This window comes from Chaetodon trifascialis, chromosome 20, assembly GCF_039877785.1.
Source record: "Chaetodon trifascialis isolate fChaTrf1 chromosome 20, fChaTrf1.hap1, whole genome shotgun sequence".
Lineage (NCBI taxonomy): Eukaryota > Metazoa > Chordata > Actinopteri > Chaetodontiformes > Chaetodontidae > Chaetodon > Chaetodon trifascialis.
The window spans coordinates 19686138-19758226 of NC_092075.1; the positions used below are offsets into that span (position 1 = coordinate 19686138).

At 41.6% G+C, this 72089-nt stretch overlaps 1 protein-coding gene and 1 long non-coding RNA gene across 2 annotated transcripts; both read right to left on the reverse strand.

The window, feature by feature from the left end:
* Nucleotides 1-7181: 7181 nt before the first annotated feature.
* On the reverse strand, nt 7182-8646 carry LOC139348863 (uncharacterized). The gene is made up of 2 exons (XR_011603420.1): nt 8185-8646; nt 7182-7997 (listed from the first exon to the last, which is right to left on the reverse strand). It is a non-coding gene; the product is annotated as an uncharacterized lncRNA (long non-coding RNA).
* Nucleotides 8647-11403: 2757 nt separating this feature from the next.
* Nucleotides 11404-29105, reverse strand: st8sia3 (ST8 alpha-N-acetyl-neuraminide alpha-2,8-sialyltransferase 3). The gene is made up of 4 exons (XM_070989251.1): nt 26584-29105; nt 17088-17207; nt 14413-14970; nt 11404-11980 (listed from the first exon to the last, which is right to left on the reverse strand). The coding sequence occupies exons 1-4, from the start codon at nt 26835-26837 to the stop codon at nt 11698-11700; spliced, it is 1215 nt and encodes a 404-aa protein (XP_070845352.1). The 5' UTR covers nt 26838-29105; the 3' UTR covers nt 11404-11697.
* Between the last annotated feature and the right edge of the window lie 42984 nt (nt 29106-72089).

Here is a 72089-nt window from a genome sequence, read left to right on the forward strand (position 1 = left end):
ATCTCACACTTTATGAATTTGTATATTATTCATTGTACATTCTTGAACTGCTGCTAAACTCCAGGTAAGTGCAACAGCCCAGGAACTTAAAAATCTGCCTATGCTGGTTTTGCACCTAAGTTTCATTGTTAAATCACTGATAATACAATACATCACAATTTGACAGGTAAGATTACATCCAGATTGTATGAATGTATTGAATTGATGAGAATGCAATATTTATTTCCTTGCATTCATTTCTTTATTTATAAGGGCAATGCACACGAGTCGGCATGTCTGTATATGTGCCCTTGTTAGCCAGCTAGCTAATTTTCAGCTGCAGTCTGTTGTCAAGATGAGAAGAATAAGACAGACAAGACAAGAAAAGCAACAAAATCAGTGTACACAGTCCACAAATCATGCAAAGTGACAGGAAGAAGCAAAACAGTAATGTAACAATGCAATGATCACATCCGTCTTTTCAATAAAAGCTGTGCAAAGCGGTGTGAAGCTGCCGAGTACAAATGAGCATTAATGTCAAAAACCACATTTAGTAGCTGCACATTTAGCCATCCAGAGCAGTAACACATAACTAGCAAATGATACTAAGATGTTTATGATACACTATATATCACACACTACAAAATGAGTCATCATAGAAATATTGATACCAGTTTGTTGTCATTTTGCATAATTTGGGACACGAGCTACTGAAGCTGAGAACGGCTGTGTAAGCAATACTTTTTTCATCACAAACTGAAGACTTAATCTTTTCGTTATCTCACATAATAAAATTTGTTTTATCCTAATAATGTGTCAGTTTCTCTCATTACTATGAGAAAACTAAATTTCTTAAAATGATTATATAATTTATGATGAGAGAACGACTTGATAAGATTCATAGGAATGGACCATGACCGACACACACTGCTCTGTGGGGGAGTTTGGAAGTTTCAAAGCAAATGATATGAACTTGTTATGAACTTCTGCCATTTGTTGCAAGAATATTTACCTTTGTGATTTCATATGAGGGTATTTATACACCACTGATACTGCAAGGGCTCCACTTACAGACAGTGGTCAGTTTAAAGCAGTGTGTAACTATCCAGTGGGAGACAACCAAGGGAAAACAATGACAACAAACAAGAAACTCATAATGTAAAATTCATTAATGCAATAATCTTTTCAAATGTTTTTTTGTTTTTTGTTTTTTTTCATCAGATTTGTCAGGCCCAGAGCTGTAAGGCAGATTTTATTAATACTGATATCTCTCACCTGTGCCCCTCAGAATATTACCAAAAACAATCTAAATCTTTTAATCATTTAAATGTGTGTTTTAATTTGCAGTGTAATTTTTAATTTTCTATTCATCAAGTCAACCGCTGAATTCTTTTTTCTCTAAATTCTAAATAAATAATTTATTTGTGGAAAAATTCTCACTTTTCACAAGAATTAATTTGCAGCTACAGTTATTCAGTAAGGCATGTGTGCAACCCTTGAAAATATTTTTCTTAAACATTTATAAATCCTCTGCTGTATGTTAAGATAAACAATAAACCTTTAATTTAATGTCACATTTTAAAAATGTACCCACAGTGTTCACAGCAGAACCACTGGAAAAAAACAAGATGCAGATGAAACAATGGAAAAACAAAAAGACCATAAAGATGACCAGCTTTTGTTTTTCGAATGTCTGGAACAAGAAATTCTGGACAAGATGGAGATCAGATGGCAAGAAAATATATGCTAGAATAACATTTTTGATTTTTTGATTGGGATATTTTTCATAATTAACAGGCTCATCTTCCCTCATTAAATTGACTTCAGCCACACAGCAGCTGACAGTCTGTGCACACACACACACACACACACACACACACACACACACACACACACACACACACACACACACACACACATTTTTTAGCAAACATCAGAGTGAACATGGCCACAGGCAGAGGCATCTCATGCTAATTCAGATCAATATTAGTGATGAATTTCCATGTGAGCTCAGTTTCCTCTAAGAGAAGCAGCTCACTGATCTGAGGGCAGCTTTACTTCTCATCTGTGCACATTAGTCAACACTGTGTGTGTGTGTGTGTGTGTGTGTGTGTGTGTGTGTGTGTGTGTGTGTGTGTGTGTGTGTGTGTGTGCACGCGCGTGTACAGTGTCTACATACCTTGTATACACAGGGACAGACCAAAGCAGCTGAAAATGTCAAATTACCGTCTGTGACCATGGCCTTAGCTGAGGACACAGAGGTCGTGTCCTCCATTCTCGGCTTACATTTCCTTCATAGATACCAACTTATTTTTTTTATTTTCACAATGTGAAACGCATATAGGAGAAAATACAATAATTTGCCCATCATTATTTTTTATGCTTTACTGTGTGTCTGTATGAATCTTCACCTGATTTGTTTCTTACAACATAAGAGCATGAGGTTGTAACACTGACAGCGCACCATCTGAGTAACTAAAATACAAGCTAATGCTCAGGACTAATGGAGAATTACACAAAATGCCAATGAAACTGCACCTGTGAACACTGCGCCCATTTACAAATCTGAGAATGTCAAAAAAAAAAAAAAAAATCACAGATTTATTGAATCTGAAATTACAGATATGAGCAACAAGACCAAAATGGTTATTTAGTAATATTTACAAGTAAAAGAACTGTTAGACCTGTTCATTTTTTATTGTGGATGTAGATACAGTTTGACTTATGTTTAACTCACAGCTTGTGACTTTTAAGTGCTTTAAAATGTCAAACCTTGTGTCAATGACATTTGGGGAAAAGTCAGCTGTTTTACTGTGTGGTGTTGGTGTGTGTTTTTATGCTTTTTCTTTATTCCTCTGCCATCTGTGTGTGTGTGTGTGTGTGTGTGTGTGTGTGTGTGTGTGTGTGTGTGTGTGTGCGCGCTGCTTGGTTCTGATATGTTGATCAGGGCTCTCCCAAAAAAGAAACACTCATGGCTAAATGAAGGTATGAACTTCAACCTTTACACTCTGCCATAGTCAAAAGTCAGTACACAATATTCAACTTTGATGATATAATGTTTAGATACAAACTAAGCAAACTGAACTGCTACGACACTGAACAACTGACTTAAACAGCCCCTCCCCGCTTTAGCAGGCCCTTGGTACAGTCCGGGCCCAGGCAGGCCTGAAACATCGCTCATTAAAAGCTTCATTAATTTACAGCATAGAAACATACATGTACTCTGCTCAGTCATTTGTTCTTTCAGAACATCAGTTTACACATGAAATATATTAAAAACAGTACCACCTTGTTGACAAAGTAATTCCCCAAATCACAGCAGAGAATCATTATTTATTAACTACAGGACTAAAGCAGGGGGGGTCTTCCTCCTCCTCCTCCTCCTCCCCCTCCTCCCTGCATGATTATTTAATGTCCTCTGGCATGTTGCTCTTTTAATCATAACATTTGATTTATTGATTTCCTCTCGGCCTGAAGACGGCACTGACAATCAGGGCGACGTCTGCAGACTGAGGGTTTCTGGGTTTTCACACCTCTGATCAAAGGGAAGACGAAGAAGAAGAGCCGCATTAATATTTCAGATGTCCACATGGTTGAATCAGAGTCGACAGCAGATTAGCAGAGCTGCTTCATGTGCCAAAACAGATTCACTGAGTGCTCTGCAGTCAAATCTTTTCCTCAGAGTTAGAGATAAACTGTGTTGATATTCTTAAAGCGTGCACTAAAAGTGACCATTTCTCACTTCAGACCGTTTCTGTGAAGCCTTATATTTAGTCAATCATACATTCTTGATTTTTCATTTAGTTGGTTTAAATTAGTTTGAGTGACACCCTTGTCCTGATACTGTCAGTGATGCAGTATTCTGTTTTTCCATATCATTTGTGACAGTAAAATTCTATTTTTAATATTATTAATCTTTACTTGACCTCAGATGTGTAACTGATATATTTCATGTTGTCTCCACAGAGTGCATATATAAACACATGCATACACATGTGGATAATCTTTTCAAACTGAACACAGTAATGCACCATAGTCCATCAATTTAAATTGCCAGTAGATAATGAGTAAATTGTCAAACCAGAAATGGAATGCTCATCAAGCAGAACCTCATGTTGTATGTGTTGCTCAAATATGAACATAAAAAAAGACAGAAACACATACTCATCCATAATTAAAGCAGTTGTTCCGCTTATTTCTCTCTTTCCTTGCAGATTTATTCACATACAGTATTAACCTTCTACCTTTTTACAGATTAATTTACCTATTTGTTTACTTACACTGTTCTTATTTGTTTGTTTTCTTACTTTCTTATATGTTGATTGTATACCTGTGTTTAGTTTCTCTGTCACTGCTGCATTGATCTCATTTCTTCCTGCAGGAATCAATACATTTTTTCTCTTTCTTTTTCTCTTTTTCTCTTAACTGCAACAATCACAGCAGTGTGATGTTGAGCATTCCCTGTTAATGTGCCATTTTTATTATACTATTTTTTACCTTAGTTTTATCAGTTGAGATTGGTGTTATGTTACTTTACATAACCTATTTAATGCTCACATTTTAGCAGTGACATTTTGTCTCACACGGATCAATAAAGGTTCATCATTCCAAATATTATTTCAATTTCTGCATCATTAAAAACTGCTTTTTACATAGGAAATTCGAAGTTAGCAACACAATAATATCAACTGGATTACACATTAGTTATACATTAGTATTTTTACAGGAACTCAGTTAAACACAAAACCATCGAAAAAGTTAATGTTGAAGTTTTAAAAATTGTCAAACACCAGACTGTAAAATATCAAATAAAAGTTTACAAATTTCTTAATTCAAATTAAAGATAATCCCAATCTGTGAGATTACCAAAGCCTGTTTTAAATCCAGCTGTTGACTCCTGCAGGTTTGCTTTTGTTACCAGCTGCTGACATGACACAGTGGGGCCATAAGGGTCAGAGGTCAGAGGTCAGCCACCCCCGGCGCACGCCATCTCACCTCTCTCATTTACATACACGCTGACCTACATACCCGTGACAGTTGTTTCTGTTTCTGTTCCTAAATATCCCCACTTAAAAAAAAAAAAACAAGAAAAAGATTTTATTTTAAGATCAATTTCTGCAATTTAAGATAAATTCTAAAATGTTGAGAATAAAAAGTATTTCTGTGCATGTTTCTTTATCTCATTTTCTCATCAGTGCTGTTTATATTTTATGTTATTTTGGTTGAGATTTTAAATATTAGTATATGTATGGCCACAGGACACACACACACACACACACACACACACACACACACACACACACACACACACACACACACACACACACACACATTTATTTACAGAAGACACATTTAGTTAATTTTCAATTTAAACTGCCATGCTTGACTTCAGTTCAAATGAACTGTTATATCCCTGATTTGATATTGTCTCCTTTTTAAAGTCTATCATGTTTAATATTATTTCTTCCATGCACTTTATGTTCATTCATTTTCTAAAAAGACTAAGAAGTTTGCACGTGTATTTATGTACTTAATGAAAAAAATGACTTTTCTTGGTGACTGTGTGTTGCTGCATCACATTTATTTTGGATGTTTTGAAACTTCTGAAGACAGCAGTCAAAACTGCCTGCTATGTTGATTGTAAAACTCACAATAAAGATAAAATGAATCAAATCCCATTTGTCTTGTTCTCCTCTCAGTGTCCTCAGAGTGTTTCTGAAGATGCTCCCTGACCCCTGACCTCTGAGGTTGGGCAATTCACTGCACTCTAAAAACCAGCAGCACAGTCGACCTGCAAGCTGCTGACTGATATCGTCTGTTTGCATATCTGAAGCAGCTCACTGATCTGAGGGCAGTTTTACTTCTCATCTGTGCACATTAGTCAACACTGTGTGTGTGTGTGTGTGTGTGTGTGTGTGTGTGTGTGTGTGTGTGTGTGTGTGTGTGTGTGTGTGTGTGTGTGTGTTGCTTCTTCATAGGCGAACAAAACAGGACATGGTTTGGATGTTTGGTTTTGTTGTATAACATGAAATGTCCATAAACAATAAAACACTGAGGATTAGGTTTGAATCCAGAACAGTTACTAATACAAATAATCAAAATTAAAAAAATAAATAAATAAAAAGAAGATTAAAATGGATAGATCAGACAAGTAGAGATTACGTGCTATAAGCCACGAATGAATAGACTTTCTATCACTAACAAATGAGGTCTGAGTACCGTTTGAAATATAATTTGAATGATTTGCTGTTTAAACTTCAACATTCTCTGCTGTTCTCATTTGTTTTCAACATCTTAAGCCATGACTGCAACGTGGACAAATCATTGTTTACTGTTGACAATGTGACACATCATCACACATCATTGCCACCCCCAGTCATTTGCTTGAGGTGCTTTCATGCATGAAGTCGGGTTCATTGGTCCAAACTAAGGCAATGAGCGCTATATTATTGCTTTTTAGTCCTGACCCAGCTCCTGTTCTCGCTGACTTCTCACAAGACAACCAAGAGGAGTAAACAAGAACTCCCATGCATAACAGGTAACTTATTGATTGGACAGCTTTGGTGATATCATCCTGCATCATCAGCAACACATGGAGGCATTTGGAAAAAACAAACTGATAACTCACAGCAGGTCATGCTGCTTTACTGCACCTCATTATGTGTTATATTATATCTTGTTGTTTGTATCTTGTTAATTACATTTCTCAGTAGTTAAAGCAGTAAAAGATGTCTTTGACTATACTGTACTATCACAATAGGACACTGTGGTCTCTGTAGTTCATTCACTTTTTATTAAGCAACCACTAAAAAAAGTGGAGGACACAAACACAACACAGCTCTCTTTTAACTCATTTTCACTTCCTGATTGAGCAGAAAAATTCCTGTACCCACATGGTGACATGCATACCTGATACCGGTTACCAAATGACCTTGCATAAATATATTAAATATATTCTAAATAAAAATAAATATATTCTTTTGTCTGTACAATGGGTCCAGTGTGTGCTATGAGCATGAATCCCATCATTATTGGGATAAGATATTAAACAAGAGCCCCTGCAAGAATTTAGAAAAATTCATGAAAAAAACAAACAAACAACAACAACAAAAAAACATCCACGTGCCTAAAGTAATGTTATAAACAACAGTCAATAGATACAATCACTTAACATCCACTCAAAACAAGACAGGATTCACACGTCAAATTGATCATTTCATTCATTTATTGACTAAATTATTAAATAAATACAGACTAGATACATTTTCTTTCAAGTATTGGATGAATAAAACATGTTTGTTATTCTACAGCATATTGTGTGTGATATTTAAATGTGGTTTTAGTAAATATTACTCTTCATAGAGGCATCTCTAAAGACATATCGATATGGATGAAGCCAGCATCATTCAAAATGCAAAAAATACATTCTGGAAACCTTTACCTGAAACTTATATCTATGATATTGTATATAACAAAAATATAAGGAGACGAAAGAAGACAGAAATGAGATAACATTACATCTTATGACTGTAACAAGTTCATAATGTGCTCAAGTCAAAAAGAAACATCATTACTACTATTCTTAAATAGTGAGTTTAACCCTCATGCCAACAATCTTTATGTCAAAGTCCTGAAAATGTCCCGTCAGAGATATCTCATGTTGGAATGAAGCTGTAGGAGACAGCTAAAATCCAGCTGCACATTAGAAAAATAGTCCCAGTTTCTCACACTTTTGTTGCCTCATCAATACTTTGCGGCAAATATGACACACACACAAAACAATGAAAAGAAGAGCACTCCCCTGCAAAAAAAAGCACGGCAAATATGATAATTCACATTTGATATGCCTAAAAACCACATGTCTATGTGAGTTTATCACATGTAAAGAGTGTTTCGCATGTAAGAAATTCACTTTTTTTTTACATGGCTGGGTGTCCTGCAGGTTTGACAGACTGTCCTTAACTATTCCTCCTTGAAGAACTGTCTAACTACCACACCACTTACCTCTGTAATGTTTACTGTATATTCTGGTCCTCAGGCGCCACTGCCCTGCATGTTTTAGATGTTTCCTGCTCCAACACACCTGATTCAAATGAGCGGCTCGTTATCAGGCCACTGCAGAGCTTGATGACGAGCTGATCGTTTGAATCAGGTGTGGTGGATGAGGGAAACATCTAAACATGCAGGGCAGTGGCGCCCGAGGACCGGAATTGAGAAACACCACTTTAGGACAATTCCCAGATGCCAGACCCTGACGTGTGGAACAATCTGGACTTTGCAGGATGTGATGGAAAGTATGGAGCAACAGATATATGGATTAGTTCTCATGTAAAAAAAACAAAGATCACAGCAAATCAAATCAGTGATTAACTACAAATGACACAAACTCAATGGACTTGAAAAACATTAACATACCACAGAACACACGAACACAGACAGAAGCAACCATAAATGTAGTTTGTACAACTGTACCATTCACAAAAAACCTGAGTTTACAAATGTACACAACAGAATGACACTATGAAAAGCCAGAAGCCAAAATTTCTCTCACCTAATTTACAAAAACTGTGGACTCGACCAGGGTGTGTTTTGCCATTAAATTCCTTTACTTTAAAGAAAACCTGATCAAACCCATAACCTCAATTTAGTGAGAATATGTGGCTTTTTTTGTTTTTAATTATCTGAGGTTCCTCTTTAAATTCAATCAAATTAAATCATATGAACAGGCCAAGAAAGTGTGAATTAGAACTAAAGTTCAAGATCTTTTCTTCCCAGAAACAGATGAATACATTCTAATACATTCTTTCACAATATGGTTATTTTCTCTCTTCAACATGAAAGCAGTGCGCTTCAGTAAAACATTTGGTGTCTGCCCAATTTTTGTTTCAAGGTCACTATTTGTGATTCGAGTCACCCATAGTCCCTTTGACTGACAATCAGCTGCAGACTGTGGGTTTTGAATTCCCATCCAGGAATTCTGTTCACATTGAACAAATTTGCAAAGCACAGTTTAAAGCCAATGCCAGCATTCAGTACCAATGCAGGAAATAGTGTGCTGTTTATGTAGCAGGGCAAAAAATAAGGGTGTGTAGGTCAGGGCGGATGGGGTACAGCACATCCAACATTTACACAGAGGACCACAGCTGCCTCGTCAGCGCTTCTTTGTAGATTCATAATCAGGCAGCAACAATCTGCACTCTTTATCCTTGGCACTTGTAGTTGATTACGTAATCATATAGAGCAATTTAAGGTTTACAATAACAAAATTTTAAATCAGGGAAAAGATTTTTCACATTTTAGGATTTGTGACCACTGAGTATATTTTCCAGTTACTATCAATTTACGACTGCACCTGCCTCCTCCCAGCACTTTAGGATCTTTTCAAACTCTCTATGTTTTCAGAAGCAAATATAAAAAATAACTGTGTGTAAATGGAGCCATGTGGCTCAAAGGCTGGCTTAAGTGGCAATGCACAACACTAAGAAGAAGAAGAAGAAAAGAAAAATGACCACATAGAATGAAAATACAGAAAGCTGAAAGTGAATCTTCCTGATGGGTTGCATAGTGTGGGCTGAGTGGAGCTGTCAACCTGTCAGTGTTAACATGTGATTTGTTCAAATATATCTGAACACAAGCCACATAGCCGAATCCTAAAGTACACTGTACAACTGACATTCGCTTGTTCACTGTCACACTGAGTGACAAGCTAACAGCGGCTCCTCAGATTTGCTGTCATGGTAATGTTACTGTATGTACAGTTGCATTTTACAAAGTCAGCAAACAGCCTCATCTTTATCCACTATTTTGACATCTATGGTGTTGAATCCAGTGTCTCTCTGTGCTTTTCTGTTAAAGATGTCTCCTGGACAGACAACCTGGCTCTTCTGTCTCTATGAATGTGCGAGTTGTTGCTGTGGTTAAGTTTTTCAAGCTCCAATAAACCCCATGAACACTTTTTCCCAGCATCACATGGCAGATGGACAAAGTTAGTGATTTGCTGGTGAAGAATGTGGAACATTTAGCAGCTAATGAGCCTGATATGTTTCTCAGCAGTTGGTGGAGACCAAACGGGAGCTAAAAAAAGAGGGAATGATTATTCTTCAAACACAAACACAACTCAGATTCTGATAATGTTGCTGTATGTCTGCTGGATATCTAAACAGGAAGCCTGATTACCCATTAGCTTGAACAACTCTATCAGGTATTTCAATGTTGCATTTTCAACTCACCCAAATGGCCAAAATTTCAGGGAATGGAGCTTTAAGAATGAATGTACTGAAATCTGGATAACAAATACATATATTTGCACCTATTATCTTAATTTTGCACTCATTGTAATTTATTATATAATTGTAAATCATTGTAAATTGTGTAAGAGCTGATGCTGCGTTCCTAAATTTAAAATAAAGTTGTCGCTGTCAAATATAGGACTGGAGGACTTGCTGTCCTGTTTAACAATCATTGTGCTACAACATCATTGTTCCTGGCAGATCTAAATTTTCTGGCATCCAGCAGTGAAGTTGTCACACCCATGTGACATGTTTCTTTCTGTTTCTGACTGGAGCCACTGACAACATTTAGATTTATTTGTAAGTGGCCACCATAACTGCACGTCCTGTTCACATTACTGATCAGCATGTCTAATCAGGTGGAACACTGATGTTGGAACCTCCTACCTGATCACCTACCATATGTGCATCATCTAAGTTGTGAGACAACAAGCTATGATTGGTCAGGATTTCATGTGTGGTCTGTCATGTCTCTCTGCAACAATATGTGACACTATGATCATCAAATGTGACGCAGTGACCACGTCAAAGGGCAAAGATACTGTGCAGTCTGATCCCAGCATAAGAATGGTTTAGGTGACTCTGCGACTATAGTCGAACTATGAATAACCACATTGCTGTCTTACAAGGCTTCAGACAGAAGCAGGACAGCCTTAAAACAATGCAAGGGCTTGTGTTGGTGGTAGCATGTTGCTTCAGGTACGAGTGAAGCGATGAAGTACAATCCAGGAAGTCCAGTTTGAGTAACAATTCCATGAGTTTGAAGGCTTATCAGATGCTAAAAAACTGCACAGCGGTTTAGAATAATATGAGCTCTGGAAAGTTATCAGTGACAATTATTTTCTCTACCATTGAATCTATGAGTATGTGCACTTGCACATATACTGGACAAAGCTGCATTGAATTACGGCAAACACTGAGCCAGGTTCAGCTTTTTCTTCCACGGCCCCCTGCGTCTGGAGCCAAACTGCTTCAGCACAGTAGTCTCATGAAAATGAATCAGGGATCTACTGTTTTTAATGCCTTAGTTTTAAAGTCAGTCTGCAGATTTGTAGCTGTAGTGCTGAGAGTAATGAGTGATAAAAACACCATTAAGCAATTCAAGGTTGTGATATTATGCTGAAGTGCAACCTTTTCCACAAAGCTATCCGCAGTGGTTATCTTCTTTAAATTCAAAAAGAAATGAGTAGCCTCCTTGCATCTGGAGCTTTTGCTCATCTTGAACACAGGATCATGGGATTTTGCTTCGGGATCTTGGACAAAAAATATTTTAGGAACCTATTGCAGCAACTCAGCCTAAGAGCCAAGATTTTGCTTTTGGCCAAACCGCATGAATCCTTCCCTTCTGCTTCATCATCTTGACAGCTCTGGCCTGTGGAAGTGTTGGAGAGGAGTTTGAACAAGCGCTGTACCTGTTGCAGTTTTTGGGCTAAGCACAGTGGGAGAGGCTGAGCTTCAGCAGTCCCTCCATATGCATCTTGTAGAGGAGTTTGAACTCGGCGGGCAGCTGATGGGATTCCTGCCACTTGGTGGTGAACTTGGTGCCCTTCTTGTCGTAGTAGTGGTATGGCAGCTCCTTACCTGTATTAGGGTCCCAGCCAAAGGGCCAGAAACCATACAGGTGGATCTGGTCGCACATGGAGGACGCCAATGTGTACATCAGGATGCCAGTGCTCAGGCGCTTCGGCGACAGCTGTTTGGTTTTCCAGTAACTGTTGAGTATAAGTGAGGACAACGATTATATATTAAGAGAGCCTTACATTTTTCAACATGTGTAGATCCTAAGTCACTCAAAAGGGTAAAATACTTGAATTCAATCATGAATAGACCAAAGTGAAGCTCTTACATGTTTACTCTGCTGCTCAGTCGGCCCTTATGTTAATGATTCAGGATTTAAATGACTTCATTTCATGTTTTTTATCAAGTCATGGTTTTTGTATTTTGTGTTGTTGTGTTGTGAAAAAGCAATTTATTTAAAGGCTTTCACATTCTCAATTGGTTTTTATTAGAGACAGACCTTTATTTCTATTTATCCATGTTTAATATGTATATACTATCATATTTTAGTGAGAAGTATTTATGTTTTCTGACCTGCTTCTGTTTTCATTTGCTGTTGATGTTACTGTCTGTTAATACAAACAATGCCAACATTTCCTCCATGTTTACCTGTTATCTTGATTAATTCAGTGTTCACACACATTACATAACACTATCTGCAACTCCACAGCAGACATGACATGGTCATCTCTCTGCTGCTCAGACTTTCTCCACGACACAGGTCTCAAACTCATTCCACAAAGGGCTGAGTGGCTGAAGGTTTTCTTTCCAACCAAGCAGCAGCACACCAGACTTGATTCATTTCATTAGCTGATCTCAGTCTTCAGACAGCTGATTGGTCAGACTGCATGCTCTTGATTGGTTGGAGGAAAAACCTGCAGCCACACGGCCCTTTGTGGAATGAGTTTGAGATGCCTGCTCTACAATAACAGAAATACTGTTTTCACTCACTAATTGACTCAGATTGCTATTGCTTAGTCATTTTTGATCACTGTTAAGCTATGGTCAGTGAAAGTCAACACTTCCTGTCTACATGTTAAAAGTAAAAGTCTTCCTGCAGCTCAACGACCATAATATGTGCATAACTACTAGGCTCTTAAGCAAATCACCAGTAGGAAATATTCAGTTTCACTGCTACCTTAATAGCAATAGAAAAATTGACAGTAATCAGAATTCATCAGTGAATGAAAATGGGATTTCTGTTAGAGAACAAACACTGAGGGTAGCAGAGTGGTGAGTGTAACATATCACTGTAGCTGCACTGATGAAATTAGTGCTGTAGAAATCTTCATTTTGCCAAATTTACCATGTCAGCTACTAAACTGCAGGTAATTCTGATTTTTGCCAAACAAGAAAAACAATGTAGAATTAGACTCCATTCAAAATGAACTGTTGCTGAAATGATTGACTTGACTGGTGACTGAATTGACAAAACAACAACAACAACAACAACAACAACAACAACAACAACAACAACAACAACAACAACAACAAAAAACACCTAATCTGACCACTACTGGTGCTTTCGTGAGGCAGTCCTGTTGTGGAGCTTCACAGAGGGGTAACTCTCCAACCCAGCCTCAACAAAAGCATTTCCAAGAGTCCTTGAAGTGCTGAAAGCCGTCTGAGCTGCTTAAACGTGGTAATTCTTCCAGAGCAGGTAGTTTTAATGGGATTGGTGAAGATTAGGCTACTGTACGAACAGCTTATTCTTCTGCTACAACACTAAGCACCGGACCTAAATCCCTCTCCACACACACACAGTTTCAGCTCTGTGCCATACCGTTCACTAAATAGCTGTTTCCTTATAATCTGGCTTTGGAGTCTAAATCTCCTCTTTGCCATATAGAGCAAAGCTCAGTACAATACTACCACACCTTGGTTTCCACAAACTACTGGAAATAGGACAGAAATGCACAGGCGACACATTTTGAACACAGACCGGTCCTGCAACGCGTGTCCTGCTTTGGGAGGCAGTGTTGCCCATCCTTACGTATAAAATTTGGATTATTGTCAAATTTGGAATAACATTGGGATATTAATGTGTATGTAAGTGTAGTCCCTGTCTACTGTCTACCCCGACTACTTCCATATAACCTACACAGCACTTCTTTTGTTTTAGATCATTTGTTTTTGTCATTTCTGCTTTTGGCAGCTGGAGAGAGAGAGGAATGGAAGGTTAGAGAGGACGCTACAGGCTGTACTAAATGAGCTACCACGGCACCCCACTGAGCCTTTTTTTTTTTTTTTTTTTTACAAACTTTGAAATCATTTCATGGGATTTGTCAATAATTTAGAAAATGCAATCTGTATCTGGTATCTGGATCATGACAAATGTATGTCAATGCAGGTGTTAATGCATGAGGAATGTACTGCAATCAGAACATAGTTGAAATGTCACCTAACTCTATTTCTCCCTGCCATCTCAAGAAAGCCCAGTGAAAAGCTCTTTTCACAAACAAGACAAGCTCTTTTTTTTAGCAAAGGAACATTACGTAGAACCCATCCAGAGGCAGATCCCAGGTTAATATCAGGTGGAGATGGGGTCTTTGTTGTAATGCATAGCAGTGTTACAGTCACATCTTACTTGTTGATATACTGCATGATGTTTCCAGGCCAGGCCAACTGGACCTTCAGCTGACCTCGATGTTCTACAAAGAAATCGACCAGTGTCCTCGTCACTGTGGCTGATGTGTGGAAGAAAAATGCCGGGATCCAGAGGATGGCGCCGTCCAGCTTCTTCAAACTCAGGAAGAAGTTGTTCCTGTCCTGCACAGTCAGTAAATTGTTGTAGTATTTCTCCAGTATACTTGGATTAAAGGTTGTCATGTTGGTCCGTCGCCCAACGTCCTTCTTAAAGATCTCTGTAGGTGCGAAGTTGCAACGGAAGACATAGTCAAACTTCTCAATCTGAGCACCACAGCGCGAGCCGGTTAGGATGCCGCTGTTGCCAACCACTGCACAGACATTATAGTGCTTGTTGAGGATCGGTGAGGTCTCAGGGAGGAGCGAGCGGAAGTTCTCGCCAATGGAGAAGACGTACTTGTGGCTGGAGTAGTCATAGTGCATCAGCTGTCCAATGCGGACTGAGCCTCGTGTCAGTGTGAAGTTGTGGGGGATGTCAATGTACTGAGAGATCTCTTTTCTGCAAGACAAAAAAGACATTTTTACACTCGTCTGCACATGGAAATCTACAGAGGGGTTGGACACAGTTATAGCTATACCTACTCAGTGAAATGGTGCTGGATAAAATGTAGATTATCCCAGGCAGAGAAAACCATGAATCTTCCAAAATAAAGCAACCCAGCATATGAAAACCATGGGTACACTTGTTGTTAATATGTCCACTCCCTGTAGTTTATGGGATATCAGTGAAAAATAAGAAAACATTTTAGGGGAACCTACACAGAAACACTCGACGGTTTAACATCTGAAAACTTAATAACAGTACCTTCATTTCAATATTACAGATGCTTTTTTAGGTTAGAAACCATTTCCAGCAAATATATTGCAAAGTTAAAGGCACAGTTCACCAAAATTACAAAAATAAAAAGATCAGTGATGACAACAAGCAGAAGATTTTGGACAAGAGCAATGAGGTCATCAGAACCAGACTGCTGAGAAGGATGAGTAGGAACATTAATAGAAGGAGCTGTAGAAGGTGTGCAACCCCATCATCACTGTGGCATACCACCAGCTGAGGAGTGGTATCGAGGAGGTTGACTAAACATTTCATCACTTCAGCTGCTGCTTCTGAGAGATGTTTTCAAAGAACGTATCCCTCTTGTAGCACGAGCTAAAGAGTGCAATTTAAAGAATTCTGTTGAAAAATGGAACATTTTTCTCATTTTCTGCCTCAGCACCAGAGTCCTGATAACAGAAATCTCAGAGACAAATCTCTCTAAACCTGGACTTATAAATCAGAACTACTTGCATGACTAGAAGCAAGAAAATATGTTTTGTTATTGTTTGTAATGCAGCATTGCTCATCAAGGAATTTAAGCTGATTTTACAGCTCTGCTCATTGTGTGGTACAGTCACAACTCTGGATGAGACAGTTGGCACAGTCACAACAAAATGTAACTGTAATAACACTGGATTTAAGGAAAAAAGCCCATGACTGCAAGATCCCTCCTTCATCCCTAGTGTTTCTACTGTTTTCACCTCTCAAGCGAGTCCTGTTTATCTTTCTGTTTGAACTACTCACCAGCCCACCTTCAGTCACTCCACTCATCAACTACACCTGCAGCCTGCAGTATCTAAACGCCGGTCCCTCTCAAGTCTTTGCCAGATTGTTCTGTGCGTCATAGTGGTACTACTTTCCGTCAACTCTCCCAGTTCTCTATAATTCTTGCTGTCCTCCTGCTGTTTTTGAACCTAGCTAACCCTGTTTTACCTGTGCTTCAGGGCCATTATCTCTTGCCTTCCTGGTTTGCCTGCTATGTCCTGACCCTTGTCAGTCTCCAGTGTTCCTTCTGAAGATTTCATCCACTGCCTGTCCTGCTCTGCTGTTTGCCTCTGATTCACAATACACAATCCATCCGACCCCACTAACCTTACAAAAAATTACTCTTGGTTGAACTTCTACATTTTCTCAGAGTCTGAGTTCTACATTTTTCTCTTGAGTAACGACCTAAAACTTAACTATGATGGGTTTAATCCCAGTACTTAAAAGATCTGATGAGCTATGGACACAATAAAACCATTTAATACCAGTCCTGCATTTAAATTCTGTTCTTCAGTCACACAATGTCATCATAATCATATGATTATGATGACAGTGAATCAGATGTAATGTATATGATTCTCAATCTGCATTAATCATGGTTAGTATGCAGATTAATGTTTATGGATAATGGAGGAGCTGACTGCTGACATTGATGCACTTGTTCTCTGGGGTTGTTGCTGCTTTGTTTCTTCACCCTTTGGCCCCTACAAACCCGATTAAACCACATTTTGTAATATTAAAATGCATCATCAAGTAAGCATTTCATTTACTGATGCTTTCACTAAACTGATGATCACTTTATCTGTATGTGGTCAGCTCTCTGGTTGCACGAAAACTATTGCTGCTGCTGCTTCTACAAAAATATAAGCAATTCACCACTGCTCCACACACAAGCACATTGAGCTTTCAGGACCATCAAAAAGGTCCACAAACAGAGAGACTGTGTGGTGTGTGTGTGTGTGTGTGTGTGTGTGTGTGTGTGTGTGTGTGTGTGTGTGTGTGTGTGTGTGTGTGTGTGTGTGTGTGTAACCTACTTGAGCTGTATAAAAGCAGTGCTGTTGTAGCTCCATTTTGAGGAGTTCTGCAGGTCCTCGCTGAGAGCATTGGTCAGGGGAGTGAAAGCTGGATCCAGATACTTCATCGCAAGCTGGGAGCTACACAGACGAGGAGGAGATAGAAACATGGAGGTTAACCCTGCCTTCCTGTGTTAGCTGCTTCATCCACTTACACTTCCAGATGTTTTGAGGAGCATTTTAGCTCTTTTAAAACAAGGTTTGCAGACAAAACATCCCCATTTGCTTGTACTGAAACCCATTAAAGGATAATTTGTCTGGCAGGCTAAGAAACCCAGGCAGTCAGACAGGTTGTAAACAACCCAATTCATAATCTCGCCACATTACTGAAACCACTTTATTTGGAGGTAAAAGCTGTTGCACAACTCTAATTGTGATGGAAAAATGCAGAAAATTACATTTTGCAAAAGAAAACTCTATGCCAAATCAAGAAATTACACACCCTTTGGTGCTCTATGTTCCTGTTGTGCCTTTGGGAAGCAGCAAGATGATATTTGATGATGATATTTTGTTTTTCATGTTTCTTAACAAAAACAAAACGAAAGTGTGTTGAGTTCATTCATTTATTTATTCCATCATATGAAAATGCTTTTCTGGTTTGCAAGAATCAACAGAAATGGAAGACTTAATAGCTAATTGCTTGGTTTTGTTTAAATAGCTTGCACATAAATGTAAACTTGGCGTAGAAAAATCTTATTACTGTAAGTGACATCGTCTGACTGCAAGTGTTTCTTGATGTCTTCAAAAATGTGAGTCCAAGATGTCATAAATCAGAATTGTCCTTTTAGGAGCTTCAGCTGGGCTCTGCAGAAATTGCCCTCAAAGCCAAAGTGCCTCCAAAAGAAGCTGATTGAAATGTGCAAGTGTTTGAGGAGTCATTCAGCAAATATAGAGGGTTTTGTTCCTTTAGGGACGCAGCTGCAGTGAAAAACAGATTCAGTTTCATTTACACTATCAGCTCAGTGTAAACACAGACATTCAACCTCTTTCCAACTCATATATCTAGAATAAAATCAACCCAGTGCATTAATGAGCAGTAAGGCCAAACTGTTGCAGAAATTCTGTCCATCTTAGCAAGTTATTCAGAGTGAATTTGACACTTTGTATGTGGACTGAAATATACTCGTCCTTTAAGCAAATTTGCTCTCATGTACTTCTTTTTATAGTTTTATAATGATTCCTCATTGTCAAGAAAATTAAACTGCATGAGAAGTTGATTGACTTCACCTTGCTGGCAAATTTGATTTCATTTTAAAACTGAACACAAGGTCAACATACTTGATAAGATGAACACTTTTTTTTTTTTTTGCGGTGCAAGAAGCCTCTTCAAACAGCAAAACCTGGAGATTATCCATGTACTTATTTCGGCTACTTTGAAAGCTTTTTTTTTTTAATTCCTGATCTTTGCAGGGAAACCTTGACATTTTTAATGTATCTGAGTTTTTCCTGTCCACAGTGCTGTCCCTTTGTAGAATGACTTCATTCAGCCCTATGCATCTGGTACAGAATGAGGACCAGGACATGTTTAACCTAGCTCTGCACAAAAAGGGGAAGCAGAGGAAACTCAACCTAATTCCATTAAAATATATATATAAAAAACCCCCTCCTCTCTCTCACCCTCAACTGGGGTGCTGCTTTGTATGGGCATTAATGGAAGAGACTTTAGTCCATCCAGGGTCAAGGCCACCTAGAACTCTGCAGAGCAAAGTGTGAAATTGGCTTGTTGTCTAAAATAATACAACATAAAATTCAGACAGCTTTGGCATTGCCAGTATGTCTGTCATTTTCTCTCTGGATGGAATTAGGTTGGCAGTCTTTATCTGTTTCAAATCTTATGGTAAGATAGGCTAATCATGTTCTAGATCTCTCTTTGTACCAGACACACAAAGATGAAACCGATCTTCCCATCTGACCCTGAGAAATACAGATAAAGAAGATTTCCCACAATCCTGGAAAGTCGGTTTACACAGAGAACTTGCTTCTTTAACACTTATCTTCTGCCTTATACATCATAATGTCAAGGTTTCAGGTCAAGACTCTGCTATGGCAGACACAACTGGTCAAACAGTATTTGCAAGTAAATCTAAGTTTGGTTCATCTTGAATGAAGAACAAGGATGGTGGAGTTCACTGCATCAAGACAGTTCAGAGAGTGTCAGAGGGTTGATCCCTGGGATTTTGGCGATCCCAACGCCAAAATCTTATGTGATCGTTCAAACATTATTTAACTTACAGTATACTGTCCTGTCCTGCACAGCAAACTCCACCTCTGTGATGATCGGCCAGTCTAAAACAAACCGCAACGAGTATGTGTAAATACTGTTTGACCTGGATCTGATGGCAGTCAGACCTCCAGCAGCTTTATTTTGTAGTTGCAGCGTCCGCCATCTTTGTTAGGCTCAGCCAGCGAGGTGCAGTGCTGAATCAGGATCAGCATGAAATAGCTACTAATTAGAATTTGTTCAGAAGAATACTGTAGAAGTACTGCAGTTGAGACAGGATCTCACTTTGTATTAAGACTTCTTTGCTGCTCATTTGAATAATTCCAGATTTCAGAATCGCGGGCACCTGAATGAGTAATTTGGGAATAGAATTTGAAAAATGTTGTTTTACAATTAGTGTATTTCTCTACATTGCTGATTTCATGCCATTTCAAATCCAACACCACAACATCCAAAAGGCTTCAGGGAACATTCAGGGTCATAGACTCGCTGTTTTGTGTCTTGTTTGTGGCGCAAACAGTTGGATGGCTGCAGGCTTCAGCTCGGCCAAAAATAGCTGAAGCAGAAGCTACTGATGCTTTTCCAAGAAAGACCAAAGTTTCTGCAGCTACAAATGTCTAACAAAGACTCTCGCACTTCAAATGATCAACAGTAACAAAAAACTGTCTGTTTTTTTGCTCAGATAGATAGATAGATAGATAGATAGATAGATAGATAGATAGATAGATAGATAGATAGATAGATAGATAGATAGATAGATAGATAGATAGATAGATAGGGAATAGTAGTTAAAGATCAAACTCCCATAGAAAAATTAAATATATTAATATGAAGGAATAGGAAAGACAGAGCACATCCTTGCGTTTTTAATTGAAATGTCACCACTCTGTATTCACCTCAGGTCAGGTTTGCGAGGCGGCCTCTCGCTGCAGGAGGAATGTGACACAAAAATGAAAAAAATACACTCATTCTTATCTCGATCATCACCATGACTTTAAAAAGACATTTAAGTGACAGAAAGAAATATCTAAATTAGACTCTTGGTAGACCTGGCATTCAGAGGTATAGTGCATTTCAAATACTTACTCTATTATTATTATCATTATTGTAACAATAAAAAGCTCAGGATTGTGATGTAATTTGTGCTGGCAAAATAAGGAGAGAACCATTTCAACAAGTGGGGAACAGTAAAAGAATAACAAGACTGGAAAAGTGAATGCATTTAAAATAAAATGTGAAAGTACACAAATACAACCAGATTTTCAGCCACATCAACTTAATAAAACTTAGTGTTATATCCTAGTAGAGAATTAGTTTCCTCACCACTTGTGGGTCTATGTATAATACAAAAATGAACTGCCACGACAGCATTCATGTTCCCCTCAGGATGAATCAAAGTAACAACAATACAGTGTGGCAGCTTGCAGAGCCAGCACACTCAGGCGTCCTCCATCACGCATAAACATGGCTTCAGTGTGTCCATTAAATTCAATGAAAATCCAATCCTTTCAGTCCAGCAGAAATTTGGGCCTGATGGTGGTGCTGCAGGAAAGGTCAGGGGCTCCCCAAGATCATTTGGAGTATCCTCTTTTCACTGTAATTTGGCCAGTATTTTTTCAGTGGACATCAGAGATCAAAAGATAGATTAACACCCTCGCACCCACTGACTGCACTGCATTCAGAGCAAAGCCAAAGATTTCTCCAAATCACCATGTTCCTGATGATAAACTCTCACTCCACACCAACACAGCAGGAAATATACATCTGTCCACTAGCAGAACGTTTTCTCTTCAAAATGCTGCTCTCCTTCACATCTAACTCACTCTGAACATAACCTTGGCCTGAAATGACGGCGAGCAGAGAGGAAAACGATTACAGGCGGGACGAAAATGAATGCCACTCTCATACTATAAATCAGAGTCAAGGACGGCTTGCTGGCCTGCAGAACCTTCATCAAACGACGCTGTTTTAGCATCACACTCTGGACCTGACCGAACATGTCACACAACAAAGATTTACAGAATGATTTTCCATGGAGTTGTGGTGCAGTGACCCCACTGAAACACGCAAAAAAATATATATCAGACAGCTTTCCTGATATCAACACACATCCTGTTCGGACTGGAATCAAATTAAGCAAAAATGCATTAAACCCAGGAGTAAACACACACACACACACACACACACACACACACACACACACACACACACACACGGCTCTGACCATCTAAACTCGTTGTGGAGGTGCTCAGACACACCCCCTCGTTAACAACAGAATTTTGTTCCTTTGGTTTCTTTCATTAACCTCCTATAAAGTTCCAAGGTTTTCCAAGTTTCTTGAGGTTTTTAATTTCAATCTTAAGATGAATGAATAGATGGTAAAATGTGAGCACGTCATCAACACACAATGTGTGTAGCTTTTGTCACAATTAAAGTCTCATTTTCATAGTGTGCTTGTTTTGCACTTAGTATAGTGCAAACTATGTGATTCACCATTTGGGCTGACAGGACGGGCATGAAACTCTCCTGGAAACAAAAGATTAAAATGAAAATATCTGGGGAAAAGTTCAAAGCAATTACATTTCCAAAGTTGCTTTTCGACAAGAGACATCCTAGCTAACCTGTTTTGCTGCAGCGACAAAGTGTTCAGAATTTGCTCCCATTCTGATTCACGCCTCTGACTGAGCTCTCCTCCATGGCGATGGTGGCTGAGGCTCATGAATATTGTAGTTTTACCATATGATTGTTGCTGGGCGATGAATAACATTGGGGGAAACACCAGCAGCCTCTCCTACTCACTGCCAATTTAACTTCCAACAATACTTTTCATACTTCTTTAGGCTTTATTCTTAATACTTTCTTCAGAGATCTTCTTGCGTCTGTTGAACCACAATACACACTTTTATTCCAATGGTTCACAGCTAGAGTAGATCCTGTTTCCTTTGTGCAATGCACTGTGGGACGGTAATGCATATTGACTTTAAGTACACCATAAATTCTCAAGTATTGCCAAGGGCCTTCATTTACGTCGACAGCAAAGAAAATTAGGTATGTTTTTATATTAGAGACTTATATTAGAGACAAGCTTTTATTATTTATTTCTCTGTTTTAGAAGTATATTTCATGAGATTTCTGGTCTGCTTCTGTTTAAATATGTTGTTGATGGTGTTTGCCATTACTGGTAACTCAACACTTGCTCCATGTTCACCTGTTGTCTTCATAAATTCAGTATAATGTGCTTTGTTTAATGTGTTATGTTTCGCTGTCTGTTACATGTGTGAGCTGCAGCAGTTCAGTGCAACTCATCCTCATACATAAATACCTGAACAGGTCAATTGCCAATAACTCACAATACAACATATCTGAGGGGTCCAAAAATATATTTCTGGTCATTGGAGAGTCCCAGTGACTGGTGTACCGGACCTTTGTCGCCTCGTTGTTAACATTGTGGAACAGTCACAGTTTGCTAAGGGTGAGGCAGCAAAACTTCTCTGTTAGGAAAAGATCATGGTTTGGGTTAAAAGCATTACTGTTATGTACATATGTACTTTTTGTAAGTTAAAATGAGTAAGCGTTCACATTTCGTTCTCACAGGACATGAATAAAGGTCTCCTGCGTGAAAGTCCTTTTTTATTTGACTCAACCATCCACCTCCTCAATGTGCAGATGACCTATACAGCCGTTTTTCTGGTGAGGTTCAGCGAGGTAGCTGTCAGGCGCCAGGTCAGCAGTGTGTGCCACGCAGAATACATCAGTACAACAACACTGTTACACTCACCGTTCTTAATACCAAGAACTCTATTGCTGCTACTGTTGTTAAAAAATGCAAACAATTAGTTGAAACAAATATATTTTTAGTCTTTAGCCCATAGAATCTATAAAAGTGAAAAAAATAACATGATAGTAGATAGGCTTAAGGAGAAACAGAAGAGGTGTGAGTTAATGAGCTGATCTAGTCCACAGCTGTGGGATTAAGTGACAGATGCCCTGTTTTCCTTCAGGCTGATATACAGTCAAATTCAATTAGCAAACACACTCACATGTACGACATTTGGACGAGTTTATTGGGCAAAGCTTATTAAAAACAATTCCATAAAAGAAGCATGAGAGACGTGAGTGATGAGGTACAGTCTGTCTGATTATACTGTATATCTATGATAAAATGTATGAATAAGATCTTTGCTATCTGCCAGAAAATATAAATCTGAACTGGATCTGACATTTTGATCAGATCAGATTTTTGATCAGAGCAGTAACAGTAAGTACTTCATTCTCCAATAAGGAAAGCATCGGAGGCTTATGTGTACTATTTAAGATAGTGTCTGGTAGAGGAAGCTGCTGATGATGTGTGGTTTCTTAGTTTAGCACAGAATCTTACTCTTCCTTTGTAAACTATTCGGTCGTCTTGAATCATCTGTTGCTCTGAAGCGACAGTGTCAAGTAAACTTAGTGGAAAAACAATAAAATTGTAGCAGTGGCTATGATAGTAGATATAAATTGGTTGTAGTAGTATGTAGTTGCAGCAGCAGTAATAATACCAATAGTAGGCTAGTGGTGTTACTGCTAGTACTAGTTGTATAGTAAGAGTAGGAGGAGGAGGAGGAGGAAGAGTAAAAATGCTAGAAGTAATAATAGTGGGAAAAGCAGTGGTAGAGGAAGTAGCCATGGTGGGAAAACAGTAATTACTACTGTACAAATAGGCCTATATGTGGTAATATAGTATTTAATGGCCTGTCCTTTTAGAGTGCTTTTCTAGTCTTACTGACCACTCAAAGTGCTTTTACAACACAAGTCAGCATTCAGCCATTGACATACACACTCACAAACTGATGGCACAGCATCAGGAGTTCAGTATCTTACCCAAGGATACTTTGACATGGAGACTGCAGGTCAAACCACTGGCCTCCTGATAAGTGGATGGCCGCTCCACCTCCTGAGCCACAGCTTTACTGAATCAGTGGCTTAGTTTCTACTTATTAGTGGTGTTACTGCTAAAAGAAGCGCCGTAATAGTAGTAGTGGTCGTAGTGGAATATTTCTAATATTTAAAATGTATAATAAACATGTTTCCACATTAAGGAGGGAGGTGGAGATGTGATGCAATTAGCCTAGCTTAGCTTAAATACTGGAAGCAGGGGGAAACAGCTAGCCTGACTGTCCAAATTTCAAAAACACACAAGCACCTATAAAGCTCATAAATGAACATGTTGTGCCTCATTTAATTCTGACAGAAAGCTGTTGGTTAGAGGGTTACAGAGTAATGTGCTGCAATGATTTCTTCTACAGGGAAGTCAGTGTTCAGTTGCCTGTATATATTTTGTCCCCCTCCACTGAGCAGAGCGTTTAGGCACCTGTAATCACTGGTCCAACATCTCATAACTTGCTCATGGATAACCAAACCTGGTCATTTTATTTCATGTCTGCTAATATGTTGTTTACATGACAACTGAGCTACTGCGGCTAATGCTAGCAGCTGTGTGTTTTCTCCTCACTGTGAGCTCTGTGAGATTTCAGCTCTCTAAATCACTTGGTTTTTAAATACCTGAACTGATTGGTGGATTGTGAGCATCTGAGGCAAAGTGGTTACTGTTTTCAAAATTAATGTCTATGATGTTATGCTACTCACCTCCATACTTGATACACAATATAGCCAAAAGTTTGTGGACACTTGAACATTACAAATGCATGATCGATATCCACATGAATTCAAAACCTCCACTCCTCTGGTTTTTAGGCTTCCACAAATATTTTAACACATGGCTGCAGGGATTTGCTCCTATTCAGCCACAACAGCATTGACAAGGTCTTACACTGATGTTGGGCGATGAGGCCTGACACACAGTCGGTAAACCAGTTCAACCCTGCCTGCATGTCTGTCTCTCTGTCTCTCTCTCTGACTGCATTTCTGTCTGTCTGTCTGTCTGTCTGTCTGTCTGTCTGTCTGTCTGTCTGTCTGTCTGTCTGTCTGTCTGTCTGTCTCACTCACTCTCCCTCTCTTGCTCTTCCTCTCTCACCCAACCGGTGGAGGCAGATGGCCGCCCACCCAGAGTCTGGTTCTGCTCGAGGTTTCTGCCTGTTAAAAGGAAGTTTTTCCTCGCCACTGTCGCCAAGTGCTTGCTCATGGGGGAATTGTTGGTTTCTTTGTAGATAAAAGAGCTTGGTCTGTACCAGCTCTATATGGAAAGTGTCCTGAGACAACTTCTGTTGTGATTTGGCGCTATACAAATTGAATTGAACTGAATTGAATTGAATTGAATTGAATTGAATTGAACTGAACTGAACCCTAAGATGTTGGATTGGCTTGAGGTCAGAGCTAGGAGTGTGGCCAAAGCCCACAGTAAGCGTGGAGGTAGATGGTGGATTGGCAAGTACTGCACACAACTTTTGTGCTGGCACTGGAGCTTGCATCCTGTCAAAATCCACAACTTAATGTCCACTTTTTAAAAATCGCAATTCTTCCCTCACCTTAACCACACCGTAAAGCAGATGCCATTCACAGATAATATCCTTTTGTACATTGAAAAACATTGATATTAACGTGGAGTTTTGCAGAGTGATGTAGTATCAGCAATCAGGGTTACATGAAGTTAGAAGCACACTTTTGTTGACAATATCATTGTACATTGTAGCTTTAGAATTCCTCTTTATTGGAACGATGGGGCATATAGCTTTAACCATGCTCTACCAAAATCACACTAAGCAATGAAAATAGAGGTATCGACATACTTTGGGATTTACAGTGTGTAAATAACTGAAACTGTTTTAATACAATATGGAGACTGAGAAACAGTGATTACAGTGATTAGCCAAGCTATAGAGAATGATAAATACTGCATGAAAGCACAGCAGTACAGTCTGTGAGCTGTCAGGCCTGAGAGAGCAGAGGCCTTCATGACTCTGACCAGCACAACTCCTCCCTGAGATTCTTCAGGAGACATAATGCATCTATTTTTCTGGTTTGATTGCTTTATCCAGCCACAAAGTAAAGGATGGGTGTGCAACTGAGAGAGCTATAAAAATCAATAAGATCACTGATGAAGATTTAAGACTCATTGTGAACGTAAACAATCAAGAAATGCCAGAAGACACAAACTGCATCAACTCTAAGAGACATTCAGCTGGGTTTTCTACCCTGTCAGCATACACCTGAAATAATCTAAAAATAAAACCTATAACTCAGCTAATCTGATGCAAACCAACAGTCAGCCTAGCACAGCACGGCCTGGCCTGGACTCACCGAAACCCTGCGTGGAACATGGAAATCCTGGATCCTCCATTAGGTCCGTATCTGGGGGTGCTGAGCAGGAAGTCCTTCTTGATGGACACGTAGCTGATGAGCGACAGGATGAGCAGCGCCACGCTGAACATGACGAGCCCCAGCGCGCTGGCTATTCGCACCATCCTGCCTCGCTGCGGGCACCAGCCCCCCCGGACCAGAGGCTCACTGACGGGCCAGGACCAGGAGACAGCGAGCACCCAGGCGCAACGCATCCGCGGCAGAGCGAGGGCGTAGACGCGAAAACGACGCGTGCTGCACGCAGATTTCAAATTCTATGTAAGTGGCACGAGCAGATTCGGCGGTGCGGCAGCAGTGACGCATGGGCGGCGAACAGGAACGCAGAAACGCTAAAGGCCTGACAGGCGAACAAGAACGCGCAAACCACGGATTTACGGACGCTTTCAGCAGAGGCCATGAAGGCTACAGAATCCATGTGTGGAGCAGGAGTGACGAGCGGCAGGCCGCGTTTTTGTAGCCGGTTTCATAACCTAAATATGAGGCAAGGAGGTGGCGACGCGTCTGCAGAGGAAAAGGCGTAGGAAGCACGAGCGTGACGCATTGACAGTCCGTGAATCGCAGAGAGGAGAGCAGAGGAGGGAGGAGGGAGTCGTGGAGGGTTTCCTGCAGGCATGCAGAGTTAGATTACAGTCGGTTTCATAACCTCAAGGCGGTGAAATGAAGCGGCAACACGCGACGTCCTGCAGGGAGAATGGTGGCGACCGGCGGATGCTGCTCCCTCTCCTCATCTGCATCCTGGGCGTCTCTCTCCTCCTCTCCGGTAGTCTAATTAATTAAGCCGGAGTGTCGCTGTAAGGGAGACGCGGCTCTTGTATCGCGGTAATCAGATAAACAGCAGCAGCAGCATCCAAGGCGGAGCTCTGCGTCCTGATGGAGGCAGGGAGACGCAGAGAGAGAGGATACCTGCCGCTGAGGCAGACCACAACTCACATCTTAACAAACATACAAAAACACATGTTTCTGCTCAAGTCAGAGCAGAAATCCGTTTCTGTGGAGAGATTATATCCCGTATGTGCATGTATATAGATCCAATATCTGCTTTTGAGCTATAGGGTCTAAGTTTGTTTTGGAAATATTTATGTAGCCTATTTCTATGCTAGGCTTTATGTTGTTTATATATTGTGCCATACGTTTTCATGTATTAAAACTAAATGTATCTGACATGTGATTTTGATATGTTCTTATTTTCTTCATGTTATAGGTGAAAATTAGCCAACTTTATTAAGGCACATCAAGGCCTATGTACAATCTGAAGTACACATATGTAGCTCAAACGAAGCATCATATGTGATTTTCACTTTGTTTTGTAAAACATTTGAAAATGAAATGACATTTTCTTTATAATCTAAAATATTTAATTATTTCACAGATGTGTGAAGGACAAAATGTTTTAGTTTGCTGTGGTATCAAAATCAATAACAGTAGAAGTGTGCAGTCATGCTAAAGGCTCTGTGTGGCTGTACAGTACTTAGCTGTGCTTTGAGCTAAATGCTAACTTCAGCATTCTAATATACTCATAACAATGACATGCTGATGTTTAGCAAGTGCAATGTTACCATGTTGACCAGCTTAGACTGGAGATATACTTGCGATATATTTAACTATGCATTCATGGGGGCATGATGACTGCCACGCGTATCCTGTGTCCATTTGGATTGGGGGTTTTTTGCGCATCCTCAGAAATTAACTACCTACGCATGATGCTAGATACACACAAACTGTAGAGGCAATATGGGTATGGTATGATGCCTGTTGCTAGAAAGTGTGACAGCGAGCTGCTTAAAATAGCATTCAGTTGTCTACATGAATGACAGATAAAAAAAACAAGTATATCTCTGGCCTGTCCAAAACACAGAGGGAGGAGGTAGGGGTCAGTGGATGTATCAACAAAATGTCAAACTTCAACATGGAACAGTGTTAATAAAGCAGTGTTTCACAGTTTGAAGCATTGACCACACTGAGCATCACTGATGGGTGTGGCTGGGTTTGGTTGGATATGGTCAAAAGTGTGCTCTTTTGCATTTTTAACCATACTCAACAGTGATGTCATGATGCACTGACACACCCTGCAGTACACCTGAACGTCACTGCCCCCCCTCCACTATCCATCTTCAAGTGTCCTATCTAATAAAGGCAAAATGGCATTTACATGGCTGTACAGTGGACCAAAGTGGTGGACTGACATTTCCATCCAGAGCCAGCTTGCAGCATGTTTTAAAGGTAAATAATCACATGAACTTTGTTATGTAATCCATACTGGTGGATGAATGGATCCAATGGACATGCCTCTACAGTCAGTGCTGGGCTGCTTTTATCCCAATCACGAAATAAATGGGTTAGTTTCATTTCAGGTAAAGTTACAGGTGGCCAAGCAGTTCCAGCTTATGATGAAAGTAATGGATTCAACACATGGTAAACTTAATGTTCCTTATTAATCATGTTACACAGATACATTCAAATACGTTCACAAAAAAAAAAAAGGCAGACAGAAGCTCTATGGACACATAAAGACAGCAGACAGAAAGACAGGCTGCTGGCACCTCAGCAGTGACCATTCTACTGGCCATAAAGGCTGACAGAACCTACACACACACACACACACACACACACACACACACACACACACACACACACACACACACACACACACACACACACAATCAGTCTCGATCTTCCCAGTCTTAAGACACAGTGTTGCAGTGTCTCCAGTGGATGCCTATAATCATGCTGAGTGACAAATTACACGATTTAATATCTCAAGGCGGCACAGCAATAATCCTTCACTGAAAGTAGATCTATGGTGAAAAGAGTGTTGGTTGTTTTGGTAACTGTGTTGTTGAACAAAGTATGAATATCATATTAAGTCTGTGCCTAAGAGACATTCTTACAGCAGATATTTCTACTGGACTTAGCAGGAAGAGCACTGGTTTTACTAATAACATCAATGATGTACCTTATTACACTTATATGTGTCAGTAAGTGAAGCCTGTGAGCCAGCATGCACAGTATGGCCCCTGCACTGTCAGCACTGAATGGAATGCAGCCATTTTTTCAGTAATGTTAGTAATTAACCTGTGTGTGTGACAACTCCATATCTGTGTCCTAACTGAGTATGCAGTGTGTTCACACTGGAAAAGTGACTCAATTATATTTAAGTATACTCAAAACAGTCCATTTGCAGGCTAAAAAAGGGGAAAATTGTGTTGATTTTTGTGCTGCATTGATGGTTCCAGTTTGATTGATGTCTGGCAACATCATCATTATCATCGCCTGTTGAGGGAAATTCTGTTTGTTTCTTATATACTAGCTAACTAATTTATATATTGAAGACCAAATATCAACATCATGAGATGAGATGAGATGAGATGGGGGATATGGAGCGTCACATGCCGTGTGACTTTTTGAGGACCAATATTTGCTGCAGGTGTTGCAGCACTGCTACCTAGATACTAATCAACAGCAAGAAATAAGGCTTCACGCTAACCAGCACCAGTCTTCTGCTGAGAGAAAATGAATGATTATGAATGTGTCAGATCCAGTTGGCTTTGAATATGTGGATGAGACATCACAGCCGCAGAGGGAGTTAAATGACAGAGACAATGGACATCACCAGTATAATACAGCGCTGCTGTCAGACAAGAAGGCCAGTGGAAAGAGAAACGGCCTATACAATAAATAGCTATCTCAGTGTAGTGCATTATGCCTTACATAACTTCATCTTATTTTGCTGCACTTTACTACAGTTATTTTTTTAGCAGAACTTTGCTTTATCTTGGTACACTTCACGTCACAGATATTTCATCATTAATGCGAGAATAATTATGATAATAATAAATACAGAGCTTGCCTCCAACATTTATTTATCTGGTTACACAAAACCATTTAACAAAAAGTTCCAATTAATATATAATACTGCTTTTGTGAGGGAAGATGCAAGAACAGAGAAAAAGAATTGAGAAATGAAAGAAGAGAAAGTAAGAGGAGAGCATTTGGGGATCAGTTAAATTAAGGAAATAAGGTGAGAGAAGAAAAGCAGACAGACTAGAAGTAAAATGATACTGAGAGGAGAGGGAGGAGATGAGGAGAGATCCAGGATGAAGATATCAGTGGTGTATCAGCTTCCGATAGACAAAACAGGCCATCAGGATTTTCTTCTTCCTCAGAGAGCAGCTGACTCTGTAATGATGCTTCTTCATCCCTCTGACCCCTGAAGAGTCACCAGCTGTCAGTATTTTGCGCTCTTTTGTCAACAGGAAGTGATGTAAAGGCATGGCCTTCTCTGCCTACGTATTACTGCTGTCATATTATAGCATGTGACACTGTAATGAAGGTATTTTTTTTATTTTATCTGCCGAGGTTTTAAAATATCTACCACTAAAATGTCTGCCTCCACCCAATACAGGAGAGATGAAAGGAGTGACATGTCTGTCTACAAAGTGTCCCTGTTATTTTGGATTACCCACAGACCTGGGACACATGGACTATTTGACATATTTGGTATCTTTGGAAATTTGCACTTCACCTCACTACACTGACTGAACTTTAATTCATTTCCCTTCACTTTATTATCCCTTCAAGGGAAATTCTCCCTTACAAACACTACAAAAGTTATGCTTTACATAAATGAATAACTATATTACATTCACTGCATCATAAGAATTTGCATATAACCATAAGAACAGCATGGGGTGCATTTGGTTTTATTGTTGTTTGTATTTTTTTATTTCAAGAGTGAAATCTTAATGGCTTGTTTCATAGTATTTTGCAACCTCCGCCTGTTCCAAAGCATTTCATGAAATGTGTCTTTCCTGCCGTCTTTTTGTTGTGTATCCATAGTCACAGTGCAGCTTCAAAAAGGGAAGGGGGTCTGGTAGCAGCTGCTGATTCAAAATAAGGGCAGTTACACGTGTAAAGTATGTTTGGTGCAGAGTGAGTAGGGTAGAGCTTCACTGCTGCTCCACTTACATAAAATGATTTTTCTCTGATTCGTTCTCTGCTGAGAATCATCAGAATTGTCCAGCAGAACCAGTGGAAGCTGTGCAGCAGCTGTGGGCCTGCTGAGGCGGCAGTGTGCTGCTCATGATCCAAAGCCGCTGACAGGAGGCAGGAGAAGAAGTGAAAAGAGAAGGCTGAAGAGACATAGAGACAAATGAATGGACATTTTAAAACAAGAACCAGCAAAATTCACATTTTTCACTTCATTTATGTTTTTAACCTAATGTTATTAACTGAGATCAATTATCTCTCCTCTAGTTGATTTTTATAGAAATGAATTGAAGCCGTCCATTTTCTGTACCGGTTATCCCTTTTCAGGGATGCGGGGTAGAGGGCGAGAGGCGGGGTACACCCTGAACTGGTCGCCAGTCGATTGCAGGGCAACACATAGAGACAGACAACCATTCACGCTCACACTCACACCTAAGGACAATTTAGAGTCACCAATTAACCTAATGAGCATGTTTTTGGTCTGTGGGAGGAAGCCGGAGTACCCGGAGAGAACCCACGCATGCACGGGAAGAACATGCAAACTTCACACAGAAAGGCCCTGCCCGGGGATCAAACCGGCAACCTTCTTGCTGTGAGGCACGCACACTACCTGCTGATCCACCGTGCCGCACAAATTGAAACCAGTCTTTAAGGCTAGTTCACTTGAGTATTTCCATATTATGCTATGTTATACTTTCCCCCCTCTACATTTCACATGGAAATATTTATATGACAGCTGCAGTTACCAGTTAAAAAGTACGATTTTACATAAAATGTATGATAAGCTTATAAAATACCATATAAATCCCCTTACAAAAAGCATTGTCTAGTTGGTCCTCAGCTGTCCAACAAAAGTGATTTCCCCTCAGAGCATCTCAGACACTCGGACAGTTAAAGTAATAGAGAGATTGAGATTTGTGTAGCAGAACATTCCAGATTTATCTTGTGCCTTTGGAGGGGGTGCAGGTTGGGAAACACTGGACAAACTATTTAACTGTATATGAAGTAGCTCAAACTAGCTCCACCTTGAGCAGCTACAACAGCAAAATGTTTTTATGATCATTCATGAGTCACAGACTTTTACTTGTAATGAAGTATTTTTACGTTGTATTGGTACTTTTACTGCAGTACAGGTTTTGAGTAGCTCTTCGACCACTGTACTATAGTACAGGTCAGGCAAATGATGAATTTGACCAGTCAAAGCCATCAGTCTCTGCCAGCGGGATTCCAGACTGAAAGTCAGTCAGCACCCTGGACAGCTCCACAATCAGCACTCTGAAAAGTGCTTACAACACTTGGCCACTTTTACTGGAAGTGACACTTGAATTGCATTCACACCTGGCACACAACACCTGATCTGTATTTGGATATTCTATCCACATGAGGTGTGAATGCATACAGAGTGCATTGTGATAAGAATACAATTGGATATTGCATTTGGGGGTGGCCGGGTATGGTTTATGATCAGATCTCAGCAGATGTAAATGCAGTCCACACGGTGTGACCACGTTCTTGTGACCAAGTAGTAGCTGTAAGAGAGACGAGAGCACATTTTAATACCAGGTGCAAGGTGCACAGGGATAAGATGTCATCCAGGTAACGTATCCAGATACACATCACAAGTTAATACCAGGTGTAATTGGGGCTAACAGTGCTAATGACAGTACAACTAAAATTCACTGTCAGAATATCAACAAGACAGAATTATCAAAAAACATAAAAAATATTTGTATTTAAAAACATACACTTTTATTGTGAAAGGATGAAGTGTGTAGCCTTCCTTTGTTCTGGCTCAGCTGCAGCAGTCCACTGAGCACTTCAGTAAAACCAAAATGAACTCATGAATCAGGTTGATCAGATTTTCATGTGAACTCTGTGATATGAAACCAGTCAGAGGAGCTCACATCTCATGAAAGAGTCAATTAATAATCAATAGTCATTAGAGCAGAGAGGAGGGTGGACGATCAGAGGTTGCAGCTCCGCCTGGGCTAGGGAAGCGTGAAATTACTAAATTACTGCCTTTTATGTACTGTACACACACACACATGCACACACATACACAAACACACACACAACAACCGGTCATAATGAGATGTGAGTAGGCCGCCTCTGACCAAAAATGAATTTTTACATTTCACATCTGAAAGAAAATCGTATATACATGCATATGATTTTCAGACATTTAATATATGTGAGTTGCACACATTTAGTCTTGGAATGTGAACACGGGAAACACGTCTGATCTGCTGGGTTAAAGTGCCCTGCTCAAGGGCTCAGTGGTGGTAATGAGGGAGGAGAAAGTGCTGCTCTTTCATTTCCTCCATTCAGATTTATACTGCAGGGACGGGATCAAACTGCCAACAATCCAGGATCTCCAACCTCTGGACCACCACCATGTTTCAGCTGTGCATCTGACAACTAGAAAAAATAAAAAACAGCTTTTTAGAAGTTTCTGTATAAAACAAAGTTTAAAAAATTGCACAACAACGTGCCTTCATGTGGAGTGGTTCTTTCCCTCCACAGAATCATGGAAGTCATGGAAGTGAGTGGCTCATATGTGGGATTTGTGGCAATGTGTCAGTTTTAGGTATGAATGAAATGAAACAGATTCCACAGCTCATGTTCCACTTTGGTGGTGCAAATTCCCAATCAGATGCAGCGAATAAGTTCAAATTAATGAGCTCAGAGACATGTCTGTCGCTGGTAGAATAAGTTCAACAAAAAGAACCCCAAGACGTTGAACAATGACACTGAAAAGAGGTTAAACCTCAGTTTTGTAAATTTATTGTTAAAAATGTAATGCCTGCTAATTGATACTGTTTGCAAATGAACACAGTAACTGTTTGATCACATGAACCTGCTTAAGTTAGCTGAATGGCCCTTAAAGCTCTGGAAAAAAATGATTTTTTTAATATCAGGTGTAGTCGATTAATCTGATGTTTCATTATCTGGACTGATTTCATTAGTTAGTAGTTTTTTTTATTTCATGTTTGAGTGTGTATGTCAGGTGTGGTGGGGCTCAGCAGGTACAGAACAGACAGCGGGTGTAAATGAAGGCGCTGAATGTCCAAGGTCACTTTGAAGAATCCAGTTTCCACATTTCATAATTCATCATCCCAACTTCAAGATTGAACCTGTTCCTTTCTGTAGATGAGTTCTGTGTGTGTGTGTGTGTGTGTGTGTGTGTGTGTGTGTGTGTGTGTGTGTAAATGGAGTAGGCTGCAGTGCTTTGTTATGTCCACTGTATCGATGGAGGACAGCAGACAGACTGTACATCACTCATAGCTCAGACAGTGGACAGCAATGGGCTGCGTGTGTGTGCGTGTTTTGGTGTTTGTGTGTTTAGACAGCAGTGAAGGACTGTGGTATAAAGTGTTGGATCAGGTTGTGACTTCAAGAACGTGCAGGTCATGTTTGTTTGTCTTTTTGTTTGTCCGGGCTCAGTGGACACACTCTGGTTGGACAGGCCTCTGAGAGAACCTCCACACTTCAGCTGTGCATACAGAATATCAAACTATGTATACCAAGTCTGACTAAACACTGGACTTAATGTCACAAATCCTTTTCTTTTCAGGCCTCTTGTCTGACTTCTCAACAAAAGAAGAAAAGCATATCACCTGGAAAGTGATGAGCTGAGGTTAGAGCTTTCCAGAGTTTTGTTAATAGTTTTGTCATTCACACCACCTTTACTTTCACCAAGATCTCCTCCTATGAATATCTACACAGCTTCCAGTCTTCCAAGCTTCTTTGAAGAAAAACCATGCAATATTGCCCAGTGAGCTCTAATGACTTGTACATGCCTCTCCCATTCTAGTTAAATTCTACCTTGATCATTAACAGTTACATGGCTTATTTACCTTAGACCGACTTTATCTCCTATTTTGAAGTGGTTCAAAAACAAATCAGACTTCAATGTGTGATTCATTTTGTTACAAGGCTAAAGTATTTGACTACTGTGTCCAAATAATGAATATATACATATATTATAGTTAGAAATCATTCTAAACTCAGGCTGCAAGGTCTTGTTGGAATATATAGATATATAGATATTCAAGATTTTTTTTTCTAATTCAATTTGCTTGTGAATGACTGAGCCTTTCATGATACTCTCACCTGTTACCAATGAACCTGTTTACCTGTGGAATGTTCCAAACAGGTGTTTTTGGAGCTTTCCACATCTTTCCCAGTCTTTAGTTACTCCTTTCTAATTTGTTTGAAACATGTTGCTGCATCAAATTCAGAATAAGCAGATATTTATAAAAATCAATGAAGCTGATGGGGTCAAACATGAAATATATTCATTATATCATATTTTTATATCTTCTTTTTTTCTTTTCTTTTACTGTTCAACTGAGTGTATGTCAAAGGGATTAGCAAATGATCACATTCTGTTTTGTGTTTTACACAGTGTTTTAATTTTTTTGCAATCATGGTTGTATATTTTCACTTCTTCGGCCATAAGATGTGGGTGAATGCTCCTGGAAAAATAAGTAAGTGGAGCTTGAGTCAGACTCCATGAGCAATACCACCAACAAACATGGTAACAGCTGACACAGTTGAAACTAACTGAACATGCGTCTCACACCAGAGACACACGTCAGCTCTCCAGGAAAGTTACAGTTTGATCACAATTGCGTCCTGGATTGGTACATCCAGGCTACTGTACAGAGCCAGCTGCTAAACTCTTTCTCTGCAGGACTCTGGTCTGAGTCCATTGGCTGAACTCTGTCTCTGCAGGACTCTGGTCTGAGTCCATTGGCTGAACTCTGTCTCTGCAGGACTCTGGTCTGAGTCCATTGGCTGAACTCTGTCTCTGCAGGACTCTGGTCTGAGTTTAGTGGTTCTACATGTCCAGGGGCTGAAAGGTCAATTTCTTTCTATTTCAGACCAGAGAAAAGATAAATGGGGGAATTAGGTGAGAGGAGATGGTCTCTGTGCTGCAGAACATGCACTCCCCTCCCTCCTTCTGCCCCTCCCTCAGTCCTCCCTCCATCACTCCGTGCTTCCACTCCCTCTCTGCTAGCCATCCCACATTTTATCTCTCTTTTGTCCCACATCTTTTTCTCATCCTCTCTCCATCCCTCATTCTATGCAGTTCTCCCTCTCCACCCACCTCTCTCTATATTTTTATTTCTCTCACTCTCTTCCCTCCCTCTCTTTCCCTCCTCGTCTCCTCCAATCACGTCTCTCCCTTTTGTCCTTCTATCATTCATCGTTTTCACTTTTTCTGCTCTTTTCCCTTTCACACATTCACAATACCTGGGCAAGAGCAAGGGAGAGAGCAGCTGTTGCCAAGCAACCCAGCTGACCAACGAGGTGTGGAGAAGTGAAGGAGGAGACGAGGGACTGAGAAGGAGGGAGAGAAGGGAGGAAGGAGAGGAGGCAAGGAGGCACAATGATGAGAGCGAGAAAGAGGATGAGAAAGGACGAGGCAGGAGGAGGAGGAAGTAGGTGAGGAGGGAGAAATGAAGGGGGGAGGATAAGGTGGTGGTCACTGCTCACTGATTGCAGGAGTCGGTCCGGCCAATCAATTTCAGCAGGTGCGTGACCAGAGCTGTCCAGAATCAATCTCAAACACACACACACACACACACACACACACACACACACACACACACACACACACACACACACACACACACACACACACAGGGGAAAACTCATTCATTACAGAAGAATTTGGGAAAGTAACAAGGAGAGAAACAGAGATAGTGTGTGTGTAACAAAGAGGAAGAGAAAGCAGCAGAGGAGTAAAGAAGGAGAAATAAAGGAGTTTAGAGTCAAGGCCTCAGATCAATCTGATTGTCTTTAAAATTTTACTACTGTCATCGAGCTGAACACCACAAACTAATTCAGTTTATGTTTAATCAATCACGGTCATTGCAGTAATATACATTCATAATCAGGAAGAGGACAAACAGTAATAGAAAGAACAACATAACATCATTAGCATGCTGTTGCTGTAGAAGCTTGTGTTTAGATGTAGTAGTTGAAAAATGTACTTATTTGAATCATCAATGTCAAGCAAAGAGAGGTAATGCTTTGTTCCAGCTTTACTCTCCATCTGCAGACTGGGCAGAGCAGCAGGTATAGATGCAGAAAAAGTAATGGCAGTAACAGCAGAGTGGAATCAGTAGGACAAGTAGTACACACAGAGAAATAAAGCAGCAAACTGGAACCAAATACAGTTCTTCAAAACGATGCTAAAATTTTAGAGGCTCTGAAGTAGCTTTCTCTGTAAACGTTCATTTAAAGAAGCCACAAAGGTGCTTCAAAGAACCAACAAAATACTTATGCACAGTCATGTTTTGCTAACATCAGCATGCTAACCTGCTGACAATGACAATGCAGCAAGCTGATGTTAAGCAGGTGTAAAGTTTGCAATATTCACCATAGTTTAGGGCATTAGCATTCTAAGCTAATTAGCAGTAAACTGAGGCTGATGGGATAGTCATTAATTTAGCATGTATTTGGTCTTGAAGCAAAAGGCTGGACATAAATGTGACCTGAGGATGGCGCTAGATGAAAAGTCAGGGCATCACCAAAGTCACCAGGATTCCTCCTCTGGGGACCGTGAATGTCTGTGTAAAATTTCACTTAAAAGTCAAATTTCAGCACAAATCCCAGCAATAAGATATCCAACCAATTAATATCCTGTGTACACACAGAGTAAAAGTACTATGCTCAGTATGTGTGGTAATCAAAAATAAGCATGGATGTAAATATGAAAATGTAGAGTATATGTTGAAAAGGCATCAGGTGCATCAGGTGCGCAGACATAATCTAAATTAAGCCCATAAATCTTTATCATATATAATGATGAGAAATGTCACAACTTTTGATAAATGCAGAATAATTTTTTTTTAAAAAAAGGTACACTTCTACCTCTAAATTTAAGCATTCAGGATGTGATCAGTGTGATGAACAGGGCACTTCAGACACTTTCATCAGTATGGGGCTAGGGTTGCTGTGGGTGGATGGTATCTTATGGTTTGGATTGTTTTATGTATTTTGTTTGTGTTCTTTTAATGTTTCATTTCTGTCTGTCTGTACTGTTATGTTTAAAATACATTTTAAAAGATGTTTTTTACAAGAAAAATGGACGCATCATCAGCAAGAGCAGTAGTTACCACAGATGAACTAATTGTGCAAACTTTTTTTTTCATTCATTAAAGAAATGTGCATCTCAGTCCTGTCCTGCGTGTAATCCAACAAGTTTGATTCATATTACTGTTTTTCAAAAAATTCACAGTGGCAGAAAATCCATCATGGTGGACTTGAACGCTTTTTTGCAGAGCACACTGAGCTTAACTTGTGTGTCAAAATTCATGTCAATTGGACTTATGGTGTGAGGGGTGTGGCCTTTCCAAAAATGCATTTTCAGGCCATAATTACAGCGCCACCATCTGGCCAATTGAGCTAGTATTTCTTAGGAGGCATCTGCACATCATTTCCAGTTACTGGACCTGGCTCATTCCATCTCATTACAATTTTAGCTGAAGCAGCATAATAATAATAATGGGACTGTCCCTTTGGGGCTTGAACTTTAATAAATTAAATAAAAAGAACAAGATCCAGTAGAAGTATTAGTGGCAGTAGTTGCAAAGTTGTAGATAAAACTCCTCGCTTCCCTTGTCCTCCTCCTCCTCCCCTTCCTCCCTCTGTCTCTGTCTGCCTCCTTCATTAAACTTGAGGCTCCCAGACATCAGAACTCGCCAGTTTTACTGATCAGTCTGTCTCTAAACACTATTGATCTGTCCTTATATGAGCTACCATTGATCTGATCTTTTAGGATGATCTTACCCCATGAGATGAACACTGTAAAATATGACAAGCCCCACAAATCATTTCACTCCATCTAAACATGTAGTCAGACCACAAGTGACTGTCAGTGATGTGAAAGCAGTGCAAACGTCTGTTACATCTGTCCTCAAAAGCAGCTCTCGTTAAAGTACTACAGCAGCTCAAGGTGCTGAGAGGCCAAATCAGCCAAACTGTCTTTCCCATGCACAAATATAAAACTGTAAAACTGCACAATTATTTCAGTGGTCAAAGAGTTCCTGAAGTAAAAAGTCTTATTCATTGTCTGTTACAGGCTACAATGTTCGGCGACTGGCAGTGTGTATTAATCCAGCACTGAAAACAGTTCCTGCAAAAGTTTCAGTAATGTTTGCTAAAAACTGCAGCTGTTAAACTGAATTACAAATTCAAGTTTAGACAGAGCAGTGAAGTCAGGATGTTTTTAGAGATTGACTAACATGTTGTTGGTTTGGGTCTTTTACAATAACAAGCATATACTGTAGAATGACAGCTTTATGGTATGGTTAAGGTTCAGCAACTCAAATATATAGTTAAGGTCAGGGAAAGATGGGACTGTGAAAGTTACTCCATCATTTGACCAAAGATTAAAAAACAAACAAACAAACAAACAAACAAACAAAAAAACAATAATTATCTTATCAATGTTAAATCTAATGAGGAGTATTTGAGTATTTAAGTATTGATTACTGTGTCTTTATTGAACCAAAGTCACCATCTCCACCTGAGCACTGACTGTGCTTGACTTTTTTTACAGTGTACCAATCTCCCATCTCATCAGGTGGAATAAACAGGTACAGTCTGACGTGCGAGGCAGAGTGACACTGACTTCATTTCAGAAAATGTCATCTGGGATGTTTGATTATGAGATGATGAAAGTGAAAATGAAAGTAAATGTGATTGAGTGACAGAGGAGTGGAAGAGAGGAATAGACAGTGGCAGAGATACAACAAAGGAACCCAGAAGAGATGAAGTAATTCAGTAATTCGCATTTTTAAACCTGCTTCATTTCCATCAGGTATTACCAAGAATCCCACAAGAAATCTCTTCACATTAGAAGACACAATCAATATGAGTTTGACCTGAATACATAAAAAGTTAGTAGTCTAAAAACCTTTTCTGTGCACAGAAATGTTTGTTTTCAGGGTTTAAATGATTTATTTTTGTTACTTAAATGAAACCTGAAGATTGACGTGCCAGTTCTAACACACAGCATTATTTAGCTCACTTGTATTTTGTATAGGCTACTCACTGGAGACAGGTTTCCATAATCTTGGCACTTCAACATCGCATTATGTGTCCAATGTGGTAAAGTTAAGACAATTAAAACATTTCACATCATTTTTAATATCTCATCCAAACCACAAACCAAGACCACAAAGTCATTTCATTGCCTAGAACCATGAAATTAAACTGTGCTTCAGTTGCCATTCTAACAATTGCCAGATTTTGACCTGGGTGGCATTTCATTCAAAATGTATGACTGTTGCAAATTAGAATACTGTAGAATTTAAAGATAGTTTAAGGGGACAAGGTTGACGCCCTCTTCCTCTGTGTCCTCTGAGGCCGAGCCAGCCTGGAGGTTAAACACGGAGACTGTGGACCGTAGGATGAAAGAGAAACAGATATATTAATCATCTTCAGAGGAAATGACCTGTAAAAATGACAATCAATATCTCTCCAAATATTAGCTCACACACCCCATCACTGCTCTGACTCTCAGACTGCATTGTTTAATCATTGACTGTGACTCAGCAGCACATTTTTAGTGGATTTCAGTAAAGAGTGTGTCTGTCTGTTGACACAAAAACACACACCCTCTTGTAGCTGCTTCTTGGTTTCCCATTTTAAGCGGTTTAACCATTGATGTCCAGACCGTTTATAGAACTGCTGCTATCACTTCTCTTTTAGAACAATGGTCAATGGTTGATGTATTGAGTTCCACTGTCAGCTCTGCACTGAGGGTGCAACGCTCTCTGGCGACCATAGATCTTTGGTGCTGCAAATATCTATGCCCATCGAAATGTAAGTAATCAGACACGGTTAGTTTATGTTTGTTTACTGGGGACTGGACTAGTTTTGTCAATAAGCCATCTGATTTTGTGCTTTGGTAATTTTGCTTGGTAGCTTGTTACACGTAGAACCATCTGCTCAGCTATCTATCCAAAAACATAATTATTGTGTTGTATAATGTAGGTATAAGTTAGGATATGTTAATCAATAGCATTGACTTGGCAGGTGTTATTTTATGGTAGGTTACTATTTCAGAAAGCTTGTGCATTCATTTCTCTGTTCTGATGGTGCAGTGATTGCTTGTTGGCCACTTGGCAAGCTTCTCATATTAAGACTAGCCAGCTACATAGTCTGCCAGCCAAACTCGACCCATCAGCTTGTTCGCTTGGTCACCAAGTCAGTTAACTGCTAGTTAGTTAGTTAAAACTTAGTGACAGTTGCTACCCAACTGTCAGCTAGCTAGCTTCGTCACTAAGTTAGTTACCTGTTAAGTTAATGGTGTTTAGGCTGCCAAAATTGGCAAGAAGTAACATTCCTTCTGAAAAAACACATAAGCTTGAACCATTCAAATATCTGTTTTTTCTGATTGTGCCATGGGAGGGAAAACCAGTACTGTGAGAGATATAAAGAGGTATAATCATTCTTTAAAAGATCTAATTTGCTTGGATCAGCTTGACCTTCATTAATTTTCAATCAATGTCAGTGTTTCAGTTTATATTTGGGCTCTTTTCAGTTAATGTAGTTTTATGCTGTTAACACACTTTTCACAATGAAACTCAGTGTTTAAGTACAATCAATAAGACAACATACAGTATATTACAATAAACAATATACATACAGTATCTTTGTTTCATGATACCTGCAGTAAAAATATGGATAAAACTAATGGTTATAAAATGCCACCTGGGTTGTTACATCAAAAATGTGCACTAACATAGCACATAACATACGTTCCTACCCAGCAATGACATTCCCCTCCTCTCCTCCTTTTTCTCCTCTCCTCATTCTTCCTTAACCCCCCCTCCTCCTGATATGTAGTAATATGTAGAGATGATGGCCTATTGATTTCTGCTGGAGGGATGTTTGACAAGCAGGCGGCAGCTGGAACACACTCAGGTTGTAATCTCACTTGTTCTGTAATTAGCAGTTGACTTATTACACTGAGACTCAGTGACACCGCAGAGCTACAGGGGCTGACTGATGCGTTTATCTTTTTTATTTTGAGGCATGTTGGAATACTTCAGATTCTATGCCTTTTCATGCATCCTTTATTTCTATTGTTTTGTAGCAGCTTTGGGAGTACTTCTGTGTATTCAGCATAAATGGTTATGTTTCTTTAATTTCGACTTGGTTTGTTTTTATTTTGTGGCTAATTATTTTAATGTATTTATTTAAGGATTTCAATGGTTAACCATTTGTTGGTTAACTACCAAAATTATTTTTGTGTGTGGGGCTAAGTGCAGTATGAAAGGCATATGAGGTACATAATGAAGCACACCATTTGGAGTGGGGACATTTCTTTCAGAATGGTAACAAAGTCAAATGTAAAATGTATAATCTTGCATTTAGTAGTAATAACAGCACTATGCTCTATCACATTATGAACAAGCACCTGGCTGTGTCATGTCCGAGTTTGACACTTTCACAGCCAAATATGTCACTGCTAGGCAGAGGGAGAAAGTGTGATGGGCACCATCATCAAGTTCATCATCATCAAGTTTGCCAAATGATTCAAGCCGATATGCTGCCAATGAGTGTGGTTGCAGGTGAGGGATTAAAAAAACTTGAGCCCCAAGTATGTTATGCCATCAACAGCGACTGTTACCAAACGTATAGGGGAGGAACGTTATGAGGAGAAGAAGGGTGAGATAAAAGTCAAGCTAGTCAGGGCAGGCAAGTTAGCTCTGACCAACAAATAAAAGCTACTTCACAACTACCTGTTACTTCATCAGTGCTGTCTGTGAGATGCAGCCCAGTGTGTTCCTCAACTCAAAGTCAATTACCGCTTCAGGGATGGCAGCTATTGAAAGCAAATCTAACCAAAACTGACATCCCTAATTTCAACATTAATTAAGTGATCTTTGCATACCCGTATTCAGACAGGTGCACTGGAGAATAAACAACATTTTAGTCAGACTAGTTAACAGTAACTGCAGTTAGTAAGCACTAGCTCATATAGGCACAGCTCTGGGTAGGCCCTAGAATGTAAAGATTACAAAACTAGTGGCTTAAAGAAGTGCCATTAAGGATTTTGTTCAATTGTACTAACTTCAATCTGGACAATTTTGAGTGAGTGAAGCACAAGAGCAGCACACTGAAGATGTCAGAAGGCTGTGATTAGTTGATTGCAATGTTGATCCAGGAACATGGTCTCCTTGGTGAAATCACGTTGTGCAAGCAAATGGAGCCTTCAAGAAAGTTATCAGCAAAGCCCGATGAGCTTACCTTGCAGTATGAAGTTCCACAAAAAGCAGTATGAGAAAGCAGCTACCAAACCTGCTGCTCTTGTTATTTCAATTATTTAAGTTAAGCTTCAAGTGAGGCTTGAATAAATGCAACAAAAACAGTAATGACAATAAATGACTGAATGAGGACCAGTGTATAAGAGATAAAGAGTGGTGACAAACACATATAAGCGACTAAGTGGATGAAACTTTGACACAAACCTGTGAAAAGCACCAATCAGCAGCTGGGAGGTGTGGGAAGCTGAAAGGAAAAATGTCTGCACTAATTAGATATTATACAGTAACTAGGTTAAGGGAAGTTCCATTATTGATCCAACACTTCCTCTTATTAATCAATAGAATCAACTCCCCCATGAGTTCAGCGGGTGGCATGGCTGGTTGAAGGAAAGTTGCTCTGGAAAGGAAGGGAGGAACAGCGTTGGTGCTCCTGTAGGTCTCACTGGAGCTCTCCAGCATCCCCAGCCTCCTCCTGTGAGTTCCCTCCCTTGTGGTGCTCCCGCTGGATTGTGTAGGTCTCCATGTACCTCTCTTGGGCTTAGCAGGCCCTGCCGGCCAGCAGTCCGAACCGTCTTAAACTTTTACTTGCTCTGATTTCTTTGTAAGTTTCTTACGTGTCTAATGCCTCCATGGTTAAAAGCATGTCACCCTCTGCTTCTGAATGATATCGAACACACCTCATATGAATTAACAGGACATCGTACTTAATTATCAGTGAGTGATAGACAGTGTTAATCCAGTTTAAAGATATATAAGATCGCTTTCAGAAGTGTATTTGTTTATAAAAATGTGTGTATATTCAGCATGTGTACATGCACGTAGGGCTGTAAATGAGAAGTGTGTATGTGTATGTGTGTGTGCATGAGCATGCATGTGCGTCCTCTAACTAAATGGACGGGTCTAATCACCTCACAGGGAGGAGCCTCTTCCCCTTCCGCCGCCTCTTAACATTAACGGATATTAACGGCCCCCAACGCTCCTCGGTTTCCTACTGAGAAATGAAATACATCACTAATGGTTTATCACAAACACGGCTAATGCTTTATGCAGACCTCTTACCATTAATAAATGATGACATGTAAGGGGGGAGGGGTGCTGTGAGAGCTGACAAGGCCTAAAGGGGGACAGTTGGATCAGTTTCAGATATTAAACAGAAAAAGGAGTGCTTGATTTGTCTCTTTTTCTGGTGATGAGGTGATTAAATCTGTTTTTACCATCTGTGGGTGTTCAAGAATTCAGGGACTTTTTTTTACAAATTTGTGGGAATGCATGCAATAGTTGTACTTGTGCGACCTCTGATTTGTGGAAACTGAGTTTTGTGTACTAATTGTACAGGAACAAGACACATACGCTGTTCCCTCAATTAAATGTAAATGTAGGCAGAAAGACAGCCGAGCGTTCATTAGCATGAGAAGCTGGTGGTGTTCGTGCTGTCTCTGCTCTGCACAGCTGACTGTTGAGGAACACTTCACAAGACTTTGCTGCAAACACTGACACTTGTTGATGACAGACAGGAAACTCTAGATGTGTCCACAGATGAGAGTGTGTCCATCTGTATGACTACAGCAAATTCACACCTCAGGCCAACATTAGGGGTCAAACAGGGAAGGAACAGCAAAGAAATGAGATTTTTCAGGACATGTGTGTACTATCTGTTTACCTCATGCTTTATATTAAACAATAAGTAATGTTTGGTATCATAATCACTGAAAACCAGGACAGTGGTGAACTCCATAGGTCCTCACACAAGTAAAACTACTGTAGAGTTTTCGTCTCATAAGCCAAAGTCAGAGTGATCTTTGATGCTTCACATGAGGAAAGCATCCATCCATCCATTTTCTATACCGCGTATCCCTTTCGGGGTTGCGGGGGTGCTGGAGCCTATCCCAGCCGTCAACAGGCGAGAGGAGGGGTACACCCTGAACCGGTCGCCAGTCGATCGCAGGGCACAAACACACAACCATTCACACTCACACCTAGGGGCAATTTTACAGTCACCAATTAACCTAATGAGCATGTTTTTGGTCTGTGGGAGGAAGCCGGAGTACTGGGAGAGAACACACGCATGCACGGGAAGAACATCCAACTTCACACAGAAAGGCCCGACCCGGGAATCGAACCAGCAACCTTGTTGCTGTGAGGCACGCGCACTACCTGCTGTGCCACCGTGCAGCATGAGGAAAGCAGAACTCTTGAATACATGGAGAGTCCCACCTTTGAGTTTGAACCACATCTCATCAGCCTCATGAGCAGATACAGTTTATTCATTTGTCAGTGAATTGTCTCCATTATAACGAAACAAACTCCATCCATCTCCATGTGCTCCTGTAAAAGGTTCACCTTTTGTTGTGGCCATGTTGTTTAATCAAACAACAGTTTTAAGCTATTTTATTTGCTATTATTTTTATTTGCTATTGCTATTATTTTCTTTTTCTCAGACACTAACTGCAAAAGCAGCCCATGATGAAAACTGTTTTTAACCCTAATCAGCTCCTATGAAAATTGTCTGTTCACCAGAAGCCTTAAAACTCAGCTTTTACCCTTGTGAATCCTGATTTTCAACCCACACACACACACACACACACACACACACACATACGTTTGACCCTCATGTCCAGTATCCTACATGCTACTCTGTGTCCTCATTAACCCAACTCAGAGGCTGCCATTCATCTCTCTGCTCCCTTCTCATTCCCTGTAATAACATCCTCGCCTCGTCGCCTCGTTTAACTTTTTCAATTAAAAGAGGAGGATCGCTCTATTAACCCTGCGCCTCCTCCTGCCATTTTTCCAACCTAACGTTGTTTTGGAGAGGGCCGCGGGGACGGCCCGGGCAGCCGTATTTCACCCTGAAACCGTTGTGGCTCTTCGTGTGGTGACAGCGAGCAGCAGGCGTGGGGGTGAGTTATGGAGCCAGGATGGAGAGGGCAAATCATAAGTTTGTGTCTCGTCCTGCTGCTGATCTGCAAGGAGGAAGACAGATACAAGAGACCCTACAGGGGTCAGCAACGGTCCCTGTCTCTCTCTCTGTCTTTTCCCCTTGCTTTTACCTGCCTCTACCTGTCTGTCGGATACTGTCCTTTAGATGTGGCAATAGATGCTTGAATATGCCAACTTTTTCTTGCTTCTAACCTCCTGTGTCATCACTCATTTTAAATGTTAATAGAGCTGAACTCACAGCACAGCTGCTGGCATGAATCTGTATTTTTGGTTAATTTGTCTGACAATGTTGTGATTTCATCTGCAGCTCAGCAGCTTTCTAACAGCTCAACACGATATTCATGAGCCAAGATCAAATTTCATACTCGTTCTGTGGTCTTACGAAGACAGCAAAGAGAACAACTATATGATGAATTTGACAGACTTAAAAAGCAGTGGCTGGGTTCACAGAGAGCAGGATGAGACTGAATGGAGGTTTAACAGCTTTCTCTCTCCCCGGCTGTTGTCCTCGCTAACTACAAAACTCATTTTGATTGACAGAGCGAAAGACAGGAAAAAATAGAAATGCATCATTAAATATTCATTTTAAGTCAATTAACAAAAAATACAGGCATCCACGTACATTTACAAATCAATTTCGAGCTTGACGTGAGCTGCTCTGACCAAAATAGACTGAGCGTGTAATGTGTGCACAGCAGGGAAAAAGACTATATGTTGGACTTACTAATGCTGTAAAGATCAGTTAAATGAACTGACTTTGCATTGCCAGGGTGTGAAAAGTGTATGTTTCTATTTGGTAATAATGCAGTTATGTTAGTAATCCATTACTAAATGGCTTTCTCACTTCTAATAAGCTACCAAGCTGCTGTTATGCATGTTTCCCTAAAGGAATGAAATCAACCTGGAAAACCAGTCAAAGGGATTCGTAAAATGTTTTGTAACCCAACGTCTTACAATTGATCTAGGTTTTCCAAAATTATGTATTAATCACTAATGAAGCCACTTTTTAGAATTTATAAAGCCTTTATAAATACATATATCTTATTACTGTCTGTCTCATACTGTGTTTGTCTTATTGTTTCCATCTCCCTGCACCTGTATGTCTTTTACTGTATCTGTTTGTCTGTACCTGCCCGCCTTGTTTGTTTCTGTCTCCACTTCTGTCTGCAGTTCTCACCTGTCAATAGTCCTCTACTTCATTTACCTCTTCCTCTATTGGTCTAGTTTTTTCTCTGCTTGTCCTCGTCTCTGTCTTTATCTTTCCAAGTATTACCCTACATCAGGGTCAGCCTTCCTGTCTCTGCCTCTGTAACTGATTGTGGGTCAGGCCAGAACAGACGATGTCCAAGATGAGCTGCAGTTATTAAGAATGTCACCACATAATTACCTTTCTGACAGATGACATCACTGTGACATCATCAGCATGTGTCCCACCCTGTCTGATAGTGAAGGTCACCTTTGGACAAACAGTCCATTTCTGCAGCAACACTTTGGGCAGGCTAAAAAAATCATTTTTGGAGTTCATCTCTGACCCTTAACCTGTGCTATCATCTGTAATATTTATCATTAACTTTAACATGTAAGTCACAATTCACATTTAGACTTTATCGCCCCCAAGGAAATTCCTTTCCACGGCACAGTGCACGTCAAACAACACACAGCAATCACAGACAATGACTAACAGCAGAAGTAGAGCAAAAATGTCACCTTGCTTTTGTGATCCACTGTTAACATAAAAATATTCATTACAGCCACATCAACATAAAGCTAAACTTATAACCTTTACTCATAAATTAACTAAGTTAGCTCCACTATGCCAGTGATGCTGCAGACACAACATGTACGGTCAGTCGTCACATCCTCCAAAACATATTGTCCTCTTTGCAAAATAGTCACACATGAATGTAAGTTGAAAGAACTGTACACACAAAGACCCTAACCCTTTTTCCATGATGAAAACAAGACCAAAGGGAAATAAAAAGTAACCTTTGAAAACGAGAACTATGACATTATGACACTGACATTTCTGAAAAGGTAAGATAACGTAACATTAAGTGCTGTGGATGAAACGCTGCAGTCGGCCATCTGCACAAACGATTGCAGTGAGATGCTGATCACTGGGAGCAGACTTGAGAGAAGGAAAAAAAGTGTTGCCACCCTGGCTCAATATGCATTTCTCTTTCAAGAGTCTGTTGTATAACTGCAGAGTGCAGTTTTTACCATCCAGAGATGTAAAAGACACCTGTAATCCTGATCGCTGCACACAAAAAAGATGGCAACAGCCTGACTGTAGCTTCAAAATGCTTAGGAAACTTTAAAGTGCATGGCAATGAGACTTAAATGTCACTGATGAAAGACTAAAAAGTCTACACACACACACACACACACACACACACACACACACACACACACACACACACACACACTGTTTGCCATACAGTCAGTCATGCAATTAGGCCTTGATCCATAGTAGCTCTGCCTGTATAGAGCTCAACGTGTTGTCTATTGATTGGCCTGTGAGTAGAGAACAGACCAGAGGCCATGTTAAAGTAAGTGTGTGTAAAGTGTGTGTGTCGGGGGGGGGGGGGGGGGGGGGAGAGGAGAGCCAGAGTTAGTAAAGGAAAAGAGTGAGAGAGACAGAGAAGGAGAAAGAAACAGATGGAGTGAAGATGCGATGGAGACAGAAAGACAGACAGAAATAGAATCAATCACGTGATTTAGATGGATGAATCTCTGAGTGACACTGCTGCTCGTTCACAGACTCACTGCCACCAAAGCAGTTTCCTGTCTGCTTCTCGTGTATTTCTGTCTGTCTCTGTCGGAACATTTGTCTTTCTGTCTGATTCTGCCTCTCAGTTATATGTGCCTCAGAGTTGTACTCTGTGATGTGATGTTATTCAGATGTGGCTCTGAAGCTTTACCTGCAAGGGGTCAGTGCAGACTGGAGGATGCATAAAGGAAATACTGATGCAGGGACTTCTGCATACAAGATCAGTGTGTGTTGTGAGCTAAGTGATAGCCATCAATGCCAGTCTGTTTCTGTATCACTGAGAGCTTCTCTGAGAGCTTCAAGATGTACCTCTTCCCAACTTCTGTTAATCCTGTTTTCACTGTAAAACTTTGTTGAGTTCAAAGCAATTTGACTCTGGGTTAAAGGTTAATTTTGGTTTATCAAAACTTGACTTTGACTCCTGACAGTCAAAAATAGGTTGTACATCAATGAAAAGAAGTGAGAAAGAAGCACGAGCAGTGGGATGGCCAGAACTGTGTTCAGTACAGGAGGTCAAAGTTGAAGCAGGAAGTCTGTCTGTAAACTGTGCTGGATGTTTACAAGATTGGGTTATAGTTTACAGTTCACCTTCATTTCCTCTTCCAAATCAACCCAACATGTGGGCTTCTTTACAAGCTGTCATGCTCACTGACCCTTTTGACTTCTATTTAACAATGTCACTATGTTTCAAGATCTCAGTAACCTCTGCAAAATTGCAGTTGGTCAGTCATATCTTAGCCGAATAGTGTGTTTGGGGCTCAGTATCCAAAGAGTTTTGCAGAGATTTTTCTTCTCTGCATGAGAAAAATAAGAAGAGCAGATGTGTAAGGAAAGTACTGCCTTTATCTGCTCTTCCATAAACTGCAGAATGTTAGCATGCCTGGCTCACTACCTACAATAGTAACAGAGTAATACTTCCAAAGTCAAGGAGTATATCATTAGCTCACTGGATTTTAATGGATTTTGGTAAGTGTACCTGATGCATGTTTATCGAACTCATTAATTAGTCCTCACCCTCACTTGAGGGTCAAATAAAGGCCATGTGGGTGAATGTTGTGCGTTCATGTTGTATGTGAACACACCATCAGCCGCGTCCTTTCAGGTCCTACAGTCAGTTTTCTGTCCAAGGCTGTGAGCTGGTGGAACAGCTGTACAGCTGTTTGAAGGTGTTTGCACTGTCAATCATGTGGGAGCAGTGTGTTGCATTTATTAGGGTCTGCTCCTTTTGTCCTGTTCAAGGCATTTTCTGTGTGTCTGTGCGTGTGTGTGTGTGTGTGTGTGTGTGTGTGTGTGTGTGTGTGTGTGTGTGTGTGTGTGTGTGTGAGTGAGAGAGAGAGAGAGAGAGAGAGAGAGAGAGAGAGAGAGAGAGCTAATTCCCCATCAGAGAGTCAGAGAGAGAGGGCATGGGAACAGGGCGATTGAATCACTGCAAATAGAGCATGAGGGCTGGCTTCACAACAGGAGGGAGAGGGTAATGCACACACACACACACACACACACACACACACACACACACACACACACACACACACACACACACACACACACACATAACCCTCATACACACATCAAGTGTGGTTGTTTGATTGTCAAAACATTCTTCATGTGTGTTTTCATGAGTACGCAAGCTGACAGACATCTTCCACATGTACATCAACACTGGGGTCATCCTAACTATCCAATTTGACCAAGATGTTGTCCAATCAATCAGGGGACAGTGAACTGTGGGTCACCTCTGGATTTCATTATTTCACTGACAAAAACAGTCTGATCAAAGAAAAGACAGGTGTGTTGTCTTAAAAATCAGCTGACTCCACCTGACATAATGAGCACAGTTTGTCTTATAGTCTCCAAATATGTCCAAAATGGTTTTATTTTCTTTAGAATAATGAAAAATATGTACTTCTGTTCCTGTCTTGAGGTTTGAATTCTGCCGTTTGGTGGAGCAACACAATAGGCAAATGACACATTAGGATCATGATTTTTGTTTTTAACCATCATTCTGAACAAGAGCTTAATGTGTATTGAACTGCAGGTGGTGATGGCAACAGCACTGAATCTGCAGAAGCATTTACAAGTTAACCCCCACCACTGAAACAATTCAATGATTTGAGAACTTGATGGAAGAGCTTTAATACACTCCCAGGAGTTCAGGTCACTCACATTTTCCCGTATCAGAATGCCTTAGAAAATATTAATACAGAGCAGAATTAGATGTTTTAGGGAACAGTTGACCACCACACAGGGTTTGTGTTTTAAAAGTCTGAGCGTGGATTCTGCCCATGTGAAAGCAGGTATTAGAAAGGTTAAAATGGAGGCATCGATGGAGAGAAAAAACAGAAAACAAAACAAAAAAGAAGCCACAATAACAGCATCTCTTGCCTTTAGTGTGTGTGTGTGTGTGTGTGTGTGTGTGTGTGTGTGTGTGTGTGTGTGTGTGTGTGTGTGTGTGTGTGTGTGTGTGTGTGTGTGTGTGTTGGCGCGTGTAGAGATGGGCTGAAAACAACAATGGATCAATAGGTTTACTGTGGCCTCTAGCCAGCGGCTCTAACACTCTGATTCTGTGTGTGTGTGTGTGTGTGTGTGTGTGTGTTTCTCTTTCCTTTGCTCTCATCAATACTTCCATTCGGTCAGCCCGAGGGCCCCGGGCCCCCCCACAGTGATCACATTTATTTTTAGAGAGCCAACAGAGTTTCACTGCAGGGCAGATTACTGTTCCATGTGTTTGTACTGCAGGAGTACTGTATATAATCAGCATACAACTGACTAATGTATTTATACTGCATCCATTTATCTCATGTAGAAGTACACACAGCATTACAGCAGAAAGGAAACAGCACAGGTTTTAGCCTGATAAACAAACAGAATGTGTCGTTTTGTTTCACTTCATCACTGAGCCTGACATAACGCTCATGTTTGCTGTTTAATGTTAGCAAAGTGGGTGTTATTCTGCCTCTGCCCCTGAGTAGTTATACTTCTTGCACTGTATATATACAGTATATATATATATATATATATATATATATATATATATATATATATATATATATATATATATATATATATATATTTTGATGCTAACACTTTTTTTTACTTTTACTTCAGTAACATTCTGAATGCACGACTTTTCCTTGTAGCAGAGTTTCTACACTGTGGTGTTGCTGCTTTTCCTTATGAGCAGACCCGGAGTGGCTAATCGGGAGGACCGGGACAATTCTAAACTAAACTAATATTTAGAAAAATACACTGAATTACAAGGCTTAACATAACAGTGCGCTATTGTAGACTTTAAATGTAAGGTTGTAATTACATGATTTTAATATTAATAGGTCATGATCTAAAGTGGGCCGGTCTGAGGCATGAAACTCCAGGGCTGAAAATGAGTCCCACTCCGGCCCTGCTTAGGAGTAAAAGGTCTGCGTACTTCTTAAACCATAAGTTTACAGTTTGTATGCAGCAATATTTTTCTTGTGTATCTATGGTCATAATTATTCACATCCTAATGTTAAGATACTCACATAAACACACGTTACATTGAAGGACATGCATACACATCAAAATGTTCCCCAAAGCTCCCTTAGTTTTTTTCTCCACTCTGTTAGAGTGCACTTTTTGTTCTTAGTTATCTCTCCACTCCTTTTGAGTGTGTCTTTTGTTCTACAATTTATTGTTAATAAATTGTGTTCTTTTTATGACCTTCGGTCTGCATCTTTGGGTCCAATCTAAAACACAGGGTGAAAACCCTAACAGTCGGCGGTCCTACAATGTGTGTTTCTCTTCTATTCATTGACAGGGGTGGACTGGCCATCTGGCATACCGGGCACTTTCCCGGTGGGCCAGTGTCTAGTGGGGGCCAATCAGCACAGCAGTTTTTTGTTGTTGTTGTTGTTTGTTTTTCCCCCACACTTAATTAGCCATCCAGGATGGGCTGGGCTAGGGTTCCTAACGGGCCTGAAAATTACAACGCAACCTGACCCGGGTCTGACCATGACACCCCCCACCCCACCCCCCCACCCCCCACACACAGTGTAAGACCAATAAAAACACCCTCATTTTTCTTTTTAACTAAAGACAATAATCAAGTGCAAGTGTGGAAACCATGGTAACGGCCAGCTCCGCCCCCACGCCACTGTCCATAAGTGACAGTACTGAACAGACCAGATCGTGGGGAAGTAGGGGGAAAAAATGAGTAAAAGAAGCGGTTGCAGTAAGTGAAAACGATGGAGAGATGGAGATGAAGAGGAGAGACAGAGCTGAGGAGGAGAGAGATGGAGCTGATGGAGGTCCATGTGTGTTTGTATTCGGGGGACCCTCCAAGAATTTTTTGCCCAGGGGCCCCTGCCCTCTTGATCCAGGCCTGCCCACGACAAGCGTTACTTCCACAGTCTCCGATGACAACAGAAGTCTGTAGAAGTGTCTCTGATTCAACAGCAGACAGAAAGGTGATTGACCAATCACTGATCCCCATTGTTTGTCCAAGGAAATCCTTCTTCTTTGTTTTTGTTCTAAATTATTAAACTTGAATATATTTTTATTCTCTTAACTCTCTACACAGAGTTTGGAAGATGAGTTTATTCCATTGTCTGGATCCTCTCTATTCAACATTTTGACAGCCTGCATAAAAGGTTTTTGAAGTTGATGATAGCCGCTTAAAAAGAAAAACAATAATTTATAAAACTAGTAAGAAGTAATTAACTTGACTTTATTATTTGAATCTTTGAAAATGTTAGAACATAATCTATCGACATCTAGCAACTCTTTGAACAGGCTTTAGCTCGGCCCCACTCACCACTGAAGACAGTCCGCAGTACTGGTGGCGGTCCATCATATTCACCAACTCTCATTTAAACTGCTGTCGTAAAACATGCAGCGCTCTCTGTCCTGCTGTCTCTATAGAAATGTCTGTACTAGCCACTCTGAACTTGTCTCAGATGGGGAAGCTGATGATGGTTAGAGTTTATGGGACAACGGAACAGAAATATTAAATACATAAAAATATGACGATTTTTCAAAATATACTATCCTTTTTTTTGTTTGTTTACAGCCAGCAGATTATTCGTTTAGTGCTTGAATGAATATTAATAGCCTCCACTCCACCAGAAAAAAATATCAGAAAGTGTGTGAACTGACAAGACGACAGTGACACTGACTTGACTGAAATTAAGGAAATGCCACACAAGCATTGAAACGTCATGATGGACCACAGCTAGAGAGTTAATGGATCTGATTTTATTCTGCTGCTTTGTCACTGTTGGGTGTAAAATGTTGATGGAAAGCAAGCATTTTCTCTCCTTCCTCGCCTTTACACTCACTTTCTCTCTTATGCTCTTTTGCCCCTCGGTTTTACTCGTTCTCTCTCACACTCTCACACACAGTTTCACCCCAAGTGGCTCAGGATATTACCTCTCAACTGGAGCTTGATTAATTAGTCCTTAATTGGTTGTCATGTCACTGACCAATTGTGTGACAGCTCCCCTGAGGGCCGGGTGAGACAGAGGACACCAGAGAGAGAGAGAGAGAGAGAGAGAGAGAGAGAGAGAGAGAGAGAGAGAGAGAGAGAGAGAGAGTAGGAAAAATGATCTGAAACACCCAATACTTCACCAGTGTGGCTTCCAGATTCTCACACACACACACACACACACACACACACACACACACACACACACACACACACACACACACACACACACATTTATACTCATGTATTTGAGTACAACAAAACAATAGTGTAGCAATACCACAATATTTCTGTTCTCTAAACTAAAAAAAAAATGTTTTTAAAGATCTGTGTCTCTGGCTGAAGCCACAAACCAGCAAATTAGAAGACCAAGTGTGAAAAATGAAGGAATCCTTAAAATAACTCTGTGTTTATAGCCCTCACATGTATTTCTTCCAAAGTGGTGCCATTAGGATATGAAAATGTTGTGTATGTAAAGCCTACAGACAGCATTAAGGCATAATCATTAAATATTAAGTGAGACAGTTTTTCAGTCAGGACAACCTTTGCATCACCATAAGAACAAATAACCAACCTGCTAACAAGTCAGATCAATGCCAAAGGATATATTTAGCACACAAATCGTGATTTGGTGGGTTTCACCGAACATTCACACCAGCCAGTACTCACACAGGCCCACCACACACGCCTGCACCGATCAGTACATTTGAAGCAATTTTTTTATAAACAACGAAGTCATGCAATCACCCAGTTGTGGTCACACATCCACATGTCTGATGCTGCCCTAATGGGACTCCAGCTTCTGTTTGTGTAGCTAATTTTAGCCATTTACTAGGCTACTAGCTACTAGCTACTAAGACGTGTGGAAAACAAATTGAGAAACAGATAATGTTAACAGAAAACACTTTTCTGCTGCTGATTGGCCTTTCATGCTAAAAATCAGTCTGCTGACTGTCAATTTCGATTCATAACATCCTGTAAGATATACAGGCTATAAATAATATGAACACACGAGGTCTGGGAGCAGGCAGGTAGAGCAAATGAAGAGACTGCTCTGTGGTACAGGCAGAGTTTATGAGAGTGATGTCTATTTTTTGTCTTTAATCAGTGTTTTTATGCCTGTAATGAAAATCGCCCTGCAGGGAGACATAAAGCCTATTGAACTGAATTGAATTGTTCTCTGCATCTCTGGCTACCAGGCACAGACAGGCTGTTAATAAAAAGGCTATTTGTCAGTCTGTCAGCGCTCACTCCTCCAATCAATGAAGACTCACCAAGTCTGGAAACGCAACTGTACTAGGACACAACATGGAGGGGTCAACAAGGAGGAGACAACAATGAGAGGTCAAAAAAGAGACAAGGTCATGTCCGCAAAGAGCAGACAACAAGGGCATGTTCATAAAGAGGAGAAAGCAAGGACAGGTTAACAAGGAGGGGACAACAAGGAGAAAGAGGCATCAAGAAGGAGGCAACAAGGAGGAGATGACATGGAAGAGCCAATGTGCAGTCAACTCAACAAAGGAAAAGTGAAGGCAACAAAGTGTGGACAAGGAGGAGAGGAGAGGTGAAGGTGGAGATAACAAGTAAAAGGAGGCAATGAGGGGACAATAAGGAAGGGGCAACAAGGAAGAGACAAATAGGTGGAGGCAACAAGGAAGAGACAAACAGCAACAAGGTGGAAGTGACAAAGAGGGGTTAACATCGAGGGGACAGCAAGGAGGGGTCACCGCAAGAAGGAGACAAAAAGGTGGAGGCACCAAGGAAGAAAAGCCGAGGTGGAGACATCAAGAAAGAGGAGGCAACAAGGAGGGGTCATCAAGGTGGAGACAACAAGCAGGGGCAAAAAAAAGAGGAGACAACAAGATGTAGACAACAAGGATAGGCCAACAGGGAGAAGACAACAAGGAGGACAACAAGAAGACATCAACAAGCCTGATACAAGGATGAGACAACAAGGAGGAGCAGACAGAGAGGTGGAGACAACAAGGAAGGGTCAACAACAACAGGTCAACAAGGAGGAGACATGACAGAGACATCAACAAGGCAGCATCAAAACCACAGTTACAAAGATGTCAGACGTACAGAAGTAGACAACAAGGAGACATCAAGCAGCATGACATGACCAGGAGTCCAACATAAGGGGAGGTCCGAGGTCAGCAACAGTAAGAAAAAACAGGGACAGATCCATTATACTTAAAGCGCTTCATACTTGTTTTATCTTTACCCGCACTTTCCTGTCCTCACCTGTTTCCTCCTTTCCTTTGTCATCTGGACACAGATCTCCATCGTCCCAACACTGAAAAAAGGTCATGAAGTGGTTTGGAGTTCTCTGTCTAGGAATCCTTGTCTGATGAAACACAACAGTACACTGTGTCTACGCACACATTACAGATAAATATTCACACTCAACAACAGTAAGTCGGTTTCGTAAATGGAAATGAATTTGTAAATTGACAGGATTGTTAAGATTCCCCATAAATATTGCAATTTCAGCTGGAAATTAAAAAAATGAAAGAATCAGAGTAACCTTTTAAAATTGCACTGAATTTTTCTATTATTAATTTCTTGGACCGCAGTTCATAAGGCCCTTCACATGTAATAATGGCCTTTTATGTTAAATTTCCTTCCTTCCTTTTGTCATTACTGAACAACAACAATAGGTCACACACTGGAAAAGAAAGACACCAACAGGAAGTACATCAAAAATGAAAAACAAATCCATAATGGTGTCCAGATTATGAGTAAATTCAAACTAATCAAAGTCCCTCCAGATGTCGGGGGACTGACTCACCCTTGTTCTTTAATCTGGTTCCTTCTTGTCATCCATGTCCACAATTTAGCAAGAAAACAAGTTAAACAGCACAAGGAGGCATGGCTACTAGTATGTTTAGGGTGAAGGAAAGATTGTGGTTACAGCAAATAAACTATGGTAAAGGTATTGTCAGCATCAGGCAACTAAACTACTTGGTTAAGGATAGAGAACGCTCACAGGAAGTGTTAACAAAACTGAAAAGGTTAACTGCTGGTTTGTGAGAAGATGTGAACTCCATTCTCCTGCATTACGAAGTCACATGTACTAAATGTCCATCCAATTCACCAACTTATGGAACGATTTGGTCGAGTGATTTTATGTGTTCTCATCCTGTGATCTTTCATTGCATTTGTGTGACCCAAGAATGTCCTTCACAGCTCAGAGTTGTAAGATAACGTGACTGTGGAGAGCCAGTTCTGATAACAAGAGGCAGTGACGTATGTTACATCAGATACACGCCTAAACAACACACATACATACACAGATTGTTTATTACATGTCAAGGATAAGGCCTAAACCGTACTGTTCACAAACACCTGTACCAAAGCATGGTATGTCCACTTCTAGGAAACTGGCCAATTACATTCTGTAACGTATGTCTGTTAATTGTATGGGGTTTGGTCAAACCCAACAAGATAAATGTGAACTTTGGTCTGAAAACTGTGCTCATTATGCCAGAGATCCTGCGAGAGCTCTGTCATTTTGAGACCAGCGCTGCATTGCTTTATATGTGACCTCAATAAATACTTTGACTGTGAACTGAAGATTGCTCCAGACTGTTCTTGGGTTTTCAACAAAAGAAACGGGGCTAACATGTACTTAAAGGGCAGACTACTTCCTACACTTGCACTAAATGACATCCATTGTGTCGAGAAGATTTGTTCAATATGGAGGTAATTTCCAGAATTCTGGGCTGAGGTGTGCTGGATACACGTGTAGCCAAATCCCCTTTTACAGGAACAGTCTGATAATATTCCCTCAGTTTCAAACATTTACACCTGGAAGCTGCCTGGTACGACCACAATCCCACCTGCTGACCATTGAATAGCTCCACTGGAGTGAATGGAGTTAAAGGTCTTGCTCAAGAGCACCTCAATGGTGGTAATGAGGGAGGGACTTTCCCCAGGGTGTGCTGACAGGACAAAAAAACAAACACCTTGATGACTTCAGACCAATAGCAGATATGACATTTGGACACAGGTGAAATACAGAGCTTTCTTCTTGGTGTGTCAAACATGATAAATTGTGGATATAAAAGAGCTGAAACACGAAGATACCCAACCAATTCAAAACATTTATTTTAGGTAAATCAGACTTTATTACTGGAAAAGTCAATAAACATCTATTTATAATAGGGCTGTCAGTTTAACGCGTTAATTAGATCAATTAATTACTTAACGCGCTATAAAAATTAACGCAATTAATCATGAGTGTAGGGCTGGGCGATAAAAACAATAGCGATATGTCTCGCGATAGACGCGTCGTCAATATCAATAAAAAATGCGTTCGATAAAACACTCGATAATTTTTTTTTCTTCGTCGGAAGAAACCTAAAGTTGCGAAGCGAGGTTGGTTGCATGAACAAAGGGACTCGCTCTCAGGTAACCGAGCAACGTAGGGAGTAATCGCTGATCAGTGAGAGAGACACGCTAACACGCCAATCATGTAACAGTATCGAGTTCGGTTGCGCCATGTCGTTGTCACGTGTTTGATGCTCTGCGAGGAGTGAGATGAGAAATAGAAAGTGAGCGCTGCAGCGAGCGAAGAAATCGTCGATAGAACAGGGAAAGTTAGCTCGACAGTATGGAGTTTTTTGGATTTTATAAGTCGGACCGTAGTCAGACCGATGTGGTCTGTAACTTATGCAAGACTGTCGTCTCCACTAAGACCGGTAATACCACAAACTTATTTAACCACCTTAGCCGCGCTCACTCTTTGGAGCGCAGCTGTATTCGCCAACTTCCGCCAACCATAGCCCCACCGCACAAGCAGCTGACCACCATGCAGAGGTATCTGCTTCAGTGCCTGATGACAAATCATCTAAAAGGCACGAAGACGTCACGGAGGCAGGGCATATCATATAGCTAAAGACATGCTTCACTGAGCACTGAGGAGAAGCCAGGTTATAAACATCTCTTACACGTGCTTTAAAAAAAAAAAAAAAAAAAAAAAAACCCACACACTTGCAATAAAAATATAATTGAATAGTTCATGTTTGTTTAGAGTAAGAAGAGTGACTAAAGTTGTTCATATGTCTAGGCTAGTTTTACAATTCAGTCAAGTCCACCTCAGTTTCTGCTATGTTTCCAAAACACTGCACATATCTGAAAACATTTTATTCACCAGAAGGTGAATCAGCTTGTGAACTTTCTGCACTAAACCTGCAGAAAAAAAGTTCCTAGGTTTCTCTCTGCTTACATTTTTACACTTTTTTTTTTTTACATTTATTATTTGTGTTTTCCATGGTTGTGTTGACATTTCCTTTCCTTTCTGCCTTGATAGCTGAGGGGATTATAATCAGAGGAAGGTTCAATTTAAAATAAAAATGTTTAAATTGAATGTATTTTTCTCCCGGTCCTTATTTTAAATAGGTCATAAAAAAAAAATCAATAATTATCGATATGACCAATATAAAACACTTATATCGCAATAGAGTTTTCAGCCATATCGCCCAGCCCTACATGAGTGGCAAGTCAATGTGCAAGCATTTTAAATTTGGCCCTTTGAGTGACCCGTAGGCTGCAGTGGCAGGTCGCATCCTACCTGCGCCACTAGTCAAAAGCAGGGTGACAACAGACATGGATGAACGGCAAGTTTATTTATAAAAAGAACAAAGACGGGACTATTAACAAGAACGCAGTGATTTGTACCTTGTGTAAAAAAGAGTTTTCCTATCACCGTAGCAGCTCCAGCCTGAATTATCATTTCAACGCTAAACACATAGTTGCTGCTAGTGCCGCTAGTGCTACCGTGAGCTCACTCTGCCAACCCACACTTGCTGAGTTAGGAAAACGAATGAGCAAAGCCACGACAGAAAAACTGACAAACTCAATTGCAAAGTGGGTTGCTGCTGATTGCAGGCCGATTTCAATCGTGGAAGACGAGGGCCTAAAAGAGGCGTTTCAGATAGCGTCATCTGACTCTAATTTCCAGCTACCGTCGAGAACTACAGTGATGAAAAGAATTCACCAGCTGTAATGTGAATGTCAGTGAATTGTAATGTCCTAGAATTCAAATTCTTTATTTGGGGACCTTTAGCAGATATGAGATTAAAATGCGATTAATTAGATTAATTAATTACAAATCCTGTAATTAATTAGATTATTTTTTTTAATCGCCTGACAGCACTAATTTATAATAATGATAACTGCAGCTTAGAAAAACATCACCAGACATTGGTTGCACCCTGGACCCCCCACATTGAGAGAATGGGTGGACGTGATCGACGACATATTTCTAATGGAAAAATCACACACTCGCTTAATCTGCAAATGGACAAATTTACTAAGATATGGTCAAAGTGGATATCCTTTGTGGAAAAGAGGCAGTGAAGTAGCATAAGGCTGCTAAAAATTGAAAAAAATTTGAAAAAAGAAAAAGAAAAAAGAGCTGAAACAAGCATGACGGAAAGAAAGCCATTTAAAATAAAAAAAGAGGAAAAAGGCTGAAGTCAAGCATAATCAGAAATATAAATCAGTCCTAACCATGACCCAAAACTCGTGCGTGGGGTGTGCCTATTGTTTTGTTTCCAGTTTACAATCGGATCCTGTAGTTTTTCTTATGTTACTAGCAGTGGCCACAGCTTATAAAGTTCACTAGGTCACAAAGAGCGTTAATCTCGCGATAGAAAAAACGACGCCGTTAAATCGAATTGACGCCATATTTTTGACAGCACTACTAAAAACCCAAACAAATTTCACATTCACACAGAACAAATTTCATATTTGACAAACATACAAATGTGTTTAATGCAACAAAGTTAGACTATTTTGTGAAATGTTGTCTAAAATATCAATCAAACCTCAATGAGATCACATTTTTAAAGACACTGAAAATTAGAGATATCAGAGCTCTGAAATGGAGGGATGGGCAGATGGATGGAGGGGCAGGGAGGAGGGGGAGGTCAGGCGAACAAACTGGGAGAGAGAAATCCCAGGAAGACTTTCTCTCATAATTAATAAATGAAAGATGTTGTTAGTGCATCTGATCAATAGAGTTGTTAGGGAGAAAGAGCGATTGATCTGACAATGGAATGAGGGATGGAGGGATGAGGGGGAGGAGGAGGAGGGCGATATGCTGTTCACTCTTGTGGCTGTTTCGAATTTTCACCCTCATTGAGAACAAAGGAGTCTCCTGAGCCTCATCAGCACTGATAGACACTTAGCACCATTCTGACCTTAATGGGGGGGGGGGGGGGGGGAGAAAAAACACGGAGGAAAAAGAAGGAAAGGGAAAATAGAGAGGGAGTGAGAATGAAGGAGGGGAGAAGAGAAGCAGGAGAGGAGGAGGGAGAGAGGAAAGGGGATAAAATTGGGAGCAAAAGGAGGGATCGTCTCCTCCTTGAACTGCCACCTTATCGTGGTGGAGGAGTTTGAGTACCCGAATGATCCTAGAGGCTATGTTGTCCGGGGCTTAATGCCCCTGGTAGGGTCTCCCAAGGCAAACAGGTTCTAGGTGACGGGTCAGACTAAGAGCAGTTCAAGAAGCCCCTTATGAAAGAAATTAAAGCAAGGAAGCGTACGTCGCCCGGATTGGCGTCACCGGGGCCCCGCCCTGGAGCCAGGCCTGGGGTTGGGGCTCGCAGGCGAGCGCCTGGTGGCCGGGTCTTTGCCCACGGGACCCGGCCGGGCACAGCCCGAAGGAGCGACGTGGGCCCGCCTTCCCGTAGGCCCACCACCCGCAGGAAGGATCAGAAGGGGCCGGTGCTATGTGGAATGGGTAGCAGTCGTGGGCGGGGGCCCCGACGACCCAAATCCTGGACAACGACTCTGGCTATGGGGACATGGAATGTCACCTCACTGTGGGGGAAAGAGCCTGAGCTAGTGCGGGAGGTTGAGCGGTACCGGCTAGAGATAGTCGGGCTCACCTCCACGCACAGTCTGGGCTCGGGAACCCAACTCCTTGAGAGAGGCTGGACTCTCTTCTACTCTGGAGTTGCCCGCGGTGAGAGGCGGCGAGCTGGTGTGGGCTTGCTTATAGCCCCCCAGCTCAGCCGCCATGTGTTGGAGTTCTCCCCGCTGAGCGAGAGGGTCGCTTCCCTGCGCCTTCGGGTTGGGGATAGGTCTCTCACTATTGTTTCGGCCTACGGGCCGAACAGTAGCGTAGAGTACCCGGCCTTCTTGGAGTCCCTGGGAGGGGTACTGGAAAGTGCTCCAACCGGGGACTCCATTGTTCTGCTGGGAGACTTCAATGCTCACGTGGGCAGCGACAGTGACACCTGGAGGGGAGTGATTGGGAGGAACGGCCTCCCCGATCTGAACCCGAGTGGTGTTCTGTTATTGGATTTCTGTGCTAGTCACAGTTTGTCCATAACGAACACCATGTTCGAGCATAAGGGTGTCCATCAGTGCACGTGGCACCAGGACACCCTAGGCCGGAGGTCAATGATCGACTTTGTAGTCGTATCATCTGACCTTCGGCGGTATGTCTTGGACACTCGGGTAAAGAGAGGGGCTGAGCTGTCAACTGATCACCACCTGGTGGTGAGTTGGATTCGCTGGCAGGGGAAGAAGCGGGACAGACTTGGCAGACCCAAACGTACCGTGAGGGTCTGTTGGGAACGTCTGGCGGAACCCGCTGTCAGGGAAGTTTTCAACTCCCACCTCCGGGAGAGCTTCAACCAGATCCCGAGGGAGGTTGGAGACATTGAGTCCGAATGGACCATGTTCTCCACTTCCATTGTTGATGCAGCCGTCCATAGCTGTGGCCGTAAAGTCGGCGGTGCCTGTCGTGGCGGCAACCCCCGAACCCGGTGGTGGACACCGGAAGTAAGGGATGCCGTCAAGCTGAAGAAGGAGTCCTATCGGGCCTGGTTGGCTCATAGGACTCCTGAGGCAGCTGATGGGTACCGGCAGACCAAGCGTGCGGCAGCTCGGGCGGTTGTAGAAGCAAAAACTCGGGTCTGGGAGGAGTTCGGGGAGGCCATGGAGGAGGACTACCGGTTGGCCTCGAGGAAATTCTGGCAAACCGTTCGGCGCCTCAGGAGGGGGAAGCAGCTTTCTGTCAACACTGTTTACAGTGGAGGTGGGGAGCTGTTGACCTCGACTGGGGATATTGTCGGGCGGTGGAAGGAATACTTCGAGGATCTCCTCAATCCCTCTGTCATGTCTTCCGTAGAGGAAGCAGAGACTGGGGACTTGGAGGTCGATTCATTCATCACCGGGGCTGAAGTCACTGAGGCAGTTCGCAAGCTCCTCGGTGGCAAAGCGCCGGGGGTGGATGAGATCCGCCCTGAGTACCTCAAGTCTCTGGATGTTGTAGGACTGTCTTGGTTGACACGCCTCTGCAGCATCGCGTGGCAGACGGGGACAGTGCCTCTGGACTGGCAGACTGGGGTGGTGGTCCCTCTTTTTAAAAAGGGGGACCGGAGGGTGTGTTCCAACTATCGGGGGATCACACTCCTCAGCCTCCCTGGTAAAGTCTATTCCAGGGTACTGGAGAGGAGAATCCGGCCGATAGTCGAACCCCGGATTCAAGAGGAACAATGCGGTTTTCGTCCTGGCCGTGGAACACTGGACCAGCTCTATACCCTCCACAGGGTGCTTGAGGGTTCATGGGAGTTTGCCCAAACAGTCCACATGTGCTTCGTGGACTTGGAGAAGGCATTCGACCGTGTCCCTCGCGTCATTCTGTGGGAGGTGCTCCAGGAGTATGGGGTTGGAGGCCCTCTGTTGAGGGCTGTACAGTCCCTGTACAACCGGAGCAGGAGCTTGGTCCGCATTGCCGGCAGTAAGTCGGACCTGTTCCCAGTGCATGTTGGACTCCGGCAGGGCTGCCCTATGTCACCGGTTCTGTTCATCATTTTTATGGACAGGATTTCTAGGCGCAGCCAGGGGCCGGAGGGGGTTCGGTTCGGGGGCCGGCAGATTTCGTCTCTGCTTTTCGCGGATGATGTTGTCTTGTTGGCTTCCTCGAGCCAGGACCTTCAGCATGCGCTGGGGCGGTTCGCAGCCGAGTGTGAAGCAGCTGGGATGAGAGTTAGCACCTCCAAGTCCGAGGCCATGGTTCTCGACCGGAAAAAGGTGGCTTGCTCCCTTCAGGTTGGAGGAGAGTTCCTGCCTCAAGTGGAGGAGTTTAAGTATCTTGGGATCCTGTTCACGAGTGAGGGAAGGATGGAACGTGAGATTGACAGGCGGATCGGTGCAGCGGCTGCAGTAATGCGGTCGCTGTATCGGTCTGTCGTGGTAAAGAAGGAGCTGAGCCGAAAGGCGAAGCTCTCGATTTACCGGTCAATCTACGTTCCTACCCTCACCTATGGTCATGAACTTTGGGTCATGACCGAAAGAACGAGGTCCCGGATACAAGCGGCTGAAATGAGTTTCCTCCGCAGGGTGGCGGAGCGCTCCCTTAGAGATAGGGTGAGGAGCTCTGTCACCCGGGAGGAGCTCAGAGTAGAGTCGCTGCTCCTCCGCATCGAGAGGAGTCAGCTGAGGTGGCTCGGGCATCTCTATCGGATGCCCCCTGGACGCCTCCCTAGGGAGGTGTTCCAGGCATGTCCCACCGGGAGGAGGCCCCGGGGAAGACCCAGGACACGCTGGGGTGACTACGTCACTCGGCTGGCCTGGGAACGCCTCGGGATCCCCCCGGAAGAGTTGGAGGAAGTGTCCGGGGAGAGGGAAGTCTGGGCGTCCCTGCTCAGACTGCTCCCCCCGCAACCCGGCCCCGGATAAGCGGAAGATAATGGATGGATGGATAGGAGGGATCGTACAAAAGAGGAGCAAGGAGAGGAAGGAGATAAAGGGGATGAGTGTGGGGGAGGAGGCAATGGTGGAGAGGTGTCAAAGAGGGAGCATGGAGAGAAGGGGGGAAATAGGAAAGAAAATGTGAAGGAAGAGAGAAAGAAAAAACAGTTGAGGAGGGAGAAGGGAGAGGGAGGGAGGAGAAAAAAGGAAGGTAAAGAGAGGGGAGAAAATGGGTTGGAGCAAAAGAGGCAGAGGAAGAGGTGAGCAGCATGAAGGGTGGAAGGTAAAGGAGGGAGGGGGAGGGAGGATGGAGAAGAGGAAAGAATGGAGAAGAGAAGAAGGAGCAGAAGAAGAAGAAGGGCCTGATCCATATCACACTGCTTACAGGCCTGAATCCACAGAAATGTCCTCTGGTAGGTTGACAGGTTAACACATGAATAGCATTTCAATGTCAGTGTCAGTGTACTTACAATTTGTTTAGTTTTTTTATGGCAACTTTTTGGATCGTGTTAACTTTAACTGATTGTGCAGCTTGAACAGCAGGGAAAACTAATATGATAGCAGCTGACTGGTGCTATGATCACTGGGGTCTCATTTATAAAACTTGCTTATGCACTAAACGGGGCATAAAAGTTGGGTACGCAACTTCCTACACAAAGGTTGTGATTTATAAAAATAAACTTAGCGTGAGAATGTGCGCACCGGTACGCCAACTTTGATGCTTGCTTACGAGCATTTTGGAGACAGGGGGAACTGGCGGTGCAGATGGTGAGGTGGTGAATTGAAGCCAGACTGATCTCATACATTTAATGTCATCACATATCAGACTTATAGACCCGCGTAATCTTAAACACCCAAGTCTGCAGTGTTATACATGTGTTCCTTTAGTGAGCCGTTAGGCCTACTACTCTATGCACAATGTTCATATATCATATTTCCATCTTCAAATGATACAGAACGGTGGATGGCACTGATTGATTAGTAGTAATTGTGACAAGGTGTGTAACAATCATTCAGTTTGCTGAGTAAGCATATAAATAGTGAGGTGACAGGTGGCTTGTGGAGTTCTGCACAATGTGGCACTGGGGAATGCTGTTCCCCTCCCGCATGGCCTCCCTCCCCCACGCCACGAGGACCCGGATCCACAACCACCTCCCCGACATTAGGAATTTCAGCAGGGAGTAAGGCTCCGTGAAGGTGTCATGCGGTGTTTTAAATAAGACGGCAAGTATGTTTCATTTTTTAACAAGATCTTTAATGGAGCTGGCAATGTCAGACATGTCCTCACACATGTTGCCCATCACTGTGCGTATTTGCTGGAGCTCGTCACGGACTTCATTAATGGCACTGATGGTGTCCCTTTGTGTTTGAAGGGCAGCGTCTGTCAGGATCCGACCACTTCTAGGTGCACCATGCGGTCGGGACGCACTGGTGCTGGGGACAGCCAGGCCTTCAGCCACGGTGCCAGGACACGCCATGCCCCGAATCTCCTCATCACCCACCGCTTCCAACTTCACAATGACTGGGGACACAAAGAAGTCAACTACCTTTTCACAAGTCTTAAAATATTTACTTTAATAAACAGATAAAACTGTACTTTACCAGTCTCCTCTGTGGTCTCTGCCAAATCGGTGTCTCCTTCCTTCTCTGACACTATGCCATACACGCTGGCCGTACCAAGGATCAAGGCTATCTTGGTGTCCAGCGGTGTGGGTTCGGGTGCGCCCTTGCCCCCACCAGTAGCAGATGCGCTTTGACGGTGCCATGCCACTTTCTACTTGGCCTCCACCTTCAAATCCGACCACTTCTTTTTCATTTCTGCCACAGAACGCTCTATGGCACTGGAACTATTCACTGCAGTGACGACGTGCTGCCACTCATTTCTTTTTATTTTATTTGTGACGCCACCACTGTGACCACCAAACAAAATATCTTTTCTGGCCTCCACCTCACTCAAAAGCACCTCGATTTCACCCTCTGTAAAATTTCTTTTTCTTTTTTCTGCCATGATTGTACGTAAAATGCCATTGATCAGCAGGCATATTTATATGCAAAGACATTCATGAGGTACTTTGCATTGACCATTCATGGTAAAATGTGGGTGTGTTGGGGGCGGGATGTGAGGTGAATCCACCTGCATAATCTTCCAGGTGGAGTGTGATTTATAAAGGGAAAATTGCGTGCAGGTGTGAGTACACACGGTTTTATAAATCCGAATATTTTTTGGCATACACCATTTCCAGCTTTTGGGCCTACAAACACTTTTAGTATGGATTCCATGCAATGTTTTATAAATAAGACCCCTGGTCTCTAGGCTTCTTGATTAATTCAACTGTCTGCCTCCTACCATGATGGGACTGGCTCCATCATGCACCCTTTCTTTTCTATATAGCCCTTCTCGGTTTGTGGATTTGGCCACAGCCCAGGCCTACATGGTATAGTATTAACATGCATTATCAGTGAGAGTGAATACAGTATGTGTGACCTGGCCTTATCCTTTGTCATTTACAAATGCATTGCTGTCTCCTGTAATACTATGATCGAAGTCTTCTCATCTGTTCTGGTGTCAGTCTCTAGATATTCTCATAAGAGACACTACGCAAAGCACATTATTCTAGGAAAATGACATGGCTGCAATTGTAAAAGCTAATGAAAAAATCCATGTCATTCAGTAGGGTTATGACACAATACCTGAACAACTAAAGCAACTTTAGGATTAGACTAAAGAACTTGCTTTCTCAAACAGGTATGCCTGGAGAGTTTTCCGGTTCTTCTCAGGGAGTAAAGGCACTTTTGCCAGTGCATGGTACCAAAACAGACCCAGGCTTGACCAGTCTGAAAGGCGATGTTGTGTACTGCTTCCCTTGTAGACAGTTAAGGGGGTGAGGAGAGGGGTGAAAGGAGAAGGGATTAAAGAGTGTGGAGGGGAGATGAAGAAAGAAGGACAACATTGTGGATAGAGTGAAGAGTAGCAGGGGTGGAAGGGTTAGAGGAGGGAGGTGAACATAGAGAGAAGGGAGGAAATGAACAGAGGAAGACCAGAGGAATGAGAGAGTAGAAGAAAGAAGACCAGCAGAAAAGAGGAGATGAAAAAGGGAGAGATAGAGAAGGAGAATGTAAGAAAACAGGGGACAACAGAAGAAGACGAGTGGAGAAATACATGGTGAGAATACACGGAGAGAAAGAAGAAAAAGGAAAATATGGTAAACAAGAGGAAAGATAGAGAGAAAAATATGCAAAAGGTCCACTGACAGCATAATTTGTTTTCTTACAATATCCAATGATTGTAACTAATGCAAGCTTTAATGCTTTTATGGGTCTGCTTGTGCTTGGTTACAAGTTAGGGAAAGTCAATGTGACAGGAGACAGAACCAAATCACCATCTTTCACTAATCCATAAACTAACTACATGTGGGACTCAGGGCACAGGATCCAACCATCCACCCTGACCTCATCCCTATGACCTCACTGCAGGACAAGAAGTCAGCTCTTCCTGGACTGGTTAAAAAATCATGAGTGAAACGTTACTACTTTACCTTCTGTTTGCAGGGAAAAGTTGTCTTTCCTCTGAGCTCTTCCACTGTCTAAAGGTACTCCATCACACTCCATCTCTGGTCCAGTTCAGCTAAAGCGCGTGTGACAGACAAATTCAAGCACGTGTTCAGTGCAGTCTCCAGCCAGCTCTGGTGGACTCGCAGGTCAGTGCTCACCTTTGTTCAGCAGCAACTTGAAACACTGATAAACTGTTTTGGGAAAGGAGACATTATTCTAGCATTTGAGGGGGTATTACAAACTTTGGCTTGCATACAAGATCTCATTGACAGGCTTAAGGCACCTGTATACTGTGTAAATCTGGGCTGTCCCTAATGAGTGTCAACAGTCTTGAGAGAAACCCAGTGAAATTTTGTTGCTTAAAACACTAGAATGATTTTTTTTTTTTTTTTTTTTTTTTTACATGTCTGCTTGCAACAGTTTTTGCAGCAGCCTTGCTGGTGGCATGGTTTTAGGGATGGCAATGTTGGTCAGACTCATGGTCCCCAGAGGATGAATCCTAATTACTTCACCTGACTTTTGTGACTTTAGAGAACCTTTAACTCGTTATCTAGCACCATTGCTAAATAAGAGGGTGAACATGGTAAGCATTATATGTGCTAAACACAGCATAATAGCATTGACATTGTGAAGATGTTAGCATGTTGAAGTGAGCATATAGCTCAAAGCACTGCTGTGCCTAAGTACAGCCAGAGCAGCTAGTATGGCTGCAGACTCTTTGGGCCAGGTTATACAAGAAAAAGGCAGCAGGTGTACAAAGTGGTGTGATAATTATTTAAACATTGGAATATCACACACTTTCAGACAGTCTCTCCAGGAAGGCATTCATAGTCTTGAATGTTGAATTGTTGGTTTTTGAAAAGTTACAGAAACTGTCAAATGTAGCCCCTTCTTTGCCTCATGGCTAGGCTGGGGAAATATTCAATTCGAAGAACATGAGGATGGAGCACATCTCGCTAAAACAGATTTCCTACTGAGCTAAATGCGCTCTCACTTTACTCTGGAAGCAGCACTGTGCATAGGTGTGTGCGTGATGTGCGTGCGTGCGTGCGAAAGGAAGAGAGAGCGAGAGACAGAAAGGAACCTTGCAGTGTGGTTGTGTGTTTGTCCATTAACAGCTAATAGCAGCTCTGTTTCCCCATTATCACTAATGGATGGAACTCTCTGGACACACACACACACACACACACACACACACACACACACACACACACACACACACACACACACACACACAATGTCTGTTGGGACCATTACTTACTCTCTCATTCCCATGCTGTCAAAATTAGCCATGCAACATAAAAACTACAACCCCCCCCCCCCCCCCCCCCCCCCCCCACACACACACACACACACAGCTCTCTAAATGTCTCAGTGGACAGGAAGTGAGGGCGTTAGGGCAAACAAGGAAGTGTTTCCCGCGGCAATCAAAGAGCTTCGTGTCTGGCCCGACTGTGTGTGTGTGTGTGTGTGTGTGTGTGTGTGTGTGTGTGTGTGTGTGTGTGTGTGTGTGTGTGTGTGTGTGTGTGAGTGTGTGTGTGGGTGGGTGGGTGGGTGTTAGTGTGTATGTGATGTAATGATGAGATGCAGTCGGGGGAATCCAAAGAGCCTGTTGACTGTTTTAATTGTGTTCTCACCTCCCTTCCCTCCCTTATCCCTCCACCCATCATCCCTCCTTTCCTCTCTCTTTCTTTTCTTTGCTCTGTTTCTCTTTCCATCTTTCCTTTCCTCCCTCCCTCTCTCATTCATACTCCCTCCTTCCTCACACTCGTCTTTCAAATGGTTATCTCCCTTTTAACACCATTTTTACCTTCCTTCTTCCATCTCTTCTTCTTTCTTTAGCTTAACTTGCCTACCTCATTGCCCCTTTCACTTCGTCCTTCTCTTCTTTCTTCCCTCCATTCTGTTCTCTTTCATCCATTCCTTCTTCCTCCATCCGTCACTTTCTTCCCTTGAGTTCTCTTCCCATCAAAAACCTGCATATTAATCTTTCTCCTTTTTTCTTAATTGTAATTTTAACAGTTCACAGAAGTCACAGTTTTGTTCTATGTGAGATTTTAAATGTGCAGCCAGGGTGGCCAGTGCCACCCCTACAATCTGATTGGCCACCCCAGATGCAACCCCAGAATTTCTGCCATGTCATTGGCTTCCACCTTGCCGCAGGGCGGGCTCTTGGTCACAGAATTTTTTTGTAGCAAGTTTGTCTGGTCTGTTCCGCTTTGTCTTTGACGGAGGGGCTGTTTTGTTATTGATAAAACATAAATGAAACTTCACTCTGTGTAACAACACAAACAAAGTGCACCGGGGGGCGTAGCCCTGGGTGTAACCCTACGTCCCACTGAGAACTGAAAGTTAGACTCAACCCTACTGGACATCTCTTCAGACAGTGAGCAGTGAAGCTTCACTTTGGCAGGCAGGCCCCAGCAGCGTGTATCACTTTTCCAACCCAGTTTAAATGAAACCACGCCCACTTCCAGATGACTGTGTTCCCATGGAAACTGCCCACACATAGGTCACTCCTCCTCTGGAGTCAGAATGGCAAGCGTTCTCCACTGAATTTTCAGATTTGATACTGTTTAGTGAGTGGTGGTGCTGATTCAGCGGATTGTAAGCTGTAGTTTCAGTGGTAAACACATCAACCTCTTTGGCAAACACAGCTGTGTTTCTGGGCTGGGGAAAGAGCAGACAAGCCAGGTGTCTGTGGAACGGCCTAGCAAACCGGCCAGGGAAACCA

Excerpts from the sequence above, each read along its gene's own strand:
- st8sia3 (XM_070989251.1), bottom strand. The coding sequence starts at position 26,837 with ATGCGTTGCGCCTGGGTGCTCGCTGTCTCCTGGTCCTGGCCCGTCAGT. Across the intron at positions 17,208-26,583 it reads ATGTTCCACGCAGGGTTTCG|CTCCCAGCTTGCGATGAAGT; the intron begins GTGAGTCCAGGC and ends TCGTCTGTGTAG. Across the intron at positions 14,971-17,087 it reads ACTGCTTTTATACAGCTCAA|AAAAGAGATCTCTCAGTACA; the intron begins GTAGGTTACACA and ends TTTGTCTTGCAG.